Here is a 72089-nt window from a genome sequence, read left to right as displayed (position 1 = left end):
AATGTCGCCATCTAACTATATACATGGAAATTTCAATTTCATATGCCAATCGAATTTGTGTTCACAACTCTATACCGATTTATATTGAATTAAGATGCCGGGAGATACCACATGAGCAGCGCGACTGTAACCTTCTGTCAATGTACATCAATGTATACTATTTTAATGACGAAGAAATGGTCGCCAAAATACACTCCATACAACTTGACGCGGTTCAAGGGTTGCCTTCTGATGTCATTTACACCACAATAACTGAGTCGAGATATTTTGTAATGTCGTGGCCTCAAGAAAACATTCTAGGAAAACCGCGCTCAGGACTCTGCAAGTATTCATTAACGCCCAATTTAGACACGTTGGCAAGCATACGCGACTTTAAACATATGCGACATCGCATTCGATATCTAGAGTGTTCTACAGGTAATGATATTAATTAAAATGTTTCATAATAAATGGAGATGTGAGTGGATAAAGGCGTCATAGCTAAGCTTGGGGCAGTTGAGGGCGAGCAGTTTAATATGAGTTATAAGGGAGTAATTTGATACGCTTGTAGGCGTATGAGTCGTGGTACAGTGGATAACGTACCCGACTCACACGTTTGGGGCTGCGGGTTCAAAGCCCACTGCAAGCAAGCATTTTTTAAATATATTATCTTTTTTATTTTATAAATTACTATTTTAATGGACTGTATGTTATTTTACTCTGTTTATGGTGTATTTAAAATACGGGACGATGCAAAGCATCGGTACACCTTATTTATGATATCTTTATTTTAATGTATTTGTTTGTTATTTTTGAATTTATTTAGAGAGAGGTCACTATGTACCTGTTACACCTTGTATTTATTCATTGGGGGCGAGCACTGGGGGCTCCAAGGTATTGGCTGCGGGATGAGCCACCTTGTTTTGCTTTGAAAAACCCCTTGTATTTATTCATTGGGGCGAGCACTGGGGGCTCTGAGGTTTAGCTCTAATGAGCCACCTCATCTTCTATTTGAAGAACCTCTTGTATTTATTCATTGGGGCGAGCACTGGGGGCTCTGAGGTTTCGCTCTAATGAGCCACCTCATCTTCTATTTGAAGAACCCTTAAAAAATGTGATATGGAGGCGAGCACTGGGGGCTCTGAGGTTTCGCTCTAATGAGCCACCTCATCTTCTATTTGAAGAACCTCTTGTATTTATTCATTAGGGGCGAGCACTGGGGGCTCTGAGGTTTCGCTCTAATGAGCCACCTCATCTTCTATTTGAAGAACCCTTAAAAAATGTGATATGGAGGCGAGCACTGGGCTCTGAGGTATTGGCACCCCATCTTCTACTCGAAGAACCTCAATTTTAAATTAAAAACTAAAACTATATCTTTAGAATATTTCACTAACAAGTTGAGAATTACAAGCACACTCAATGGCTAATGAAACAAACGAAAGAAAAAAAGTCATAGTTTAAGTCGCTTAAACACAAGGGCTTTTGATTTCGCCCTGCAGAACTTTTTCATTTTCTTTTACTTAATATGGTAGGTGTCACACCTATTTTACAAAGTTTTTTTCTAAAGTTATATTTTGCGTCAATAAACCAATCCAATTACCATGTTTCAACCCTTTTTTCGTATTTGGTATAGAATTATGGCACTTTTTCCATTTTTCGTAATTTTCGATATCGAAAAAGTGGGCGTGGTCATAGTCAGATTTCGGCCATTTTTTTGCCAATAGAAAGTGAGTTCAGATAATTATGTGAACTGAGTTTAGTAAAGATATATCGATTTTTGCTCAAGTTATCGTGTTAATGGCCGAGCGGAAGGACAGACGGTCGACTGTGTGTAAAAACTGGGCGTGGCTTCAACCGATTTCGCCCTTATTCACAGAAAACAGTTGTCGTCCTGGAATCTAAGCCGCTACCAAATTTCACAAGGATTGGTAAATTTTTGTTCGACTTATGGCATTAAATGTATCCTAGACAAATCAAATGAAAAAGGGCGGAGCCACGCCCATTTTGAAATTTTCTTTTATTTTTGTATTTTGTTGCACCATATCATTACTGGAGTTGAATGTTGACATAATTTACTTATATACTGTAAAGATATTAAATTTTTTATAAAAATTTCACTTAAAAAATTTCACAGAAACATTTTTTTAAAGTGGGCGTGGTCGTTCTTCGATTTTGCTAATTTTTGTTAAGCATACATATAGTAAAGTTCCTGCCAAATTTCATCATGATATCTTCAACGACTGCCAAATTACAGCTTGCAAAACTCCTAAATTACCTTCTTTTAAAAGTGGGCGGTGCCACGCCCATTGTCCAAAATTTTACTTATTTTCTATTCTGCGTCATAAGTTCAACGCACCTACCAAGTTTCATCGCTTTATCCCTCTTTGGTAATGACATATCGCAGTTTTTCGATTTTTCGAAATTTTCGATATCGAAAAAGTTGGCGTGGTTATAGTCCGATATCGTTCATTTTAAATAGCGATCTGAGATGAGCGCCCAGGAATCTACATACCAAATTTCGTCAAGATATCTCAAAATTTCCTCAAGTTATCGTGTTAATGGACAGACGGACGGACGGACGGACATGGCTTAATCAAATTTTTTTTCGATACTGATGATTTTGATATATGGAAGTCTATATCTATCTCGATTCCTTTATACCTGTACAACCAACCGTTATCCAATCAAAGTTAATATACTCTGTGAGCTCTGCTCAACTGAGTATAATAATTGAGTCAATATAATTTAAGAACCCTACATATAGGTCCAAGGTCGTGAATACAAAACAACTGCTTGGAAGACTGATTTCAAAAATTGGAGAAAAACCGTTTATAACAAAAGAAACTTGCAGAAAGGATCAGGTGGGAAAAATTCCGAGTGCATTCTCGTACCCGATGCTCAGTTGAGACAATCCCTAGCGCAAAATCTGAGAATGTTTGCCAATTTCAAAATGGTTGGAATAGACTTGGCTCTTATGCATTGTTGCAGCCATTCATCTTTACTGGATAGCAAGTCCATGAACGCTTCTATGGTTATTATGAAGTTCAGTTTTTAACACATGTAACAACATGTTTAGAAAGTTACAATGTTTAGAAAGCTACAATTACGCGTTGAAATTTATTTCAGCATTTTATACTTCTGGCTAGTTCCAGTACTTAAGCTTTGTTCTTCATAATAAATAATTTTGCTTTGACTTTATTTGACAGATAATGGGAATGTGCTTTTCTGAACGGTTGAATTTATTGAATTATCGAAGAATGGTCCTAGTCTTGATCGAATGAGTGTCATAATACCGAATGAAAATTCGTTCGATCAGGGCTCAAATTACATATTCCGTGATCGAAACGGCAATCGAACGAATAAAGATTACGGGACTGATCGTACGAATGGCAATATTGGTATTATGAGGTATGTTCAGTAACGTATCGTAATTTATGACAGGCAGTAATAGATTGAATGGTGATTTGTAATAGATATTTTGACAGTTAAATGTGATATTCTAATTGTAAATAAGAAAAATTATTTACTTACAATGTGGAATAAATTCCTAAGCAACTTTTAAAAGGAAAAAAGGGGAAAAGAAGTGCTTAAAAAGAAATTAACACAGGTAATTCTAGTGATGAGTGCACAATTAATAATAAATATAAAAAAGAGGTGGAAGAGAGTTCCTCCTAGTTGCCAAAACTAAAGTTTTCATTTTACTGATGCTTCTAGTTTTTGCTCGGACCAATTTTAATTTACTTAACCTAATGAATTCAATAAAGTAATATTGTCCGAAATCGTTAATGGTGCACGAATGGAATTTTAGTCCAATTCTATACGGCAGCATGACACATTCACCATTAAAATAATAAAACAACTTGTGCTAATCTCAAAGGCTGACAATTCCGTTTTCAGATTCGCGATCATGGATCTAAAATATATAATTATAAATAATTTTACTTATTTTATATTTATTTACTTACATTATTAATCTCGAAATTTTCCTTTTTATAATTGTAGATTGATCACAGTTTGATAAAATTTTCCTTTTTAGTTGTGCAAAAATCACTTTACCTTTTTAAAAACAAATTTAAAACGTAAGAACTATAAATTAATTCGTTTAATTTTCAAACTACAACCAATTTTAAATACACTCGAACGTCTTTTTGCTATCGTATGAAATTTTTTGACGTTTACGATTTGTTGTGTACGTTCACTGAACACATAATACCGAATTTCGATAGCAGCTATTCGTTCACGTATCTTGTAATACCAAATAAGTACTTTTAAGAGACGAGTGTTCAGTTCACGGAATACGTAATTCGGGCCCAGCTCTTTCGACCACATTCGAAGATCGAATTTGTCTCATTAGAGGGGCCTATGGTATAACGATTGGTTATAACAAGTGACTCATTTTAATAAGTATTTTTTTTGTTGACTCGTAAAAGTCCGATGAAAAACTTTTCCTTGGTGAAAGTGTATGGGATTCCAGGGATTCCCATAGCATTTTCATGACGAACCATGCATCCTTTTTCAAAAAAAATCCACAAAAAAACTAAAATACGGACATTTATTTTATAAGGCCGGAAATAAAAGTTAAATCCGGACTTCAATTTTTTAAAGTGGACATGGTCGTTCTGTGATTTTACTAATTTTTATTAAGCATGCATACAGTATACGGAGCAATGTTCCGGCCAAATTTCATCATGATATCGTCAACGACTGCGAAATTACAGCTTGCAAAATTTTTAAAATACCGTCTCCTAAAAGTGGGCGGTGCCACGCCCATTGTCCAAAATTTTACAAATTTTTTATTCAGCGTCATAAGTTCAACTCACCTACCAAGTTTCATCGCTTTATCCGTCTTTGGTAATGAATTATCGCACTTTTTCGGTTTTTCGAAATTTTCGATATCGTTCATTTTAAATAGCGATCTGTGATGAGTGCCCAGGAACATACATACCAAATTTCATCAAGATACCTCAATATTTACTCAAGTTATCGTGTTAACGGACAGACGGACGGACGGACGGACGGACAAGGCCCAGTCAAATTTTTTTTCGATACTGATGATTTTGATATATGGAAGTCTATATCTATCTCGATTCCTTTATACCTGTACAAACAACCGTTATCAAATCAAAGTTAATAAACTCTGTGAGCTTTGCTCAACTTAGTATAAAAAAAAAAGAAAAAAAGAAAAGAGAAACAACTAACATACTAACAACTAACATCAAACAAAGAGCGAAGTCATTTCGTTACAAAAAATCAAAATCTAAATGTTCTTTCGAATACTTACTTTCCTTTACAACCCACGCAACTCAAAATAATATAAGAATAATTATCAGCCTACATATTTACATATTCCTAAGATTTTCACTGTACAAATGAATGAATGTATGAAACTGTAGATTAGGTTAGTAATTTAGGGTAAGATGAATATTTGAATAAATAAACATTTGAAAATACACGTAAGGGGATATGGGAAGAGTACTAACAAATTAGCTTAATAATTTTTCTACTTCATAGCATCTGCCTCTGCGCAACTGTATATTCGTATGATATATTCAAGATGTACTCTCCATTGGCTACTATACATGATGGGTACGGCTGGATCATTGATGGGCACTTCAAACTTATTCATACCATTGACCTGCAGCGATATGACTTTTCAACAACCAGACTAGAGCAAACATTAGAAACGCTTAATGAAACAACATCATCGACAGAGGTACAATCATTCCAATTAAACAGAATCCGCACACACCTGAGCGAACTAAGAGGACATAAATCCGAAAGAGCAACACGATCAATTAAGCGGATTGATGCCACCGACTGGGCGAAGTCCTTCGCAGCGAAAATGTCCTCAAGGAAAATAATGAACAGCAATACAAGGTAAACAATGCCATTTTCAAAAAGACTAATGAATTATTGCAGAAGCTAAATGGAATCGTGACCATCACGAACAATGTCCTTGATCGAAGGCAACTGGAAAAATTAGAGCAAGAAACCCAGCACAGAATAACCATTTTAAAGGAGGATGTTAACGAGCTAATCCGCGCCTGCCAGATGGCTAAAGATGGCATTATTAACAGCAACCTTTTGAGCAAAGAAGAAGTCTACCAACTTGTTAGTGAAATCGACGTCCTCCCATAGAGCAACGCTATCGAAGCCATTGAATATGGCAAGCCTTCGATCTACACCAACAGCACACTCCTTCTGTATGTGCTATTCTTGCCTAAGGTCACTGATGCCAGATTTAATCACCTAATCACAAGGGCACACATCCAAGGAGGTCACCGTATAGATTTGCGATACAGGTCAATCCTGACCAACAAATTCGAGACTTATAGGATAAGAGAAAATTGCTTGCAATTATCTTCTGCTATGATCTGCACCCGGAAATCTCTTGACTTATTACCGGAAACTGGTTGTCTGACACGCCTTCTCAAAGCGGACACACAAATTGTACCTACTCTACATACAACGAATCCACGGTAGTAGTTATCAAAGAGGACCCGATATTCCTTGATAACTTTATGGGCACAGTAGGATCAGGTAAAAGTTTAATTTATCTAAATGGTTCTTATATTCTTCAGATGGACAACGAGACCATTGTCATTAACAACGAAACATACTCAAGCACTAGTAGCTCTGGAGTAAAGGTTCTTCCACCAGTTTTGACCAGCATTACAAACTACAGCATATCACTAAACCTTAACTTGGTACACGGTATAACAATGGAAAACATTAAACTTCTGAAATACCTAAGGGACAAGACCAACTGGTTCGCACTTTCTGAAGGATCGGGGTTATTGCTACTTATGCCATTCATTTGGTGCACTTGGAGGAAGATCACAGCAAGGATACTCTTACCTGAAATAAAAATTGTAAATCGGCTAAGTTGAAGAGGCGAAAATCCTTCTTTGCCAGCTAATCCGCGGGACGCAGATCTTTAAAGGGGGAGGAGTTAACACCCTGCGGCACCCAACATGTTGGATTCCCACAAGCTGAAGTTTACACGTGCCGATATGTCAGCATAATCATTCTTCCCACAGTCGCATGGGCCACCTGCAGCTGTGTCAGCATAATTATTCTTCCCACGTTTGATGGGCGACCTGCAACTGCGTTAGCGTAATTATTGTAAGCAGCATAATTGCAACCCAACACCCGCTTCAGGGCCAAGTGCATTTCATCATATCGCGAAATGACAATATTTCGCAACGTTATCAAACCTATGGGAACCAAGTTAGTACCTATACACATTGCAGCGGAGTCAGCATATTTCTATTTCACAATGTTGTGCGACTTTTGCATTGCACATGCCAGCCAAGTAAGACACCTGCGGGAAGTCAAGGCCGCACTTACATCCAGACGTCGAATATGTCTGGCTACAGAATGTAGCTACACGAAATGTTATAAAACTAAGCACCAGTCTACGCAGAGGCCAGTTGCGTTTGGGTATCTAACCAATGCTTTATTCTATTCACTAAATTTGTTATTAGAAGTATAAGTATCCTAAAATAAATCTTTTTGTAAAACTTAACTGTGCTATTCTATTGTGTTTGCAGGGCAAGTTGGCCCTTTAATTTTTTTTAGTGTAAGGATCTTTGATCCTTTAAGTTATATATACTAGCCTTTATCCGCGTCCCCGTCCGCAAGGATAAAATGAAATATATGGCCTGTTCAAGTTAGCCTGATTATCAAGTTATCTCTTTAAATTTTTTTCTGTCTAATGTATTATATTTTTGTAATACAGTAAAAAAAGAACTAATTGAGATGATAACCTGATAAGGTCCCCAAATTATCCCGAAATTATCTAGAAAAAGCCACGAAATGACCCCGACGGTATCGGAGACGGATCCCGAAAACCATCTAGAAATGCTCCCGGAAGGGTCTTCAAAAGGTCGCGAAATGACAACGACACGATTCTAGACTTATCCAGAAAACCCCACAGAAAAAAGTTCCAATGACCGGATCCAGGACGGAACCGAAAACCATCCAGAAGTTATCCTCGAAAGGTCTCAAAATGATCCGAAAATAGTCCCCACAAAGTCGCGAAATGACCCCGATGGGATCCCACTCGGATCCAGAAATGAATCCCGGAAGGCTCCCAAATGATCCCAAAATCGTCCAGAAAAAATCCCGAAATTACCCGACGGAATACCGGGCGGCTTCCAAAACCATCTAGAATTGAAATCTGAAGGATCCGCAAATGACCCCGAAATAGTAGAGAAAAAGTCCCGAAATTACCCCGATGTGATCCCGGACGGATCCCGTTAAACATCCAGAAATGATGCCGGAAGGGTCCTCAAATGATCCCGAAATAATACAGATAAAGTCACGAAATTACCTCGGCGGGATCCCGAAGACCATCAAGAAATAATGCCTGAAGGGTCATCAAATGACTCCGATATAGTCCCGAAATTACCCTGACGGGATCCCGGACGAATCCCCAAGCCATCCACAAGTGATCCCGAAATAGTCCCGACGAAGTCCAGAAATGTTCCTGACGGGATCCACGACGGATCCGAAAACCATGCAGAAATGATTCTTGAAAGGTCCCTAAATGATCCCGACAAAGTCCCGAAATTACCCTGAAGGGATCCCGAAAGTCATCCAGAAATGATTTCGGAAGGCTCCCCAAATATTAGTCCCGAAATGACCCTGACCGGATCCCTAAAACCATCCAGAAATGATCCGGGAAGGATCCCCTAATGATCTCGCAATAATCCCGAAAAGGTCCCAAAATAACCCCGACGGGATCCCGGACGGATTCCGTAAACTATACAGAAATGATCAGGGAATGGTCCCAAAATGATCCCGAGAAAGCACCGAAATAACCCTGACGGATCTCGAACAGCATCCAGAATTGGTCTCTGAAGGGTTCGCAATTGACCCCGAAATAGTCCTGAAAAGGTCCCGAAATTACCCAGACGGGATCCCGAAAACAATCCAGAAATTATCCCGGAATAGTCCCGAAACGACCCTGACGGGATCCAGAAATGATCCCGGTAGGATACCGAGCCGACGGGATCCCAGATGGATTCAGAAATCTATTCCGAAATGACCCTGGCGGGATCCCAGATGGATCGCGAGAATCATCCAGAAATGATACCGGAAGGGTCCCAAAATCATCCCGAGATAGTGCGGAAAAAGTTCCGAAAAAACTATGACGGGATCCCGGACGGATCCCGAAAACCATCCAGAAATGATCCTGTAAAATTGCCGAAATTACCCTGACATTGTCCAGAAAAAGTCCCGAAATTACCCCGACAGGGTATCAGAAGGATCCCGAAAACTTCCCACAAATGATTCCGGGAGTTTCCCAATATGATACCGAAATAGGGGGGGGGGGGGGGGGGGGGAAGATGGAGGGTGTCACTGCTCACTTTGTAAGCCCTCGACTTATTTGATCCATTGAGTTTGTAATATTGGTGAAGGTCAATATACGTAAAGATATAATGTGTAAAAATTGTTAAAAAGTAATTATTCGATGGAGTCGTGGGACCCCCCGCCCCCTCCATGTTCGAAAAAAATTTCGACAGTAGACTATTGTCTCTGTCCCTAATTTCATCAAATCCCTGTAGCCGTTCTGGCGTGATTCAGTCACAAAGACGAAAAAATATAATAATTAAATCATAACTGTTCCTAGGGGGCGGGGACCGCGTCGCTTTTCAAAAACATATATCTAGTAGATCTTTCTAGACTATTGGCTATATGTGTGCAAAATTTCATCCACATCCGTCCAGCCGTGCTTGCATGTTTGAGTCACAAAGACAAACGTCCGGACACACAAACAACCAAACTTTCCCATTTATAATATATATTAGATATTTATTGAATAGAAACATTTTATTGAATTCCAGTCATATTTGTAAGAACTGTAGTACCTTTGTTATATAAATCATGTAATGATTTTAGCTAACATATAAAAAAAAGATTGATAAAAATTGTTATTCTTTTATCTGTTATCTTACAGGTGCATATCGTTAGCTTAATTCACAAAGGCCCTAACCAATAGATTCTTCACAGATTTTGGTATGATATATTCAAATACACCCCAGTAAAAGTATGAAAGAATTAGAACCAACAACAGCGGCGTTATAAGAAGTCGTTTCTCCATGTATGGAATATAAAAATATAAGGTTTTTGCTTTTCCTGAGAAATTTTAAATTTGTTGTAACCAAAATGAAATGTAAACAAAAAAAATATTTGCCACGATAAAGGTTGGCGTTATGTTAGTATACAAGAGGTGGGAAAATCCCAACTTTTTTTCTTGGAAACACGGAGTGGCGCCTTTATAGCCTTGTCCCAGCGAGTTTCTTTTCACTTAAATTATTTTCGTTATTTTTTTTAGAAAATTATATGTTAATATATAATAAGAATTAAGCCACTTTAAAGTTTAGAATTTTACTCAAAATTCGGAAAGTTTCACGAATTTATGAAATAAATCGTTATATCCTTCGGGTGTTTTCTTATATTTTTCCAATTGGATATCGCACTCTTTCAATTTATCGTTAGATTCTCTAAGCACGTCAATTTCATCTTTAAGCTGTATTAACTCAGAAGTATTTTTCTTTAATGCAAAAAGATAAAATTAATACGTGAATGAAAATAGCTAATCTTTGGTTGCATTATAAATATGGACGATATTTACTATCAGATCGTCATTACGCTGTTGTATTGTTTGAATTTCCTTTTCTTGCTGCTGAACTTTTAATTTCAGATCCTCTCGTGCAGCATCTGATTGTATAAGGTCTTCTTTCATTCCATGGAGCTGTCGACGAAGTTCAGAATAACCTACAGAACCAGCTTGAACAGGACTCAGTGATACACCATCATCACCAATTTATGAGTAATAAAATTTGTAAAATATGAAATTTAAAATAACCTTTTTTAAGTGAAACTCAATTCCACCAAATACCTTTTTATCAGATTCAAAACACTTTTGAGCCAAAGCATCTCGTTCTTCCTGCAATATTTTATAATCGAAATTAGCTATACTTGACGAAGTACGAGATGGACACTGTCATTGTCAAATTGACTCAAGATCTTGCACTGCTAGCATTCATATTCATATTCATATTCATATTTATTGAGTCAATGGCAGAAACCTTACTGACTAGATTTACAAGTTTGCAAATTAACTTAAAACTAAGCAACTAAAATTAATTAATTCAAGGATGAGATAAATTGTCTCGATAGTAAGACTCAATCCGTAACTTAAACAAAGGCCTGGGCATTGCAAAGTCAAAATTTAGCATTCTGGAAATTTTATTAAACTCTTCGAGACCTCTTGTGAGAGGGGCAAAGCTAAGGTAATTGGTTCTCAGAACTTCACCGTAGAATATATTATGAGAGCGTAGAGATCTACTAGGAACTAGAAAATTTAACTGCTCCAACAGAGCTGAGCAATCAATAGTACCAGAGATAATATCGTAAATAAACATTAAATGTTGTACTGAGCGTCTGACATGCAGTGGCATAACATTTATAAGCATGCACCTGTTTATATAAGGTGGTAGGGGATTAACAAAATGAAGGGGTAGGTGGGCGAATCGAATGAATTTACGTTGAACCCTTTCAATTCTAGCAGAGTATGTGCTGTAAATGGGATTCCATATGATAGAGGCGTACTCTAATTTAGATCGCACTAATGAATTATACAATATACTCCTAGTGTATGGGTCCTTAAAATCCTTCGCATAACGCCGTAAAAAAGCTAAATTAGCATACGCTTTTGGTATAAGATAGTTAACATGGTTAACGAAAGTGAACGAAGAGTCGAAAATGACACCAAGATCACGAAATTCTTTGACCGAGGCAAGATATGTATTAGCGATATAGTATGTTGACGTAAGCGCACTTGTAGATCTAGAAAACGTTATATGCCAACATTTGCTACTGTTAAGTCTCAGATGATTATTAAAAGCCCACACATTAAGAGCATCCAAATCTCTCTGTAGGAGCAATGCATCAGATACAGTGGTGATACGCCTAAACAGTTTTAAATCATCAGCATAAAGTAAATAATTTGAATGCTTTAAATATAAGCCGACGTCATTAATGAAGATAACAAATAAGATTGGACCGAGAATACTACCTTGTGGCACCCCAGAGATTGCCAAGAACTCATACGACCTCATATTTTCGATTTCAACAAATAAAATTCGGTTTGTCAGGTATGACTTTAACCATGACAGAAAAGCTGAATGGAAACCAATGTACTCAAGTTTCTGAAGAAGTATCTTGTGGGACACTGTATCAAACGCCTTAGAGAAATCTGTATATATAGTATCAACTTGATACCCATCCTTAAAAGCAGAAACACAGTATTGCGAAAAAACAGCTAAGTTTGTCACTGTTGAACGACACGCAACAAACCCATGCTGACATGGATCGATTATTCCTTTAATAGCAAAAGCCAACTTCTCCTTTACTACTTTCTCAAACAGTTTTGAACAGGTTGATAGTTTAGAGATTGGCCTGGAGTTTGCTACCTCGCTCTTATTTCCAGACTTGAAGATTGGAGTAATAGAAGCCAATTTCCATCGATCAATGAAAACGCCAGTGGACAATGACACATTAAAGATATGGCACAACGGCACGCATTATATTACTTAGCTTGAAGTGATTCTTCTAAGCGCGTTAGTTGTCGTATATAATCTTGCTTGGCAGCACAATTTACTGCGCAACATAGTACAAGCTGTAATAAACGCTCGAGCTCAACAGGATCACATTTTTTGGAAATACGTTGAGCATCAGGTCGATGAACATCTGCTAATGATAACCTAATACATCGCTGTAATAATCATATACACCTTCAATAACTTTCTTTAAATTGCTCATCCTCAAGCGGCAATTTATTCCTGTGTTTATTTTGGACAACCAAGCACCTGTAAACGTAAAAGGATTATTATACTTTATTTAGTTATTTCTTAAGAATATCTCACACTTACCTGTAAAAACGTCTGGAGCGAATTGGTTTAAGGCTTGTGCCAGAACCACTCCATCGGAAAGTTCTCAACTTATATTGCCTATATTATATGTATATTGATACACTTTTTTGAAAAAATTGCGAAAATATTTCACCTTAAGCCAAACTTGCTAAGAACTTCAGCCAAGACGCCTGTATATTAGCTTTTGTGATTGGGCATTTATATTTTAATTAACAAGGGATTGCTTTATTTGGTTTCGAATGGTTTGACCAATTCACAGCAACATCATTTGCAGTAACACTTGGTTAGTTAAAACGGACTTTAAATTCCATACATATGTTGTGTAGAGCTGCGCAAACGTTGGAAAACATTGCCACCTTTTGTGAGGCATATCTTCCGCGCTTATCGTTGCATAATATTTTCCACCGCCCTGTTAATTACCAATTGTTCTCTCCACCATACATCTGGCTTTTGAGTGAACCGCATTAAATACAATCTCCTTTGAACCGTCCCACAGTGGCGCCTTTTGAGTTTTTTCTTTGCAAAAATCATAACTTTTGAACCAATGAAGATATTTTAAAAATTTAAAATGCAAATGAAAGCTAATTATTTGAAGTTTTATTGTGTGAAAGCTCAGAATGTCACATATACAGGGTGCTTCAAAAAAAAAAAAACAAAATGTTTATAGTAAAAAATAAAAAAATAAAATGAGATTTGTCTTATAATGACGTATTTAAGCATTAAATAAGATAAACTAATGATTTTGATAAGATAGCGTGGCGCTGCCCACTTATGATAAAAAATTGTATCTAAGTAGTCACGTAATCAATAACTACCAAAATCAATATACGTATTGTTTCTTTTAAATGACAATACTCTTATAAAACTCAAAAGTCCGTTTTTGGTGCCACAATAACAAGGTGCTTCAAAATTCATCGTAAAATTTTACATGTTTTTTTTTTTTAATTTACAAGCCAAATATGTATTTTATTAATAACTAAAAGTTATTGAAAGAGGTTCAATGTAATTTTATTTGAGCCAAAGATTAAACAGCCAACGAATTTTGGAAAAAGGGAGTGGCACTGCCCATTTATGCTAAAAAGTTTTCAGTAAAGTAACAAAATTGATTAGTAAATCTCTTTTTCATTGTTGTGATAAGAAGTGAGAAACTTATTTTATCTTAACATAGTCATCGTCACTGGAACCATTTCTGAGCTATACGCATCTGTACGATCTTTTTGTGTTCTTACATACCTCATAGATGATATGACTGGATCAGAAGAGATAGCTAACATGTTGAAAAGGTCTTCGTTTTGTCTAACTCGTGATACTTTGCAGGTGTTCATACATCTCTATCTTTTGTAGTCCTTGTTCTTAGATTCTTGAGCTTCTTCAGACAATTCTCCTAATGGTAAGCACTGGTAATCTATTAAATCTTTTCCATGTGCTAAAATTGTATGTACCGTTGGTGTAAGTTTCTTCTCAGGTTACTTTTGATGCAGCAACTCCGTAATTTTAGATGCATATTCTCGAAATTTGGGTCCATTAACTGGTTCATGGCAGTTTAAAATATTTAAATTACTCTCAATCTTTTCACAATATCTCTATCAACTCCTGTTATGAGAGCAGTCACTTCATCGTTTTCAAAAAATCTTATTGAGGAGTTACCATCATTTGTATTTCCGTATCCATACTTTGGACAGTCAACTCTAAGGCCAATCTCTTTATAGAATGCATCCTGAATTATTTTTTTCTCCTGTTTTGTTTCTCCTTACATGTTGTATTGTCGTCGAAAACTTCTCCTTGTTGTGGTAGTGTATAAGCCAGCTTTAAAACAAATTCCATATATCTTATCCTAGCATGCAAAGGAGATATTCCATACTCATAATTTAGTTCGTCAGTTATTGAATCATCAAGATTTTCAAGACTCCTTCTCGTATTTAAATAATATCGGGCGGCACAATATAGTTGATGACGGACGTGGATTTTTCCAATATTCTGAAGCTTCATCTTTTAGTCGTAATGGAACAATAGAAACCATAAACATATTACTATCTGTAATTGTTTCATCGTCTACATTTATTCTTTGTTTATGTGCGCTTTGTCCTGATGATACATCACAGCCCCACTTAGGTATCAATGCTAGCTCCTTTGGCAGTGATTTCAACCTTTCTTCAGTAAAACTTTGAACGAGTCGTGTAGACGTATGATCCATTAGGTTTTGTAGCTCAATTTCAGCTGATAAAAATCGGTTATTTTGGGACTTAGAGGAACTGTTTCTTTCTTGGCTTGAGTAATTTTTTTGTATCCCGGTAAAATATCGGCATTACGTTGCAATAATGACTTACGCAATATAATATATTTTTTCTCCGTTAAACCGATATCTATAAACAGCGCCAAAGCTTCTTCGGGAGTGTATTTCCTAGGTAGCGCATTTGGTGGTGTGGGAAAGTTGTTTTTGATCCTCGTCAGTCGCACTGGACTTGCTACCGCAACTGCCTCTGTTATATGAGACTTCACGTTTTCTTCGTCTTTTTTATATTTAATAGCCAGTGCTTCTGAAAGATGAGTCGTGGCCATAGCTTTTGTGGTATCAGACAGCTTCCTTTTTTATTGTGTAGGTAGAACACTCTTCTATGGGTTTTGTTGGTCTCCCTCTAGTTGGATTGGTTGACGTGCTAGGCGTTTCTTCGTCCAAAAAAGTTTTGTCAGCTAGCCACTTTTCATGCTTACTTAGAAATTTTGAATTGTTACGATAGACGTCCTTCCATTTTCTTTCTATCATAATGTATTGTAAACCAATTTTTTCTTCCAGGCCTTCCTTTTCTTTAATGCTTGTTTCACTCGCTAATTCCCTCATAATAGCCTCAACGAAGTCCCATCTTGACTTTGTAGATTTAAAAACCGAAAATAGTTTCGAGTTTTCTAGATACATATTAGAATTGGCTTCGAGTGTATCTGACTAAATATTAATCTGTGAACTATTTTTAAAAATACTATTCACTTTATTTAAGTAAACAGAATACTTAGTTCCTTAATATCCAAAAGATGAATGATAATGTGCATTGTATGATGGATAGCTTTATATACCTACTCAAATTATTAAAATGAATTTCAGGTATACAATTCGTAACTAAAAAAATGTATGTTGTTAACAAGTTCCAATAACAAAAACGACCTCACGGTCGTACTGAATTATATATACCTGCTCAGGCGCGTATTTATGCCCGAGGTTGTTTAACTTTATTTGATGTAAAAAGTGAAGTTGCAGCTGGACGCAGGTAGACTTTATGAATTTAGGTAACTGAATATTTCACAAATAACTACTGTTAATTTGACGGAGCACATATTTTAATATTTTTTTCCCATAAAAGTTTTAAAAAGGGCCTAAAAATAGGCATTTCGAAAAACAGGTATATCCGCCAACTTTTAACAAAAAAAATTGCATACAAGATTGCATAGTTCTGGGCAATGCTCATCACGAAAGATGATATGTTGGCGAACCAAATAGAAGAAATAGCATTCTACTCGATAAAGGGTGACACCCCGTGCGTATGATAGGAAGCTGTCATAGCTCGGCAGAAATCTTCATCGTGTCGCAGGTCTCATTAACTGCGTCAACTGGCAGCCGATGGTAACATTGGTATCCGACCACCTACCCATACTCCTCCCGCTCTCGCGATCAACCGAATTCATTATCCCAGAAAAACGCACTTTCATAAATTTAAAAAAAGGAAACTATTAAAAATCAATCCCAACTGATGCCAGTCAAGGGGAGCGTGCTTTCCGCGTCAGCTCGTTTCATTCCCGCTGGAAGAATTCCGGTCACAATTTCCAGAGGAAATGGAAAATGTCCAGGGTGGTCCCCCTATTAACCAGCTTACCCTGGGTAACCAGCTTCATAGGAGAATCTTACCGTCCGATATCTCTCCTATCGCCAGCAGCAAATACAACTGTAGCCATTCTGCTTCTCTACTTCTCTGCAAATTTGCGGCTTGCCAATCATCAGCATGGCTTTCGAAAACTACATAGCACTACCACCGCGCTAAACGTCATTAACACGCAAATAAATTGCGGATTAAATCAAAAAACGACAGGACAATACTCGTTGGGCTAGACCTATAAAAAGGGTTTGATACGGTCAACCACGGCACGTTACTGAAAGACTTGGAAGGGTCCTCCCTGGGCTTCTCATCAGGCATCTGATTGATGAGACAACACCTCCCAGGGGCTCAAGGGATCATCTTCGTAAGCACTATGAGGAAGTACCACACCTTAGAACAGAGCCGTATGAAGCAAAAAAGCACAAGCATGTCCTCAGCGATATCCGCAAACAGGCGTAGGAGCTCTATGCCATGAATTGCCCGGCGAACCCATTTCCTAAAAAAACAAATACCCAGAACTCGCAGAAGAAGAAAGCACACTACCAAAGGAGACACGAGTCAGCCTGGCCCAACTTCGCTCTGGATAATGTTACAGGTTAAACTCTTACTTGTCCTGAATCAACCCCGATTACGTAATATATGTCCTGCCTGGAACGTGTCCCCACATAACACCAACCATCTTTTTAATTGCAATATGGAACCAACGCCTCTAACACCCCTTTTACTCTGGCCCACCCCTGTTGAAACTGCAAACTGCATATTGATGACGTTTGAGTGGTCGCACCTATTGGATGAGGCGAAGCACTGCTACAACAACAACAACAACGTAAAGGAAACCTAGAATACCGCTTCTTCGAACAACTTATCCAAATTGTTGTCATCTTTATTACAACATCGAATAATTTACAAGAGGGCGACTGCTAATATACTTCCAAATATATCATGAAGTGGCAAAGGACGAGCCTTGACCCTTCTATCATTGATCCTAAGACGGAAAAAACATATTTTGAGTATATCAAAAGATATTCACGAAAAACCGAAAAATTACCCTTAGTATTTTTGCGCAGCACACTTATATGCATGGGCGGGCTTCGGCCGCGCTTATAAAATATTACCCCGGCTGGTGTAACACCTGTTTGGGGTTAATATTAAAGCCGTGCAAAACCCCTTTCAACACAATTTTTCTTTATGTCAACAACAACATGTCGTTTGACGCCACTTCCGATATTGTTGGATGAGTATTAGCAGTCGAACCCTGTAGTAAATTGTTACATAAAAATTTACATATAACAAAAAGTACATAAATCTATAATATATGCATAAGGGGAATGTATACCAGCGTAGGCGGCACAGATTGGAATCATAAACAAATGAGCCAAGATCCCGCATTTCGGAATTGTTGTATTTGTATTCGAATTTGAAAAAAAAGTTTGGTGACGTAGCGTTTTTGAAGTTTTTGGTTTTATTACATTTCTCTCAAATTTCGCTGCCAGTGTTCGGAGTATTTAAAACTGTTACCTAAGTAAACGACTACGCCGGAGTCAAAATTTAATTTTCGGAGCATATTTTTTTTCCATTTTGAAAGCGGGCGAACAACTAGCATCAAATTGATTTGGTGGCTTGGCAAACCCTTCGATTGTGTTTTTACCATGAAATGTTTCTCAGCAAAAGTTATCTGCCTTATCAGGTGCACATGGAGTCGGTTTCAAGACCGGGGCAGATTCCTGTAGGAACGATAATGGCGACATGATAACTGACGTACAGAGTGTGGGGGAAGAGGAACCCGATACCCCGATCGCCAATGATGAAAAATACGCTCCGACATCCGACTATGCTGAAGTGAGAATAGCAATATCACGGCTAAAAAATCACAAGGTGCCAAGTAATGACGGGATGCCCGCCGGGCTGGAGGCGAAGAGTTGGTATAAAATAAAGAAGCAAAAAAGTGGGTCTTGCAGAAAATATGGACAAGACGAAGTACTTGCTGTCATCGTGGCCTTTGTAGTCACGACACTGTTGACGGATATAAATTCGAGACTGTGAAGGATTTCGTCAATTTGGGAAGCAGCATTAAAATCAAAAACAATGTCGGCCTAGAAATCGAATGGAGAATAACTCCTGGCAATTGAAAAGTAAAGTCCTTTCTCGACGAACAAAATTCATGCTCTACAAGTCACCCAGCATACCTGTTCTGATGTATGGCTCGGAATCATGGAAGGTGTCGAGAGAAGATGAGATGGCTCTTGGAATATTGGAGAGAAAGGTTCTCCGGAAGATTTATAATCATATCCAAGACGGCGGGCATCGAAGGAGGTATAATGATGAACTATATGAGCTTTTCGCAGGTATGACGATAGTGCAGGGAATAAAAACAGAAAGCTTCGCTAGCTAGGTCATGTTATGTGGATGAACTAACACGCTCCGGCAGTTTGTAAATAGAGGAAGGAGAAGATCTTCACTTAGTTGGGAGAGACAGTTGGAGGAAGATTTGACCTCACTTGGTGCTCCCAATGGTTATCGCAAAACAGGGTTATCTGACCTTACTGACTCAACGTACATCATTCTTATATAAAACTTCAAGAAGTGCTGTATGTTGAATTTTGGCAGGATTTACAGATCGCTTCCAGACACATTTTTTGCTTACATTTTACTCCTTCTATTATCATTCCGTACGAAAAAAGTACAAAAACTGTGAGTAAAATGTGAACAAACATGTCTTAAAACACGAACAATGAATTCACGTCATTTCATCCAATCGTCACTTATAAACAATCAGCTTTTCCTACGTATTAGTAGTATACTATTTAGGTAATGATACTATTTAGTTTTCAACTCGACCCAAATTAACCTTTGAGATAAAAAATGTAGTAGGAGGTAATAGCGCAGCAAAATACTCCGATTGGAATAAAGTCTGAACACTGCGTCAGCAAAGAAACATGTTGTCAAAAGCGTGACGTCATGCCGATAAAATTTATTTCCCAGCTAACTATGATTTTTTTGCTCTCTCATTTTTTAATGCAGGATCTGTTTATTGGTTCATGGATTGGAATCTTCCCGCAGGTACAATTGTCTGGACAAACCGTTTTCGTTCCGGTAATTCTATACGACAGCATGACACACTTATTACACTTCCTAAAATATTTAGAAGGGTGTCAAAAGACTCGTTTTAGATCCATGGTCGCGAATCTGAAAAGGGAAGCTGATAAATTTGTCCCACTGCCTTTGAGATTAGCGCATGATAATGATGAATGTCATGCTGCCGTATAGAATTGGGCTACAATTCCATTCGTGCACCATTAACGATTTCGGACAAATTATAAGATTATTTTATTGAATTCATGATGCATGATGATCTGCATTTGGATGTTAAAATAAATTAAAATTGGTCCGAGAAAACACTAGAAGCCTCAGGAAAATGAAGCATTTAGTTTTGGCAACTAGGAGGATCTCGCTACCACTTTCTATTTATAATTATTGTTAAAGCATTGTGCACTAATCACTTGAATAACCTGCGTTAATTTCTCCGGAATCAGCACTTCTTTTTTCCTTGTTTCTTCCTTTTAAAGATTTCTTAAGCTTTTATTCCACATGTGAATAAATAATTTTTATTATTTACAAATAGAAGATGACATATAATTGTCAAAATATCTATTACAAATCACCATTCAATCTATTACTGGCTGTCATAAATTACGATACGTTACTGAACGTACCTCATAATAACAATATTGCCATACGTACGATCAGTCACGTAATCTTTATTCGTACGATTGCCGTTTCGAACACGGAATGTGTAATTCGGGCCCTGACATTATCACCGACTAAATCATCGGCGACCTTATTTACAACATGGACGTCCCAAATGTCGACCATTTTGAACGTCCACATCGATGGCACTACGCTACTGCCTGCCTTACAGCCCAAAATCTTGGGTGTTACGTTCGATCAGGATCTACATTTTGGTGAGCATGCAGCCGCAATTGTATCGAAAATCCAGAGCCGTAATAAAATCCTCAAATCTCTTGGTGGCAGTACTTGGCGAAAAGATAAAGAAACGCTCATTACCACTTACAAAGCAATTGGCCAGCCGATTGCATGCTACGCGTCCCCGATATGGTCGCCAAGTCTAAAGACTACTCACTGGAAGAAGTTACAGGCCTGCCAAAATACTGCCCTCAGAACCGCCACGGGTTGTCTTCTTATGTCCCCAGAACACCATCTACATAATGAGGCGAGAATACTCCCAACAGGCAGAGAAATGAAATGCTAGCCAAAGAGTTACTGTTGAATACCCACAAACCTGAACATTCCAACAGACATCTGATTGATGAGCCAACACCGCCCAGGGGCTTAAGGAGTCATCTCCGTAAGCATTATGAGGAAATACGGCACCTGAGAACACAGCCGTGTGAAGCCAAAAAACACAAGCAGGTCCTCAGTGAACTCCACAAACAGGCGTCGGACCTCTATGTCAGGAATTGCCCGGTGAATCTTGTACTCAAAGAACAATACCCTAAACTTGCAGAAGAGGAGCGCACACTCCCCAGGGAAACGCAAGTCACTCTAGTTCAACTTCGATCTGGATACTGTAACAGGTTAAACTCTTACCTATCCAGAATCAACCCCGACATACAAAATGTATGCTCTGCTTGCAATGTGTCCCCACATGACACCAACCATCTCTTTAATTGTAATGTGGAACCAACGCCTCTAACACCTCTCTCATTATGGTCCACCCCTGCTGAAACAGCAAGTTTCCTTGGACTTCCGTTAGAGGATGTTGATGACAATTTGTTGTTGTTTTGTGCATTAGCAGCACATGTAAAAATACTAAACTATAGTTGCTCACATGAGCGTGATGCACAAAAAACTTTACAACAACTAAGGCATGACGTGGCTGAATGCGTTTCTAACACTTCAACCATCGTAGGAGTGTGGGTTCAAATCCCACTCCCGGGAGAAAAGGATTTGAAGAAATTTACAAGTTATAATCGAAACAGATATCGCTTTGTCCGTCCTGATGTCACGTTGTTTAAATTTCTCCCAAATTATTAAATAAAATTATAAATTAAAAATTGCATAAATAAATGTTTTCATACATTTAAAGCAATAAGGGTAATCCCCGTTTAAAAACTCGTACAAATAGATAACTCGTTGTAGTTCTATAAATAGAACAAAAGCAACAACACCAAGTAACTCTGAAAACCGCCTTACCAACGCATAACTTTACCATATGATGCCATACGAAGTATGGACTATGAATAAAGAAAATATGCAAAGAAGGCAATTGGGATAAGGTTTACAACAACTAAGGCATGACGTGGGTGAAAGCGTTTGTAACACTTCAACCATCGTAGGAGTGCGGGGTCAAATCCCACTCCCGGGAGAAAAGGCTTTGAAGAGATTTACAGGGTATAAACGAAACAGCTGTCGCCTTGTCCGTCCTGATGTCACGTTGCTTAAATTTGTCCCAAATTATTAAATAAAATTATAAATTAAAAATTGCTTCAAATGTTTTCATACATTTAAGCAATAAGGGTAATTTCCATTTAAAAACTCACAAAAACTGTTTGGTTGGATAAATGTGTGCAGAAATTGAAAACTCGGTGTTGCCAGCGTTACGTTTAATACGCGAAATTTGTTGCTTGTATGTTTAATCGACAAGTCATGCTCCACTCAACAAATACTTAATCGCCATTGAACATTTGCAAAATGATTATACTTCCGTCATACGAACAGTTTAACTAAGTAATAAATGGATAAAATTCGCAACATGATTGCTGAAATGCCGAATGTTGAGCGGAACACTTTATGCATTGATGGACGTTATCTGCATAATTTGCAAATACAGGAGCGTTTTGATTTTCTCAAGTTGTTGTTAAAGGAAGGGCAGCTGTGGGTGTGCGCCGAACAAGTAAGAGATTATTGCAATAATTTTTCACCTATTAATAAAGGGGTTGTCAGTTATTAATTTTAAGATTTGGGTTGGTGTTGTTGTAGCAGGTTGGTGTTGTTGTAGAGTACTCGTTAGATCGCTTCACAAGGCAGTCGGTTCCATATACTGATTGGAAAAAATTGATTAACTATATTACTGGTGCTCTGATATACATAAAACTAGGAATAACAGAATTTGAATATTTTTAATTTGAATATAAAACATAACCGATTAATTTGACTTTGTGTTTTCATTTTGAAATTGTGAATAACTTTAAGCTAGAAGCCACATTTATATAAATCCAACAACTCCGGCAGACGACTAACAAGTCATTGTCGTATTCTTTATTTTTCAAAATATATTTTTAAGAAAATCAAACGGATTTTGTTTAGATTTACTTATGTTAAATACTATGTTAAATATTTTGAAATAAAGAATTATCTATCTATCTTCTAAATAGAACAAAAGCAACAACACCAAGTTTCTCTGAAAACCGCCTTACCAACGCATAACTTTACCATATGATGCCATACAAAGTATGGACTATGAATAAAGAAAATATGTAAAGAAGGCAATTGGGATAAGGTTTACAACAACTAAGGCATGACGTGGCTGAATGCGTTTGTCCATCATGCGTTGTTCAACCATCGTAGGAGTGCGGGTTCAAATCCCACTCCTGGGAGAAACGGCTTTGAAGAGATTTACAGGGTATAATCGAAATAGCTGTCGCCTTGTCCGTCCTGATGGCACGTTGTTTAAATTTTTCCCAAATTATTAAATAAAATTATAAATTAAAAATTGCTTCAAATCTTTTCATACATTTAAAGCAATAAGGGAAATCCCCATTTAAAAACTCACAAAAAACTGTTTGGTTGGATAAATGTGTGCAGAAATTGAAAACTCGGTGTTGCCAGCGTTGCGTTTAATACGCGAAATTTGTTGCTTGTATGTTTAATCGACAAGTCATCCTCCACTCAACAAACACTTAATCGCCAACAAGTAATTGAACATTTGCAAAATGATTATACTTTCGTCATACTTTGTACGAAGAGTTTAATTACATATATGGATAAAATACGCAACATGATTGCTGAAATGCCGAATGTTGAGCGGAACACTTTATACATTGATGGACGTTATGCGCATAATATGAAAATACAGAAGCGTTTGGATTTTCTCAAGTTGTTGTTAAAGGAAGGGCAGCTGTGGATGTGCGCCGAACAAGTAAGAGATTATTGCAATTGTTTTTCACCTATTAATAAAGGGGTTGTCAGTTATTAATTTTAAGATTTGGGTTGGTGTTGTTGTAGCAGGTTGTTGTTGCTGTAGAGTACTGGTTAGAGCACTTCACAAGGCAGTCGGTTCCATGTACCGGAGCGACTCGGCATTTTTCCCGACCAGGGCTGTCATTTCAGTGTAACCCCATTTCATTGGTTGCATCCCTCCCACAAATTGTCATAATCCCAGCTGATCCTTGCAGTGGGACTGCGCCATTTTCTCCTCCGGGAAGGTATCGAAACCTATCCAGACCTGTACTTGATCCAAGTCGAGAGATATAGTTTTGCTGCGTTTGTAGGAATCTTTTTAGGACGGTCAGCGTGCCACGTGTAAGAGATGGTTGCCTCGGACGGGATGTTCTGGGCTTGACCCCAAAACCCGACGTGCTGGTAACTTTTACCAAACTTTTGTGACTCCTTGCTGTTCACGCCTAAGGGCGCCCCGTAGTCTGCGCCTTAGCGCCCCCACTACCCTCTAACAGCCCCACAACAATTACCCGCTGCTGCTCGCTCTCCATGGCGACCCCAGCGCATATGGCCGCTCCTACTCATATCTACAATCTCCGTAGTAGAGTATGTAGCAATGCCGAGCATCAGCCCCTGCCCCCGTCTTCTTCTCCCCATCTTTCCGGCACTAGCATACGAGTAGATCAGGGAAACAGACTCTTAGTCCCTACCATCTTTTGCACCATTTGGCAGCACAGAATATATATGTTTGCGACATCTGCCCAGTGCAGCTCCTGCCTTGCACGGTGCCACTTTCCTAGATGTTCTGGTTTCAGCGACGGCAACCCCCCGACGGGTTTCTTCGCGCCATGCTGCCTGGCCGCAAACCCAACTATACTGGGTACTCCAATGCTTACCCAGGGACGTTCAGACCCAGGGGCACAACAGCACTTGCGTCCTGGCCTCCCTCAATTCAGGCGTAGTTGCCCGTCACTTACTCAAAGAGGACGACGACTCCCCCATTGCACTTCAGAATGCTGCAGTTAAACTGTGCTGGGTTAACTGGGAAGATCACGGAGATAGTTGATTTCATGAAGCGGCATAACATCCGCATTGCAGCGATCCAAAAGACCAAAATCACAGCAAGATCTGCGCTGCAGACCTGCTCTGAGTATAACGTCCACATAAAAGATCGCGAGAGTGGAAATGGAGGCGGTCTCGCATTTATCACCGACCACGCAGTGAAAAATAATCTATTTGATCCCGACATCGGCCGTAGAAACAATTTCATGGAACGTCAAGGCATATCTGCCCGGTCAGGCGATGTAAACTTAGAAATCATCAACATCTACATCCCCCCTGTCACCTGTTGCCTTAGTGGATACCGCCCTGATATGAGAGCACTACTCACTGGCGATAATCGCAATATCTTGGCATTCTAACCTACATGCGGACAGCAGGGGCGAGATGTTGGTGGAACAAATAGAAGAATCGACGCTCTGCACGATAAACAGAGACGCCCCCACTCGCATGGTAGGAAGCTGTCACAGTTCGCCAGATATATCAATCGTGGGTCCGGGCTAGTAAACTGCGTCAACTGGCAGTCAATGGTAACCTTGGCATCCGACCACCTACCCATACTCCTTTCGGCCGAGCGATCTGCCGACTTCATCACCACTGAAAAACGCACTTTCATCAATTTTAAGAAACGAAAGTGGGATGATTTCAAAACTTGTACTGAAAATCGTTTTGCTGCCCTCCCTATCCCGACTTATGCCCGTCAAGGGGAGCGTGTTTTCCGCAGGGTCATTGAATCCGCTTCGGCTCGTTTTATTCCCGCCGGAAGAATACCGGAAATCCGGCCACAATTTCCAGCGGAGGCCGCATCTTTAGAAAGAGAACGTGACCTTATAAGACAACACGACCCCGGCTATCCCAAATAAGGGATATAAACCAACGCATCAGATTGCTAGTGAATGAACACAAGCGGGCGAAATGGGAGGTTAAAAATTGTAACCTCTCTGCCGGTGTAGGTAAGCTATGGTCAACCGTAAAGTCCCTATCGAACCCGACTAACCACAATGACAAAATTGCCATCGCCTTCGGCGATAAAGTGCTTTCAGATGCGAAAAAATGCGAGAGCACTATCAGCCGACAACATGTAATGCATTCTACGGTTGACAAAGCCAGACGACGGGCCAACAGACGCGCACACAAGCATAAATACAGCACGTCCCCAATTACCCCAATTAAACTTTTGATACGGCCAACCACGGCACTTTACTACAAAACCTGGAAGGGTCCTCCCTTCCCCCAAGTCTCAAGAGGTGGCCCGCAAATTATCTTCTGGTCGGCAAGCATCGGTGCAATTCAGAAACGTAACATCCTAACCAAGAAGAATTAAACAAGGGTGATGTCCTATCCCCTCATATGTTTAACTTCTACATATCGAAGCTACTTTCACCACCAGAAGGAGTCACTATCGTTGGGGTTGCCTGCGAAATATATAGCTTCTCCAACCCAATTGTCAACCTCTCCTACCCGTGGCGAATCCTGTTCCATTAACAGCCGAGGCTCTGGCGACCCAGAACTCCTGATGGATCTAGGGGGTAGGAGGGCGGTATGGCATAGAAGGTTTCATGTAGTCATACCAAATCGCCGAGATGGCCGAGCTAGTATCTTTATGGGGCTTGTTACCGGAACGTACCGGATCTGCATCCGGCAAAGGACCACCGACAACACTCCCTAAAGCCTTCGGGGAGTGTCCTTATCGCTACAACAACAACTATCGTTTTCTACACCGATGTCTGCACAATAATGGCCATAGGCCCAGGCCAAGACATCGATGAGCTTTGTAATAAAATAAACAGCTTTCTCCCTGATCTCTCCAGTTTCTTCGCCTAGCGAAATTTGACATTGTCACCGACCAAATCACATGGACGCGCCAAATCAATAGCAACATATGTCGCCTACTTTGTAACACAAAATCCAATGCATCATCCAGCTCCAGCTGCATAACAGGCCACTGGTACACCAATATATGTTTCACATATGCAACATATTTATGCGAATGCACATCAAGTGTGCAATTATGAGTGGTCCATTTGTTTATTCGCCCGACTATCAATATATACCCGGTGAAAATGGTCAACGCGATGAACGGAAAAATCCTGAGGGTATGGTTACACCTATATAACTGTATGTACCAGCGCCTGGTGCACATCAAACTGGACCATTTTATGTAAATAATGTTACTGCTAATATTTACTTGCACTGTTGAGCACATACAGTACCTACATGGGGATGTAGCCGCCGATCACGTTGATGTAAGAGTTTACTTTAAATATGTTATTCATAAACACTGATTCTTATATTTTGCTTTGGTTTTTACTTTAGAATCAAGCGGCTATGTAAGCGTTGTCAGCTATGCCTGTAACTTAAGCGCCTTCAAATGTAATATTTACGGCTGCGTTAGTGGTAATTCCGCGGCGCAACTCGGTGATTTGAGTAATCGTGGCACTAGACGTGGGTGTAGTCGTGGGAGTAGCTCACTACGTGGATATTGCACTAATCAACCACGTTTAATATCCGAAGGTAGACCAGCACCACAACCACAACAATCGCCAGGTAACTGGATCCCCTATTGCCAATATTTTTTAGATGGTTTAGCAAGTTTGATAGGTTTTTCAATCTCTTTGCCGATGATGGCAATGGGGGATGCAATATAATGGTAGTGTGCGCGCCTGTTGGCCTGGCGCCTGGATATAGTTGGATAACCTAGGGTGGGATAATCTAGCAGGTTCAAGGTGTTGGAGAGTTTTATCGATGTTGATGGTCCCTTGTCAGATATAGATCCAGTCCATTCCGATAACAAGCACCACTGAGATACAAGCCCGAACATCGCGGGAGCGATTTAACATGACCACATCGAAATTTCTAGGCCATTCCGCCCCCACCCACTAGTTCCATGAGGAACCTGGGGTCGCCAGAGCCTCGCCTACTAAAGAAACAGAAGAAAAGAAGATATAAATTACGCTAGCTGCCCTTCAATCTTGTCGTTATTTTAGTAGCCTCTTATGACAGGCATACCTGCCGCGGGTATATTCTTTGCCCCCCCCCCGCTTCAGCTGGGGCTATAAGAAGCGTGAGTGCACTTTGGGTCTGCCAAGGCAAGTTCCGTCATGCCTGGTGTTGTTGGCTGAGCGGCGAGGCAGCAGGGTGCAACAGATACACCATTCAGGAGGATACCCCTGCCGAGCCCAGAAAATCTGGAAAAATTAGATATGCTGGTCAGTTCCAGCAAACGAGTATGTTCTGTACTGGCATATGATCAACTTGTAGACAACCAAACGTTTACTTTCCTGTCCAAACCGGAACTGCTGCTCGGCACTGCTGCTAAAGAAGAATAGACTTAGTCATATCAATTCGTTCCCGGGTTACTCGGGGAAAGCAGTTTTAGCCGTACTTTGCCCTTTTCAATTTGCACATCCATTCAAGAACTTCGCATAATGGATCAAAGGGTTGTTGCTGTTGTTGTAGCAGTGCTTCTCCCCATCCAATAGGTGTGACCGATCACAAATTGTCATCAATCAATTGTCATCCTCTAACGGAAGTCCAAGGAAACTTGCTCTTTCAACAGGGGTGGACCATAATGAGAGGGGTGTTAGAGGCATTGGTTCTACATTACAATTGAAGAGATGATTGGTGTCATGTGGGGACACATTGCAAGCAGTGTGCGCTCCTCTTCTGCAAGTTTAGGGAATTGGTCTTTGAGTACAGGATTCACCGAGCAATTCCTGACATAGAGGTCCGACGCCTGTTTGTGGAGTTCACTGAGGACCTGCTTGTGTTTTTTGGCTTCATACGGCTGTGTTCTCAGGTGTTATATTTCGTCATAATGCTTACGGAGATGACTCCTTAAGCACGTTCCCAAGGCAGTCGGTTCTATGTACCGGAGCGACTCGGGATTTGTCCCGACCAAGGACTGTCATTTCAGTGTAACCCCATTTAATTTGTTGCGTCTCTCCAACAAATTGTCATCCTCCCAGCAGCTCCCTGCAGCGGGACTGCTCCATATTCTCTTGCCCCGGGAAGGTATCGAATCCAATCCGGGTCCGTCTCCTGACCCCGGTCCAGAGAAACGGTTTTGCTGCATCTGCATGAAAAGAATATTTTTAGGACGGTCATACTCTGTTCAGTGTGTCTCGTGTAAGGGATGGTTGCATCGGACAGGTTGTTCTGGGCTTGATCCCAAAACTCGATGTCCACGTAACTTTTATAACCTCGCTTGCACCGTTTGCCAGCACAGAATATATATGTTTGCGACATCCGCCCAATGCAGCTCCTGCCTTGGGCGGTGCCACTTTCCTAGATGTTCTGGTCTCCGCGACGGCAACCCCCCGACGGGTTTCATTGCGCCATGTTGCCAGGTCGCAAACCCCAATCTACCGGGTACCCCAATGCTTGCCCAAGGACGCCCAGTCCCAGGGCCACAACAGCAGTTGCGTCCTGGCCTTCCTCAACCCAAGCGTAGTCACCCGTCACTTACTCCCAGAGTGGCGACGTCTCCCCCTATGCATTTCAGAATTCTGCAGTTAAACTGTAATGGACTAACTGGGAAGATCACGGAAATAGTCGATTTCATGAAGCGGCACAACATCCGCATTGCTGCGATTCAAGAAACTAAACTCACAGCAAGATCTGCACTGCAAACCTGTTCTGGGTATAATGTCCACAGAAAAGATATATTTGATCCTGGCATCGACCGCAGGGACAATGTCTTAGAACGTCAAGGCCTATCTGTCCGGTCAGGCGATGCAAACCTAGAAATCATCAACATCAACATCCCTCCTGCCACCTGTTGCCCCAGTGGATACCGCCCTAATATTAGCGCCTTACTCACTGGCAACAATCGCATTATCTTAGGCGACTTTAATGCACATCACGATCTATGGCATTCAAACTTGCGGGCGGAAAGTAGGGGTGAGATGTTGGCGGATCAAATAGAAGAAACGACGTTCTGCACAATAAACGGAGACGCGCCCACACGTATGGTAGGAAGCTGTCACAGTTCGCCGGATATCTCAATCGTGAGCGCAGAACTCGTAAACTGCGTCAACTGGCAGCCGATGGTAAAATTGGCATCCGACCACCTGCCTATACTTATTTCCTTCGAGCGTACCGCCGACTTCATCGTTACAGAAAAATGCACTTTCATAAACTTTAAAAAAGGAAAGTGGGAGGAATACAAATCTTTTACAGACAACCTCTTTGCTGCCCTCCCTATCCCGACTGATGCCCGCAAAGGAGAGCGTGCTTTCCGCATGGTCATTGAATCCACTCGGCACGTTTCATTCCCGCCGGGAGAATTCCTGAAATTCGCCCCACTTCCCGGCGGAGGCCGCAAATTTAGCGAGAGAACGTGACCTTATAAGACAGCTCGACCCAGGCGACCTCCAAATAAGGGATATAAACCAACGCATCAGATTGCTTGTGAATGAACACAAGCGGGCGAAATGGGAGGAGCACCTATGAAGTTGCAACCTCTCTGCCGGTGCGGGTAAACTTTGGTCCACCGTAAAGTCCCTATCGAATCCGTCTAAGCACAATGACAAAGTTTTCATCGCCTTCGGCGATAAAGTGCTGTCGGATTCGAAAAAATGCGCGAGGGCTTTCTGCCGTCAATATGTAATGCATTCTACGGTCGACAAAGATAGACGGAGGGCCAACAGACACACACATAAACATAAATTCAGCGCGTCACCAATTACCAGCACCGCCAGAGAGGTTGAAGATGCCATTGGTCGCGCTAAATCATCCAAAACAGTGGGCCCAGACGGCATAGCCATGCCGATGCTTAAAGGCCTAGGGAAAGAGGGTTTCAAATACTTAGCACATGTCTTAAACCTGTCTCTTTCCACTTTTGTCATACCCGAAAAACGGAAAATGGCCAAGGTGGACCCGCTACTAAAGCCTGGGAAACCAGCTAACATAGGAGAGACGTATCGTCCGATATCTCTCCTATCGCCATTAGCAAAGACGCTTGAAGCCATTTTGCTCCCCTACTTCCAAGCAAATTTGCAGCTAGCCTGTCATCAGCATGTCATCAGAAAACTGCATAGCACCACCACCGCGCTAAATGCCATGAGCACCCAGATAAATTGCGGTTTAAATCAAAACCCCCACCATAGAACAGTACTCGTAGCGCTAGACCTATCAAAAGCTTTTGATACGGTCAGCCATGGCACGTTACTGCAAGACCTGGAAGGGTCTACCCTTCCCCCATGTCTTAAAAGGTGGACCGCAAATTATTTGGGTAGTCGGCAGGCATCGGTGCAATTTAGAAACGAAACATCAAAATCAAGAAGAATTAAAAAAGGGTTGCCACAGGGTGGTGTCCTATCCCCACTTTTGTTTAATTTCCACATATCTAAACTACCTTCACCACCAGAAGGAGTCACTATCGTTTCATACGCCGATGACTGCACAATAATGGCCACAGGCCCAGGCCCACAGATCGATGAGCTCTGCAACAGAATAAACGGCTACCTCCCTGATCTCTCCAGTTTCTTCGCCTCGCGAAACCTGGCATTATCATCGACTAAATCTTTCGCGACCTTATTTACAACATGGACGTCCCAAATGTCGACCATTTTGAACATCCACGTCGATGGCACTTCGCTACCGATTGTCCTACACAACAAAATCTTGGGTGTGACGTTTGATAGGATCTACATTTTGGTGAGCACGCAGCCGCAATTGTTCCGAAAATCCAGAGCCGTAATAAAATTCTCAAATCCCTTGCTGGAAGTACCTGGTGAAAAGATAAATAAACGCTCATTACTACATACAAAGCAATTGGCCAGCCGTTTACGTGCTACGCGTCACCCATATGGTCGCGAAGCCTAAAAATTACCCACTGGAAGAAGCTACAGGCCTGCCAAAGTACTGCTCTCAGAATCGCCACGGGCTGTCTTCTTATGTCCCAAGAACACCATCTACATAATGAGGCGAGAATACTCCCCATCAGGGAGAGAAATGAGATGCTAACCAAACAGTTCCTGTTGAATACCCACAAACCTGGGCATCCAAACAGACATCTGATTGATGTTTCGTATCAGGTCATCAGTGGAATTGACAGAAGGTAACCGGTTCGGATAACCGGCCAGCCAGTTACCCGTGTTGTTGTTGTTGCATATGTTTTGTTAGCGATAACGAAAACATACCTAAAGAGGAGACTGCAAATGTAAATAACGTAGAGCGAGAAGGAATGTCGGAAAGACAATAGGTAAGAGCGAGAAAGCGAGTCACACGTACACTATTTTGAGAGCGCGCGTGAATTACTTTTTGCCCGACATCAATGTAAAAGTGATTAAAACGATAACACTGTGGAACAAATTCAGGTTAGTAGGTCGATTCTGAGAGTGAGGGGTGAAAATAGAGGCTAAATTAGAAAACCCGTATCGCGGCGTTTGTTTATGTTAGCTCAATTTTTTTTTTAATCGACCTTCGAACTTTGCAGTCAAATGCAATAAATTTCTTCCCCTTCTTCCTCTTTTTCCTCGTCTTCCTCTTTTTTGTTTCCAACCACCGCACAGGAAGCGATTTTTATTTATTTCGTACATGCTAACTAATATCAAAAATAAAGATTCAGTTAAGACTCGAAACTCAGCCGGGCTGATGTCTTTTACTTTTCGCTCGGTGATGATAAAATTCGCAAAATAGACGGACGGCATGCCTCCAGTGTTTTAGATGTGCGCACGATCCGGGGACCTGACATCGACTCGGACCATTATCTCGTTTCAGCCAAAATACGCACCCGCCTCAACGCGGCTAAAACCAAGGAACAAAAAACACAAGGAAAGCTAGACGTCGAAAAGCTTCAATCACAACAGACTGCCAATGATTTCGCAACTCCACTCTCACACCTGCTCTCTGAGAGCACAACTCATCCTGAAGGAATACAGGAGCAGTGGGAGCATATCTCCAAAGCACTTCGTACTGCCGCCGAGGAAAAAATTGGTTACCGGCGGCCACGAAAAAACAACTGGTACGATGAAGAATGCCGCGTTGCAACCGAAAAAAAGACGCTGCCTACAGGGCTACGTTAAAAGCGAGCGCGACAGGAGGAGTGTCTGAACGCTATCGTGAGTTGAAAAGGGAAGCGAGACGCCTTTTAAGGAAGAAAAAAGCAGAAGCAGAAAGGCGTGAGTGCGAGGAGCTTGAGGTGCTAGCCACCAGGAATAACGCCCGAAAATTCTACCAAAAAATACGGTGACAGACGGAAGGTTTTAAGACCGGGGCAAACTCCTGTAGGAATGAAAACGGCGACCTTGTAACTGATGTCCAGAGAGTACTTAGATTATGGAGGGAATACTTCTCTGCTCTCCTAAATGGAGGCAGCAATTCACCGCGCAGAGATGAAGAACCCGATCCCGCAATCTATGATGATGGAATATATGTCCCCCCGCCCGATTATGACGAAGTTAGAATAGCAATAACCAGATTGAAAAACACCAAGGCCGTGGGCGCTGATGGATTGCTTGCGGAGCTATTCAGGTTCGGCGGCGAGGAGTTAGTAAGGCACATGCAGCAGCTTCTTAGCAAAATATGGGCGGACGAATGCATGCCCGACGGTTGGAATCTAAGTGTCCTTTGCCCAGTCCACAAGAAGGGGGATACTGCAAAATGCACCAACTATCGTGGAATCAGCCTTCTTAATATCGCATATAAGGTCCTTTCAAGTGTATTGTGCGAAAGATTTAAGCCCACCGTGAACCGGCTGATTGGACCTTATCAGTGCGGCTTCAGACCTGGTAAATCTACCATCGACCAGATTTTCACAATGCGCCAAATCTTGGAAAAAACCCGTGAAAAGAGAATCGACACACATCACCTCTTCGTTGACTTTAAAGCCGCCTTCGACAGCACGAAAAGGAGCTGCCTATATGCCGCTATGTGTGAATTTGGTTTCCCCGCAAAACTTATACGGCTGTGCGAAATGACGTTGAGCAACACCATCAGCTCAGTCAGAATTGGGAAGGACCTCTCCGAGCCGTTCGAAACTAAACGAGGTTTCAGACAGTGTGACCCCCTATCGTGCGATTTCTTTAATTTGATGCTGGAGAAAATTATACTAGCTGCAGAACTTAACCGCACTGGAACAATATACTATAAAAGCGTGCAATTACTGGCATATGCTGATGACATTGATATCATCGGCCTAAACACCCGCGATGTTAGTTCTGCTTACTCCAAACTGGAAAAAGAAGCGGTAAAGATGGGTTTGATGGTGAATGAGGACAAAACGAAGTACCTGCTGTCATCGAGCAAAGAGTCAGCGCATATGCGCCTTGACAACCACGCTACTGTTGGCAGCCATAATTTCGAAATAGTAAGAGATTTCGTTTATTTGGGAACCAGCATCAACACTAGCAACATCAGCACTGAAATCCAGCGAAGAATCAATCTTGCTTTCAATGTTACTTTGGACTAGGTAGGCAATTGAAAAGTAAAGTCCTCTCTCGGCGAACGAAAATCATACTCTATAAGTCACTTATCGTACCCGTCCTGCTATATGGGGCAGAAGCATGGACCATGACAACAGCAGATGAAGCGGCTTTGGGAGTGTTCGAGAGAAAAGATCTTCGAAGGATTTATGGACCTATACGCGTTGGCGATGGCGAGTACCGAAGAAGATTTAATGATGAGCTGTACGAGCTATACGCAGACATCAACATAGTCCAGCGAATTAAAACGCAGCGGCTGCGCTGGCTAGGCCATGTTATGCGAATGAAAGATGATGATCCGGCCAAGAAAGTGTTTCTATCGGAACCCGCCTATGGAAGCAGAGGTAGAGGGCGGCCCCCACTCCGTTGGAAGGACCAGGTGGAAAACGATTTAAACTCCCTTGGTGTGACCAATTGGCGCCGGTTGGCGGAGCGAAGGAGCGACTGGCGCGCCTTGTTGGACGGCCATAACCGTTTAGACAGTTAAGCGCCAATTAAGTAAGTAAGTAATAAACAATAGGGGGACTCATGTAACCGTATAAATGACTTATAAAGTGTGTAAACGTATAAATTTATCTAGTGCGTAAACGAACTGTCAAATTTTGTATGAAAAATCATTTACACAATTTGTATAAATTTACGCGCATATTTCATTGTGTAAACGCGGTAAACTCAAAGGAATGCAACCTTGCAGACATTACAGCAGACATTTTCATCAGAAATCTCCAACATCAGCAATTCATTTACAAGAATATCTTAGTAAAGACGTTTTAGTTTTGATTTTTCACTTAATCTTGGCATTTTTTAATTCGTATAACAATCAAAAAATTTTTGTTTGGCAATAATACAGCTGATAAATAATCAAGTTTATCAAGAGTATTTCTAGGTGCGTTCACAGCGTGTGTAAATGGATATAATTTTACACCTTATAAGTTTATATGCTTTCATGAGTCCCCCTAATATTTCTCGCTAGAGTTTATCACTGACGTAAATTATACCCCTAAAAAAGTTTGCTTTAATTGCTGTTCAAGTCTTATGCAATGGAAAAGTGAAAAGAAGAAGGCTACGCATTTTGGTATACCAATGATGTGGTTAGACAACAGCAGGGATGCACTTTAACGTTAAGCTAATCGTTTATCCAAAAATTTCCACCGTTTCCGTTGAAACACTTCGAAATATTATCGATAAAGAAATTATCAAGATAAATTGTATCTCGATTTTAGCCGAAACAAAAAGCTTTCGTTATCGTTAAAAACTTTAACAAAAACGTGATACATTATGTTTGAATTGTGCTGGCAATGCTATAGCCATCGTGAAGCCGTAAGGTGGTAACAGCGAGCGGACATACACACACAAACTCCATGTAATTTGTTTGTGTAATTCATTGGTGGTAATGTCAAAAATACTCTGAAAAATGTTCGTACTGTCAAAATTCATGAGAAAAGTTGCAATCAGCTTGCCTGATGCTTTCACCTTTAATGACTCTGCCATCAATCAGCTTTGTCAGCATAGTTTGAAATTAATAATCAACATAAACGATTTGATTTCGTTTTGATATGGCAGAAAACGAAACAAAATCATTTCGTTAATTTGACGTTCTTAACGTTAATAAACGAAACGAAATGACTTTGTTTCGTTTATTAACGTTAATTATCGTAACGAAATGATATCGGTTCGTTGGTTAAGCATGCCTGGACAACAGCCCGCATTAACAAGAAAATTGTTATGGATGTATCAACTACCATAAAACTTTGAATAGAAGAAAAGCAAAGAATAAAACTTATGTAGCAGTACCAAGTGTCCAATTATCATTACCGCTCAGAATTCGTTCCAGTACCAACATACCGAAGTATTGATCTTCAAACAGATATCAGTACTACAACCGCCGCTGCTATATCCATGCATTTCTTCTCAGAATACGACCCTGGTGAAGGTACATCCTTCAAAGGACCAAATCCTAGTCACACAAAACCAATTGGATGCAATTGTGGTAATTTTGTGTTTGACTAAGAAGAAATCAGAAGAACTGGCTTCATTTTTGAAAGGAAATACCAAGGTAACAGCACATCGGAAACGCCAAAAAAAGTTCTTCAATGTGAGTGATGCAAAAAACTTAGCTTATTGCAACGATATCGAAAAGTTAATCGAGACGATAGGGTTAACCCACAAATTACACACAGAAGATTGTGCATTCGCGAGTTCAAAATTGCTTCGTTCTGCGTAACTATGTCACACTTGACTGCTTCAGCGAATGAAAGAAAGAGAGAAAAAACAAGAGCTAAAGGAAAATGACGTAAAAATTGCTCATAAAAAACAACTAAACTAATAGGTTACATGAGTCCCCCTAATGCTTACATGAGTGATGATAATCATGGTACATTTGTACTTTTTTTGTACATTTCGCTTCCCGAAAGTACGTTGGTACTACATTGACATATCTGGTTAATTTTTGTAAAATACAGGACTACACTTCAAGTCATTTGCACAGCAGCTCTGAACTTACAAAAAAAAATTTTTAATTTTTCCACGAAAATATATAGTTAAGTTGTTTTGTTGCCAGGCACAATTTGCCATTTGCAATTATAAAAAACAAAAAATTTAAGGCGCGATAACCTCCGAAGAGATCTAAGACGTAAGCTATCATTTTTGTAACAGCCGCCTTAGGAGGGCAGACTTACAGAGTTTTCAAGAACATTTCGGTACATAAATGCATATTATACTAAGGTACGCCCCACTAGGTGGCTTTCTAGACAAGCAGTCATAGATACAATTCTTGAGCAATGGGATACCCTCAAGTATTATTTAAATCTTCACATATTGGAAAATAAAAGCAGTTATCAAAATATTAATCTTATTGAAATTTTTCAAAGTCCTATTTATAAAGTATATTTTACATTTCTTATATTTTAAATGAAATAAATAATGTGAATATAGAAATACAGTCTGAAGATATTCACATACATTTACTTATTACCAATTAAAAAAATCTTATTTAGACTCCAATCCTATTTGGATGTTAAATATTGATTCAGACGAAAATCACTTAACCCCAGATGAAGTATACTGCGGTGTTAATGTGGATATTATTCTATCAACCAATCTTTTCGAAAAAGATGACGTAGGTACACATATTTAAGAGCTGTGCTAAACAATTTTATATTCTATTTTGTAGTAATTTATTAAAGAAAGTAAATTTAAATGATAAAGCATTGTTGTGGGCTGCAAAGCTTTCACCAGAAAGTATTTTAAGCTGTAAAACAAATAGTATTGTGCCTTTTGTTATGGACTTGTTTCCGGAATCTGAATTTGATAAAATAGAGAAAATTAATTATGAATTTAGAGCTTTAGCAGAGAATGAGAGCCTTAAAAATTCAAGAATTTATATATATGCAGCTTTTGAGAAGAATTAAGGTCAGTTAAAAATGAATTAAATGCGCAAATGTTTTCAAATATTTATAGCATAGTTCAAGGCATATTGTTGATTCCACATTCATCCACAAACGTAGGAAGGATATATTCTATACAATTTTTAATTAAAACTATATGTAGAAATATAATTCAAACATTTCGAATTTAATAAAAACTAAATACTTGATGAAATTAACTAACAATAGTTGTCATAATATAGACAGGAAAAAAAGCTTTTTGTAAACAGAGGTATTTAAAATAGAAGAACTGTTAATCTAGTGATTGAAACATGAGTTATTAGTATAGATGTAGGCGACAATTCGTCAACTTTTATACCTGAATCTAAATCTTTTGTACCTAAAATGTTTTTGCATTGAATGCAGCATTTTTTGTTTTTTAAATATTAATTTTATGTTCCTTATACTAGGTTCAAACACACACCAAATTGGCAATTTATACTATTTGGGCAATTTATTACGCAATTTGTCATATAATAAATTGTAATAATAAATTGCCAATTTAAAAAAAATTGCGTAATAAATTGTTTCAAACTGCAAATGCAACATTGTAAAGTGTGTTTATTGAGTATATTTTAACGTCAGTTACGCATGGCTGAACTATGTGGTTGGCTCATCTCATCAGCTGATTTTATGTCTTTCATTTCACTGGAGTAGGGATTGTCAAAAGAAGATGGCAAACTCAAAATGAAACCAAAACATTGAACACATTTTCTTACAACACACAAAAATTTCAAAGTTTTATGTTTTCATTCCATTTCATTCGCCTAATAATGTGCGTGTTCATTTTGACAGTCTGAACAAAGGTATGTTCTTGCTGTAGAGATGAGCCAACCAGCTATCAAATTACTATTGTGTAAGCTAAATCGAGTTGTATGAACAGCACTCAATTCAAATCGAAATTTCCTCAACTTATTTTTCTGTTTGAACATAGTATTACTGGTACTCAATAAAGAAATGTTTTTATAAAGGTACGTATGTACATAATTGTATGCTTCAATCGATAAACTTCACTTATTATTATTTATTATTAAGAATTCATGAGCTTAACAACAGCTTATAATAGTTGAGTATTCAATTATTATGTTTTTCTAAGAGAAACTGAAAAGAAAGTGTTGAAGACATGAACGAGAACCTCATAGAGTTTGAGGATTAAAATAAATTTATATATATAATATATATTATCTGAAAAGAAAAATTATAATTATATTGAAATGAATTAATTTCTAATACATATATTATAAATACTTACCTTTTACTTACCTTTGAAATATTTACCTATATAAAATATTTGCTTAAAATAACTTATCTTTTTTCTATACTCACCCTTTTGGAATAACATGTATATTTACCTGTTTGAAGAACCCTGTAAATAAGAAACATAATTACTGTTTAGCGTACACACATCTATGTATACCCACATACATATGTATGCTCCCAGTAAAAGAAGTAAACGGTCCAGTGGAATGTGCTGGGCCGTTGTAAAGTTAGTTATTCGCAGCACCAGCTGAGGCACGACCAATCAGTTTGAGTTAAGCAAGCTATTGGTTGTGAAGTATCAGTGTTATTGTGAAGTACTTTAATAAAGGCCATATTGCATTATTGAATGTTAGAGTTGTTTATTCAAAAATTTAGTGATACGAACGTTAGTAGAAGGTGTAAAATAAATTCTTTACAGTATGTAAAACTGAGCCCGAGTTTTCAAAAGCTTCTCATTCGCAACGAAAAAAAACTTTACAAAAACAAATCTACATACACACAAATTAATAGAGGCAGAATGTCTCAGTTATGTTGTTAGTGTAAAAATAAGATAAACTGAATTAAGCAAGGAGACAAAGACGATCAGGATAGCCTAGTGGTTAAAGCAACTGCAGTTTCACCGTGTGATTCGCGGTTCGAATCTCGGTGAAACCTTTGATAACATTACTAAATTGCCTGACGATGAATTCGTGGCGGTTTTCGAAATGGTACCATCGCAGTAAGCCAGTAAATGTTTCTTTCTTTCTGTATAACTTTTGCACTAATGCGGCTAGACGCACTAAGGTATTAAGGGGAGGTAGCACTTCACTTTACTAAATAAAATAAAAGCGCGATAACTTTCGATTTCAAATATAAACTTTATTTAGTAGGGTAAACTATTTGTTTTAATGATTTCGAATTTATCACTTTTGTTTATTTTGGATATTTATATTTGCGACGATTATAATTAGGCTGATGGCGAATAACTAACTTTACAACGGCTCAGCACATTCCACTGGACCGTTTACTTCTTTTACTGGGAGCATACATATGTATGTGGGTATACATAGATGTGTGTACGCTAAACAGTAATTATGTTTCTTATTTACAGGGTTCTTCAAACAGGTAAATATACATGGTATTCCAAAAGGGTGAGTATAGAATAAAGATAAGTAATTTTAAGCAAATATTTTATATAGGTAAATATTTCAAAGGTAAGTAAAAGGTAAGTATTTATAATATATGTATTAGAAATTAATTCATTTCAATATAATTATAATTTTTCTTTTCAGATAATATATATTATATATATAAATTTATTTTAATCCTCAAACTCTATGAGGTTCTCGCTCATGTCTTCAACACTTTCTTTTCAGTTTCTCTTAGTAAAACATAATAATTGAATACTCAACTATTATAAGCTGTTGTTAAGCTCATGAATTCTTAATAATAAATAATAATAAGTGAAGTTTATCGATTGAAGCATACAATTATGTACATACGTACCTTTATAAAAACATTTCTTTATTGAGTACCAGTAAGGAACATAAAATTAATATTTAAAAAACAAAAAATGCTGCATTCAATGCAAAAACATTTTAGGTACAAAAGATTTAGATTCAGGTATAAAAGTTGACAAATTGTCGCCTACATCTATACTAATAACTCATGTTTCAATCACTAGATTAACAGTTCTTCTCTTTTAAATACCTCTGTTTACAAAAAGCTTTTTTTCCTGTCTATATTATGACAACTGTTGTTAGTTAATTTCATCAAGTATTTAGTTTTTATTAAATTCGAAATGTTTGAATTATATTTCTACATATAGTTTTAATTAAAAATTGTATAGAATATATCCTTCCTACGTTTGTGGATGAATGTGGAATCAACAATATGCCTTGAACTATGCTATAAATATTTGAAAACATTTGCGCATTTAATTCATTTTTAACTGACCTTAATTCTTCTCAAAAGCTGCATATATATAAATTCTTGAATTTTTAAGGCTCTCATTCTCTGCTAAAGCTCTAAATTCAGAATTAGTTTTCTCTATTTTATCAAATTCAGATTTCGGAAACAAGTCCATAACAAAAGGCACAATACTATTTGTTTTACAGCTTAAAATACTTTCTGGTGAAAGCTTTGCAGCCCACAACAATGTTTTATCAATTAAATTTACTTTCTTTAATAAATTACTACAAAATAGAATATAAAATTGTTTAGCACAGCTCTTAAATATGTGTACGTCATCTTTTTCGAAAAGATTGGTTGATAGAATAATATCCACATTAACACCGCAGTAAACTTCATCTGGGGTTAAGTTATTTTCCCCTGAATCAATATTTAACATCCAAATAGGATTGGAGTCTAAATAAGATTTTAATTGGTAATAAGTAAATGTATGTGAATATCTTCAGACTGTTTTTCTATATTCACATTATTTATTTCATTTAAAATATTGTAAAGTTAGTTATTCGCCATCAGCCTAATTATAATCGTCGCAAATATAAATATTCAAAATAAACAAAAGTGATAAATTCGAAATCATTAAAACAAATAGTTTACCCTACTAAATAAATATTATATTTGAAATCGAAAGTTATCGCGCTTTTATTTTATTTAGTAAAGTGAAATGCTACCTCCCCTTAATACCTTAGTGCGTCTAGCCGATTAGTGCAAAAGTTATACAGAAAGAAAGAAACATTTACTGGCATTCTGCGATGGTACCATTTCGAAAACCGCCACGGATTCATCGTCAGGCAATTTCGTAATGTTATCAAAGGTTTCACCGAGATTCGAACCGCGAATCACACGGTGAAACTGCAGTTGCTTTAACCACTAGGCTATCCTGCTCGTCTTTGTCTCCTTGCTTAATCCAGTTTATCTTATTTTTACACTAACAACATAACTGAGACATGCTGCCTCTATTAATTTGTGTGTATGTAGATTTGTTTTTATAAATTTTTTTTTCGTATCGCTAAATTTTTGAATAAACAACTCTAACATTCAATAATGCAAAATGGCCTTTATTAAAGTACTTCACAATAACACTGATACTTCACAATAACACTGATACTTCACAACCAATAGCTTGCTTAACTCAAACTGATTGGTCGTGCCTCAGCTGGTGCTGCATTTATACTCTTCGGTTTCCTCGTTGGCATATTTCTAGGCGTTTCTATTTCCAGAATTTACTAGTTCGCTGAAGATTGTATACTTTTGTGAGTATCTCAGAAATATGCATGTGTATGTGTGAGAACTACGTTGCTGATGATTGCATACTTTTGTGAGTAACTCTCCGCTGCTGTATGTACATATGTGTGGACATAATGATTGATTTGTGTTTGTTTGTTTTAATGGTGAGTTCAATTTATACTTTTTATTAAGAATTCATGAGCTTAACACAGGTTTATAATAATTCAATATTCAATTATTATGTTTTTCTAAGAGAAACTGAAAAGAAAAAAAGAAACATTTACTGGCATGTTGCGATGTTAACATTTCGAAATCCGCCACGAATTCATCGTCTTTTATTATTTTTACTGGAAAAGTATTTCTTCGTAAATCATATTTCCTTGTTATACTACCTGTTTCGAGGAGGTGCTGTTTTGCACCACTTGTTTCGAAATAAAATAAAACAAGTGTATATTTAGCACTTTATTATTTCGTGGTCACAGCAGAAGTGACGTCCAAAGTTTTACAATGTTTTTTCCTAGCTTTGTATTTGATCTCATAGTAGGAATGAAAAATTATTAGATGTTACAACAAATATTTAATGCATTGTGTTAAGGCTAACAGTTATTAAGAAAAGGTACAAATATTATGTATTGTGCTGAAGGAATAACAGTTAAGGGCCCATTACTGAAACTTAGCATAGACTTGACTTGGCTTGAGAACTGACACTTACAGTTCTGTTAAATGAACATTCCATCCCTGCAAAAATCGTGTGACCAAAAACGCACACAGCCACACGAATTTTTGAGAGGGGTGACGATTTGGAATGAAAAATTCTGTAAATGAAATAGCCTGTTGACAATTTTAGCTTTGCCACAATAGGGGGACTCATGAAAGCATATAAACTTATAAGGTGTAAAATTATATCCATTTACACACGCTGTTATATGAACGCACCTAGTAATACTCTTGATAAACTTGATTGTTTATCAGCTGTATTGTTGCCAAACAAAATTTTTTTGATTGTTATACAAATTAAAAAATGCCAAAATTAAGTGAAAAATCAAAACTACAACGCCTTTACTTGCTGATGTTGGAGATTTCTGATGAAAATACCTGCTGTAATGTCTGCAAGGTTGCATTCCTTTGAGTTTACCGCGTTTACACAATGAAATGTGCGCGTAAATTTATGCAAATTGTGTAAATGATTTTTCATACAAAATTTGACAGCTCGTTTACGCAGTAGATAAATTTATACGTTTACACACTTTATAAGGCATTTATACGGTTACATGAGTCCCCCTTATGTATCGTGCTCTCTCGCACCTACTATATTCATAGGTATTGTGAAATATGTCAGTATTGCGTGGAAAAACATTTTCAGCGAGTCCGCCATTTTCCGCGAATTGAGCTGCATGCCTGTGCTAATTTTGGGGCATTAAATTAAATTAAAATAACTTATCGATGTTGGATGTAAGTGTTTGGAAAGTGAATTTAATATATATTTATGTTTGCAGTTGTACAATATTACAAATTCTATTTTTCCAGAAAACAATTGTTGCACTTCGTGCACGTCTCCAACCAGTGGAATTAACAACACAATACGCTTCGTAGCCTGGAAATCGAGCACAAATGGAAAAAAGTAACCAACTCCAAGAAAAAACCAACGGACATGCCTGTAGAAAAGTGGTTAACGAAATCTTACAGCGTAAAAAACAACGTAAAGCTCACCGACAAGAAATAGCAAAAAGACATACTGCAGCGGCTCAAGAACGTATGCGTATTATTTCTTTATTGGCCCACAATAATAAAGCTATCGATACATTTGGCTTAAACGACAATGATTGGGATGAGTATAAATCAATAAATAAGGATAACGAAAGCGGCAGTAAAAGTGATAATGATAAGCTTCTTGAATATGAAAATATTTTACGTCAATATGATCCATCTTTTAAGCTACAAAGCTCGACTCAAGGCCGAAAACTATCAAGTGAGTACATCAAAGATTTATTTGTTTGTAATTTGCTTTGAAGTGCTCCTTACTTTATGTTCAGTAAAGCGTGTCACCAAAAACACGCTCAAAATGTGCCCCCGGGTTAGAATACTTAAAACTATTTGTATTAATACAAAATTATTATTTACAGGATATTGTAAAAATTCAAGAATCTGTTCATTGCTTCGAAACGTCGGTAATTCTATACGACAATATGACACTCTTAATACACCTCCAAAACTATCGAGAGGAGTGTCAAAAGACGCGTTTTGGTGACAGGTTCGCGAACCCGAAAACAAAAGATATTGGCGAAAACCCGAAATATTACCCCGGATCCCTCCGAAACTGGGGCTGCGATACATGGTATTTTTTCACAGAACAATGTTTTGCGTTGACTGCCTTCGGTCGCGCTTATAAAAAATTACCCTGGCCGATCCACCAAAATCCCATTGAACACAAATGTTTTTCCTCTGTACAAACCATTACAACAACCTAAATAGTTGCACTTTCTTTTGTAAATATCTCTCAAGATACGTAAAATTTTTTATTTCCGTTTTCAGATTCGCGGTTCTGATTTCAAAGCGCGACTTTTGACACCCCTCCCGATATTTTTGGATGTGAATTAAGAGTGTCATGCTGTCGTATAGAATTACCGAAACGGCCTTTAGCTTTTGACAAAGCGAATTATGGAGGTGTAGAAGGAGCTGTCCTAATAAATTATAGAATAAATGCTATTTATTTCTACCCTTTCCTGGGTCGATCATCAAACCCTGAAAATCACTATTTTTCATCACTTTTTTTGAATAACTTTGCTGATTAAATTTTAAGTTTTCATTAAATGGAACAAAAAGAATAATCAAATTTGTTTCTTTAACGAATCAAATTTGTTTGAGAACAGCGGTGGAAAATTTTTGTATGTTTGGATAAAATAAACAATAGTTAACACCCTTTCGGGAAGTCTTTTAAGTGAATCTGCTCTAACTCGCGCCGCTCGAACTTTAAATTAATTCAATAATGTACTTAAGTTAGCCCAATAAATAAAGCCCATATACAAATGCTAACCTACCAGGTGCTCCTCCGTATAATGCTACTCAGCAAAATGCTCTACCATTATCCAATAGACCATGAACTGGCATGCAAGCGCTACAAGCAACAACAACAACCGAACAATAACTTTATAGCTGGTCAATATGGTGAAACAGCTAAGCCGCCGCCTCAAGACAATACGCCAACTTCCATGGATTCGCCATCGCCTTCAGCAACGACACCGCCAGGGAAAGCTGTACCTGGTGGTCCCAATCAGATGACTATAAATATGGCAAATATACCTGGCTTGCCTCATATTTTGTGTTTAATAAAATTTGTAATTTTTCTACGCTGGTCAACCACCAGTTTCAGCTACAACACCAACCTGAATTACAGGCGGTGTTACAGCTCCATACCAGCAAGCAGGTGAATATTAAATGCCAATGCAATCGGGTCCAACGTCACGACAGTGTGGTCTAATGCAGTCACAATCCAGTCAAATGCCACCTCAACACCCTATGCACCAGCAATTTGGTGGCCATGAGCAACATGGTCCTCCAGGTATGCCGCCCGCATCTACTGGACCAGGTGGGGCAATGACACCACATACAGTTATACCAAGGTATATACCACAACAGCAACCGGGTTATGTAATGCCACGACAGCAGCAGCAATAATCTCCCCAGCCTGACTATCTGCCAATGCCACAACATCCGGGGTATCCACCACAACCTGGTTATTCTCCACAACCTCAACAGCCAGGTTATCTATCCTCTACTACAACCAGGTGCACCACGTGGTTACATGGGTCAAATGATGCCACCAACACAACCTGGACAGGCGCCAATGCCCAGTCAACCACCCAAGCCGGGTCAACCCCCAATACCCGGACACGTCCGGACGTCCTGGATGTATGCTAACACAACTAATATATTTCAAAATTTGCTGATGATTATTTTTGTGTTATTTTCTTTAGCAACCACCTGCACCTGTTACTGGTAGATATCAACAGCTGCAACAGTATGATCAAGCCCAACGACGTTTAGATCCCGATCAGATGCCAAATCCGATAAGCGTTATCATTGAAAATCAAAATTGCGTTGGTGGTGCTTTTATTACTAATGAACAGGGTTTATTGTCCCCATTGGTGCCCACAAAATATGTGGTAGAAGATCAGGGTAACTCCTCGCCACGTTACGTTAGGTATCGCTATTCGAAATTAATGTTTTGTTTGGCAATTACATTGATCTTTCTTCTTTGCAGGTCGTCTTTGTGTTGCATACCTGCAACAGCTGATTTATTAAAAACAACAGCCTAGTCCATTACACTTACCGTCTCACCAATGGCACGAATGATTTAGGGTGAATATGAATTGTAAATTTTGTTGAATTCGGTCCAATTAGATGTAATCGTTGCAAGGCTCATATGCAATTTGTAGATGCTGGTCGTCCAATGTCTTATGTGTAAAGTAACAACAGATGGTCAAAAAAATCTTTCACTTTTACTTGTGTACATTGATCCATATTTTTTCTCAACTGTGCCAACTGTATATTTGCAACATTTGGGCCACACCGGACGGCGTGTGGATAAATATGAACGTCCTGAACTTGTGTTGGGTACATATGAGTTTTTGTGTAAAAAATGTGTGGGTACCGATAGCTCTCAAGGTAAACCTCAACTCATATCCAACATCAATGCCTCGTAATCAATTGTGGACGCTGTACGCACTACATTGGGTCCACGCAGTATGGACAAGCATATTGTTGATTCCAGTGGTAAGGCCACAATTTCGAATAATGGTGCAACCATTAAGAAACTATTGGATATTGTGCATCCAGCCGTAAAACTCTGATCGACATCGCCAAATCTCAAGATGCTGAGGTAATTTTTATGTTATATTAGAAGGTGTAGAATAAAAATGTTTCTCTTATCAGGTCGTCGATGGCACCACTTCAGTAGTACTTTAAGCAGGCGAAATATTAAAACAAGTTAAACTATATGTTGAGGAAGGCGTGCATACACGTATCATCATTAAAGCTATACAAAATATGACATGGCTGTACATGTCGAAGCGCCAATCAAAGGAACAGCAACGTGCTTTATTGGAAAACATGCTGCCACAGCAATGTCCTCCAAACTTATTCATCAACAAAAAGATTTATTTTCTAAAATTGTTATGGACGCTGTACTTTCCTTTGATGGACCCAACGTAAAATCGCATTATTAAATATAGTTTTGGAATTCAAGGCTGAGCGTGATAATTCTGAAAAGTACGTGTTGATAATGTTCAAGAGTATCAGAAAATGTTTGATGCTGAATGGCGTATTCTGTACAATGAACTAGCTAAGTAAGGCGTCAATGTTGTGTTATATAAACTACCAATTGGTGATGTTGGTACACAGTATTTTGCAGATTTTGAAATGTTCTGTGCTGTTCGAGAACCAGAATAAGATTTGAAACGTACAATGAAAGCTTGTGGTGGTGCTGTTATGACTACAGCTAATGATATTAATTCAATTGTTTTGGGCCAATGTGATTACTTTGAAGAACGTTAAGTTGGTGACGAACGTTTCAACGTTTTCGAAGGTTTGATAGAGGGTTTGACATTGATTTTATTTTCATAGTTTATAATTATTTAAAATTTGCGTTAATGCTAGAACATGTACATTGATTTTACGTAGCGGCGCCGAACAATTTTTGGAAGAAACTGAGCTTCGTTACATGATGCTATAATGATTGTGCGGCGTACAATTAAACATGATTCTGTTGTTGCTGGTAAGTCAAAATACATATTGAAAAAAAATGTCTAATCTTAGGGCCTCATTTTCTATTCCGAAACGAAATTTCGTTGCGGACCAGAGACGAATCGCTGGTGTATTTGCACTATGTTAAACGATGGCAACTTATCACTTGACAATTACTTTTGCCTTCCTGTTAGTTAGAAACGTAAAGACCGAAAAAAATTATAGAGAATACCATTGCTAGACGAAATCGTTTTGAGGCGAATCGTTCGTCTGAGCTATCGTTCGCAATAGAGAATGAAGCCTTTAAATTGTTAAGTAATATAATGAAAAGATTGTGTCCAACTATAAAAACTATAAAATTTGTGTCAGTGAAATGATAATTATTGCTTTTGGTTGTTAGTTTTGGGGCATCGTCTTCGAGTGCCTTCTGATTGTATATGCCGGTTCTTTTGCATTCTTTTACATGCATAAAGTACCGTTGAAGCATTCCTCACCCTCTCCTCCACGTTGAGCTTCCATGACAGCTTACCGTCTAGGATGATTCCTAGATATTTTGTGCACGGTTTCTCCCGTAGGGTCGCCCCTCCTAACTTAGGGACTCTGCACCTCTTTGTAAACAAGAAAATATGCAACGTCATCTGCGTAAACCGTAAGTTTTGCTGGTCCCTCGTAGAATCCCCTGAGCAGTTGGTTAATTACCAGCGTCCACAGCAGAGGTGATATCACCCCTCCCTGCGGAGTGCCCTGTCCTCTAATTTCGTGGCCGCGTACAATCCCCATTGCGATGTAATCTTACTGCAGTTTAACATGCAGTCGATCTATCTGGGTAAGGCTGGTTGTACTTTAACGTAATTAAGACCAAACATAATCGCCCATTTAGAAACACTGTTGAAAGCCCCGGCGATGTTTAAGAAGACTTCTAGAGCATATTCCTTATATTCCAGGGCTTTTTCTATGCTTATTACCACCCTATGCAATGCGGTGTCTATTGACTTGCCTGTGGTGTACGCCTGTTGTGTTGTGGAGAGCAGCTTTTAATCCACGTTGGACTTTATGTACACATCTATCAGCCTCTCAAAGGTTTTGAGCAGAAATGATGTTAAGCTATTGGGACTATAATCTTTGGGATACACGTGACCGGGGAAGATCGGTCTTTGGTAGGAAAGCTACACGAGCAGTTCTCTCGGGAAAATCCAGCGTGCACCTCCGAGAAAGCCGGAGTCTTAGCTTTAACTTCCTTTATCACCTCCGAGAAAGTCGGGGTCTTAGCGTTATCGTTAGCGTAGCCTTCGAGGTAGTTGCTACCTCGCTATTGGTGCCCATCTGTCTTACAGCTTTGGCCCTACTTGTGTTGTCTATGCGACTGCCCTCCCTCGCGGCTCTGGGACTGGGTTCTTTATGCCTGTTGAAAGCAGGCTTGTCGCCTTCCGCCGAACGTTGCCTCTTCATTCTACGATTCGACGCTTCTTCCTCGTACCGGTTGCAGAACCGAGGGTTTCTAGCAGCAAACCTTTTGAACTGCCTTCAACCTACTTCTACCGCCTCATGGGCCTATTCCAAGCGCTCGCTCTCCACTTCTGTTGGGTCGACCACTGCTCCCAGGCATTGGACAATTCTTAGTGCTGCACGGTACTGCGAGAGAGCTCGTTTATTTCCCCTTCTCCGTACCCTTCTCCACTCTTCTACTCATTTGTGTGCTTTTCCAACACGGAGTTCATTGAATCAGCACTACTCTCGCTGCGCGTATTCGTCGTCCTTGGCTTGCGACTCAGTCCTCCTTTTATCATCCTCCTTACTACAATTTGGTAATGAGTCGTTCATCTTGGTCTTACGACCACCAGCCCGACAAGGCGGGCTCAGCGGTCAAGCAGCGCCCCTTACTATGGTAAGGCCATCAATACTTCCCGAGGTGGTCCGGTATCGGGAAGGCTCCGTTCAATACAGCCGAATTCATCCCCTGGCTGCAAATTGTCCAATAGGCACGGTTCGCATAACACCCTGGATTAGGGGGTTGACAGTTCTTGGTCACCGACATCCGGCCGCCCTCCTATGAGGCAAAACGGGTAGATGCCAGTCCTAAACAGCTCCGCCTCATAGTCGGGCGCCTTGGAGTTCGGCTAAGCCCTCACACCAACGACGAGGTGCCTACCCTCATGAGGGAGAGATTGGGGAGATAGCTGTTTATTTTATTACAAAGCTCATCGATGTAGGAAATAATAGCATAGGTGTAAAAGCAATAGTGACTCCTTCTGTTGGTAAAGGTAGCTATTGATATGTAGAAGTTAAACAGAAATTTTATGAATATGAGTTTTTTTTAGGTTATTGCAAAAAAAGCGTTGAGGATTTTTAATATCTTACGAGGTACCTTCGTACATGGTTCTAAGAATGAAGAATGAGACCTATTCAAACTTCGCTATACTTTAACATACAATACTTTACCCCATTTTAACAAAACTATCATTTTTTGATTTTATTAAATTTTATAAAATGTTTCTTCCTCTACAGTTCCATTTCCGTATTGGATGGTAAATATGGCTTTCGCATTTTCTCCATCAATAACTGTGACAAGGTGGAAGAAATCTATGCGCGTAAATCGCAACATATTATCTTGGTCGAGCGTTTCTTCAATAGCTCTCTAGTGGTGATGGTGACAGCAGAGAAACCCACCTGTTTACAAATGTTACACTTCAAAAAGAATCAAAATATCTGCCATTGCGTCTACGGCTCAAATACCCACAGTATATGAAGGAATCGAACGTACCCAATTGTCTGCCTAACGGATAGTATACATATTCATCAAATCGAAAATATTGCACCAAACGAACTGGGTCTGAATACTGAAACAGTACACATATTCAAAACCGATGAGAAGGCTGTGATGATGGTATAGGGTGAGTTGTTGAATAACATACGAAAACCACTTTAACCCCTCTATATATTTGCATTACAGCTAAAGCTTTACAAACAGCAAAAATTACTGGCACCAAGCAATTGGAAAATGCAGTGAAGCATTGATCACACTGTACCATGGTACAATTACCAGGTAGAAGCATAAGTGAAAATGTAACCCTCCTGTGTATTTTGTTGTCGCCGATGGAACATAAACTGTCAATCGGTCGTTCAATTTTTTCTGTCAAAAGTGATGGAATAGGAAAAATGTCACATATAATTTTTGTCAACAAAGCTAAAACAAAAAAAGAAAAAAGTTGGTTTGCTGATGAAGCTGGAGGAAAACGCATTTTTAACAGAAAAGAAAGGTAATTATCTGATTTTTAAATGATATTTATTTAATTTACTGTTATTATTTATTTACGTATAGCAGCTGAATAATTTCTTCAACGTTTGCAGCACATCAACTCTTGGTAATTCTATACGACAGCATCACACTGATAATACGCGTCCAAATCGAGAGAGGTGTTAAAAGACGCGTATTGACCTCGACAACAATAATCCGAAGGCAGAGTTTCATGTGGTTATTGCAAATTTGATGATTTTGTTTTACCCACAAAAAAAATTGTGAACATAAGTGTTTTGCGGGAATATAATTTTGGTCTCCAAATCGGTGTTTGAACCACCCAGGGTAATTTTTTACAAGCGCGGCCGAAGGCCGCCAATGCAAAAAGGTGTTATGCTCAAAAATAATATGGATCCCACCCCGGTTTCGAAGCACTCCGTGGTCATTTTTCGGTTTTTTGGGAATATCTTTCGAACGAGCTAAAGTTTTTCTTTTCCGCCTTCGACTATTGTTATTGGATTTGGTGCTGCATGTGATGTTGCACTCAAAGAAATGGAATATGATAAGAAATATATAGATTTTCTTTCGAAACGTTTATATAATCACATCACTTCAAGATTATCACATGGTACATGTAATGGTGATCCAGAGCAAACGTATAGTGGCTTATTAAATTTATCATTAATGATGGCCTTAAAGGATGTGGCGTTGTCTAGTGCCTCAGCATGTACTTCAGCATCATTGGAAGCTTTGTACGTACTATGTGCGATTAGAACTGATGAGGATTTGGCACATAGTTCAATAATGTATACGAGCTTACCGTACTGAATTGTGTAGTTAATTTGAAAGTAATTTATTGTTAAATTTTTATAGGTTTGGTATTGGTCGTTTTACCACCACTGAAGTGGTTGATTATATTGCCGTTAAATGCATCAAACATGTCGAACGTTTACGTGAAATGTCTCCATTATGGGAGATGGTGCAAGACCCAATTGATTTGAAAAATATCCAATGGTCGCAACATTAATTTTGTTTATTATATATAAAAAAAGGACCGTTTTGTATTGTATGCATCTTTTAATGTATGTATTTATGTATTTATATTTCAAAGCAGTTAAATGTAAAGTGAGATACAAATTTTTAGGAAGTATATAGTTCTTACTTTATCTGGCTAAGGTCGTTATTTTGTAGTATTAAAATGATATTGGTAAATGCTATCGCTATTCCTAAATGTTTTTTTAGTAGACCTTATTTTCAATACATGTATGTATGAGTGCTAGCGACACTGTCTTCAAGAGATTTTGAAAGTTTAGGATGAGACTGTGTATAAAATGATGAGTTAATAGTATGTTCATGAATAAGTACTGATTTATTTTAAAATGTCATTTATTTTATGAAGTAAAAATTAATTAATTTAGTAACCTAATAAATATCGAAGATACATATATACATAATAACGTTTAACGTTGGAAACTCGTCGTGTCGGCATTTGAGGTGCAGATTTCTTTGAAGGATATATACTCCATGTCTTGAGATGCAATCTTTTTTAATTAAAAAAGCACGGGTGTGTTGAAAATGTGAAATTGAGTCGCTATACCACAGAACAAAACTTCATTTTCGGGTTCAGCGCAATTGCACGGTTGTTTTGATCCAATTTTGCTTTTGTCCCCTCACTTCGCAATCGATTTTGCTTTAATTTTTGGATACTAGTTCGGTTGTAGTACTGACTTCAATTACCGTTCCGGATTTTGCTTCTGGCTCTAGCCAGGAGGCTTTTGTAACAATTTCGGTTTTAGGTTGTTCGGTTGTTTTGATCCAATTTTGCTTTTGCCCCCTCACTTCGGAATCGATTTTGCTTTAATTTTTGGATACTAGTTCGGTTGTAGTACTGACTTCAATTACCGTTCCGGATTTTCCTTCTGGCTCTAGCCAGGAGGCTTTTGTAACAATTTCGGTTTTAGGCTAGATCTGGTATCGGTACCTGCTATGGAAAAAGTTCGGTTTGGAATATTTCCGTTTTCAGCTCCAGTATCGGTTATACTCCAGCTTTTTTTCTTGTTATCATATGGATGATATAAATAATCTAAAAGTAAATGTATAATATGTACAAGATAATTCTCTAGCAAATTTTTCTCTTCGTAAACTCTTTGTGGCCCTGATAAGGACCGTTTTTCGTAGGTATAATTGTTTAGCATATGCTGGCTATTACTGGCATATGCTGATGACATTGATATCGGCCTAAACACCCGCGCTGTTAGTTCTACTTACTCCAAACTGGAAAAAGAAGCGATAAAGATGGTTTGATGGTGAATGAGGACAAAACGAAGTACCTGCTGTCATTGAGCACAGAGTCAGCGCATACGCGCCTTGGCAACCACGCTACTGTTAGCAGTCACAATTTCGAAATAGTAAAAGACTTCGTCTATTTGGGAACCAGCATCAACACTAGCAACAATATCAGTACTAAATTCCAGCGAAGAATCAATCTTGCCAATAAATGCTACTTTGGACTAGATATGCAATTGGAAAGCAAAGTCCTCTCTCGGCGAACGAAAGTCATACTCTACAAGTCACTTATCGTACCCGTCCTGCTATATGGGACAGAAGCATGGGCCATGACAACAGCAGATGAAGCGGCTTTGGGAGTGTTCGAGAGAAAAGTTCTTCGAAAGATTTATGGACCTCTACGCGTTGGCGATGGCGAGTGCCGAAGAAGATTTAATGACGAGCTGTACGAGCTATACGCAGACATCAACATAGTTCAGCGAATTAAAACGCAGCGGCTGCGCTGGCAAGGCCATGTTATGCGAATGAAAGATGATGCTCCGGCCAAGAAAGTGTTTCTATCGGAACCCGCCTATGGAAGCAGAGGTAGAGTGCGGACCCCACTCCGTTGGAAGGACCAGGTGGAAAACGATTTAAACTCCCTTGGTGTGACTAATTGGCGCCTGTTGGCGGAAGGAAGGAGCGACTGGCGCGCTTTGTTGGACGGCCATAACCGTTTAGACGGTTAGGCGCCAATTAAGTAAAATTTTTGCTCTTTGTAAACTAATGGTGTTCTTTGTAAACTAACCCAGACCATAAGGGCGCAGGTCTGAAAATGGAGCGAGCAAATTAAGCCATTTTGGGGAAGCTGAACGCTAAAAGGTTTTTTCCAATTTTCCCTTCTTCCTTGATCTTGCGGGGTAATTCTTTACTTTAGCTCACAACTGCTCAAACTCGTCCAAAAATATCAGGAGATGCGTTTTGGACCCAGGGCGACGAATCCGAAAGCGAAAATTAAAAATTTTATTTCTGTCAAAAAATATTCCCGAAAAACTGAAAAATGGCCCGGAGCGCTCCGAAACCAGGGGTGGAATCCATAGTATTTTTGCGCAGAACACCTTTCTGCATTGGCGGCCTCGGCCGCGCTTAATAGAAATTACCCTGGGAGACCAAATCTATATCCGCGCAAAACATGTTTACCCACAGTTTTTTTGTGGGTACAATGTACGGATGGTGCAAAGTTAGAAACTGCTGTTGTAACTGCTGCCACCGACAAAACGGTCATCTCTATTTCGTCGAGTAGTGGCTCGTCCGACTATCTATCGAGGACAGTATAATCATATCCTTTGCCAACACATGTTAGCGATGTGCTTGCGCAGGAAAATATTTCAATTGGAAAACAAAAACCAATTAAGAGAGTTTATTTATTATTAAAGTACTTATTTTTCTTTATATCAACTGTATTAATTTAAGTTGCAATTTCATGTGAATTTATAATAAGGGATGTCGTGATACGATTGCTGTCGGAATTAGATTTGAAACCAATCAATACTCCTGCTAAGGGTTGCAGAATTATTGCTTGAATGATTAGATTTAGAACAATAATAAGTCTGACTCAATTACTAGTCGTACATTTTTAAGTTCACCAATTACGACAGCAATCGGATTCCACGACACCTTTGAATATTCTTGATCTGAAAAAAGAGTAAACCTAATCTGAATTTCTACTAAGCTTTAAGTTGTAGATTATTCAAATAATTGGAGTTTTTTCTAAAGCTTAAAGTTATTTTCATCTCGCTTAAACAAGATTTCAATTGGAAAACAAAAACCAATTAAGCGAGTTTATTTATTATTAAAATACTTACTTTTCTTTATATCAACTTATCAATTTAATTTGCAATTTCATGTACATATATAATAACGTATGAAGTGATCCTATTGCTGTCGGAATTAGACTTGAAACCAATCAATACTCCTGCTAAGAGTTGCAGAATTATTGCTTGAATGATTAGTTCATATTTTACTTTACTTTATTACTTTCAAATTCAATTACGGCAGAAATCGGATTCCACGACACCTTTTTATATTCTTGATCTGAAAAAAGAGTAAATCTAATCAAATTTCTACTTAGCTTTAAGTTGTAGACTGAAATTGATTCAAATAATCAAATTTTTTATTCGAAACCATGGAAACAACTCAAATTTTACATGAATATAACACACTTCTGAATTGTCCAAATATAAAGTTAGCTGCTGTTATTATTAAAGTATTTACTTCTTTTTTATATTAAATGTATTAATTTAAGTTGCATTTTCGTGTATATATGAGGCTCCAAGATGCAAAACCAGATGAATCCATGATATGTAAAATTTAGAAAAGCACAAAAAATTTGTAAATTTGTTATGAATGAAAATTGTTATGAATTTTCAATACGGGTTTTTAGAATGTTGCTAGGCGATGCAATATTGTCGCAATTTAAATATTATTGGAAAAATATTTATTTGGAAAAAAATTACTAAATCTAATATGTTTTAAATAAATCTTTATAATATATGTTATATATGTTATGTTATATATTATATTATGCCGAGGGGCGACCCCGCTTAGAAAAATTTTCTTCTAATTGAAAAATCTTATTTCTAAAATTTTGATGTTGCTTTGCCCGGGAGTTGAACCCAGGGCATACGGTGTGATAGGCGGAGCACGCTACCATCACACCACGGTGGCCGCCAGTCTTGTTGGTGACCCATAAATTCAAATATTATTGTATGCGATTGTATGCAAACAAAGTTAAGGGAAACTTAAATAAATTAATTAATGATATAGAAAACATAAGAAGGGAACTAACAGAACTATTGGTTGCAGTAAACCATCAAATTGCGAGTAGTCAATTCACAATTTGAGTAAGTTGACTTGTAATTCGCCAACTTTAATGCTGTACCTTTTTTATTTTAGTTCAGAAAGCTGCAATTGCGGTTCGAAAGTTACAATTTAAGTTCAAAAATTTCAATTCAAGTTCAGAAAATTTAAACTCAAGCTCAGAATTTCTATTTGTAGTTCAGAAAATTAAAATTGAAGTTCAGAATTTCTGTTTGTAGTTCAGAAAATTATATTTGAACTTAAATTGTAATTTTCTGAACTTCAGTTGTAATTTGCTGAACTGCAGTTGAAATTCCTGAGCTTCAATTATAATTTACTGAACTTCTATTGAAAATTGTGAACTTCAATTGTAATTTTTTGAACTTAAATTGAAATTCCTGAGCTTTCAGAACTTCAATTGCAACTTTCAAATTTTTTTTACATAAAATAAACAATTTAAAATTTTTTTCTGACAGTTAAAGTGGTGAATTGCCTACCAGTGGTTTGAAACCACTTGCATTCGTGTTGGCGCTTCTCTATATCATTAATATAACAATATATTTTGAATAATTTAATTAATACACAAATATACATTTTTTTCCTTTACATTTTAGAACTGTGTACAAAAATATGTAATTTTAGATATCGGAACCTAACCCTTGAAGTATTTCAACTCATAATCAGAGTAACTTTGTGTTGAATGTTGATTTATACCACGAAAATAACAAAATTGGTAACAAAACCAGGCTAAACGATAACGTTAACTACCAAAAAAAAGTTATTTCACGATACTTTCATGGATCGATTTACACTTAAGTACCGATCTGAAATTTTTTTAAGTTTTCACATTTTTTAGTTTAAAATGCGATATATGCATTCAGTGGAATAATTTTAGATTGAATGTACTGCATGCAATTTTCTTTCTTCGTGATTTTGCAATAATAAACGTAGGTACTCATAGTAATTTTTTGTTTTGAATTATGTGATTACAATATTTATAAGGACTATTTAGTTGATGGTATTGGTACTGTCAGTTAAATTCATCAGCAATTATTTATATTCAAAATATTTTTTTGTTATACATCTATTTTATAAATTTTGTTTAAAAATTATTGACAAATTCGTTGCAATTAGACTGCTTTAAAAATCTTTGCAAACTTTGTGCGATTGTTGAATATTATTTTAATTAGAGCATAAAAAGCTTAGATTAGTAACGTAGGAAAAAACTTAGAATTATTTCAGGTAAGTTCATCACAAATATTTATATTCAAAATACTTTTTTGTTATACATTGCATTTAAATTACTTTAAAAATCTTTGCAAACTTTGTGCGATTTTTGAATAATATTTTAATTAGAGCATAAAAAGCTTAGATTAGTAACGTAGGAAAAAACTTAGAATTATTTCAGGTAAGTTCATCACAAATATTTATATTCAAAATACTTTTTTGTTATACATTGAATTTAAATTGCTTTAAAAATCTTTGCAAACTTTGTGCGATTTTTGAATATTATTTTAATTAGAGCATAAAAAGCTTAGATTAGTAACGTAGGAAAAAACTTAGAATTATTTCAGTTAAGTTCATCAAAAATATTTATATTCAAAATACTTATTTCTTATACATCTAGTTTATAAATTTTTGGTTAAAAATTATAGACAAATTCGTTGCAATTAAATTGCTTTAAAATTCTTTGCAAACTTTGTGCGATTGTTGAATATTATTTTAATTAGGCATAAAAACCTTAGAATAGGAACGTAGGAAAAAAACTTAGAATTATTAGGTTCTTATATAGTTTTTAATCAAGATTATTTCAGTGTGTCTTGTTCGTTTGTTGTATGTAGGTTTATGCTGTTGCAGAGCGGGATTTATTGGTCAGATACCGCCTTTGTTTAAAGATATATGATTTCTAAATGAAAACCACCAATTTATGTTATGAAATACAATTAAAAATATTCAAAAATACCATTGATTCTTGATAATCATCTGAGTCCAACTTTTTCTCAATGTCATAAACTGAATCCAACGATGTTAGTGGCATAACGATAGAGAGCTCGGTGTGAGTATCATTTTTCGTTTCTCCGCTGATACGGCATACTATTTTGTGCGTTTTCTTAATCAGAACTTTTGAGTCACGCATAACTTTATGTTGAGCCATGACTTCTGCCAATTCTGGAAGCTGAAATTATAGCATAAATAATAATTAAAGAGAATCAAGGTATTGCGGCTACAATTACTAGGGTTTCACAAATAACAGTTCAATATTTCACTATGCACCTTTTCTTCAATCTTAGTCAATCTAAATTCCAGGTCGATATGCTTCTGTAATATTGTTTGTAGTATCGCCATTATATTTTCGTTTGTTGTAGGGAATGTTCCTTCGTTGGTTAAGGAAGTAGCCGCATTATTCAAAACGGTACTCGTTGTATTTCAGGAGGAGTGAAAGGACGCGCTGTATTGTGCTACATCGATGATGTAGTCGTATCCCTAACGTAATCAGCTGTTTATTGTTACGACGGTAAACCAAAAACCAATTGGTTGGCTACGATACGGTTACGACCTTAGCGGCACCAATAATTGATTGCATTGATTCTCATAAGGTTGGTCCAATCAGCTGTTATAAGATTACCGATACGGTTACCGATAAAGCACCAATGTTTGCAGCTTTAGTTGACGCGATAAACGTAAAAAGCCAAAGCAAAAAGGATAAATTATGAAGAAACGTCACTCGTTACTCGCAGCCATATGCTCAATGTTTTCTAAGAGGTAGTCGCTGGATTTTGTGGGCGAGATGTGCATAAAATGTCTTCTAACTATTTTCGTGGGGTATTTGCGTTTATTTTTCCGCCTGTATTTAATTAACTAATTAATTCTCTTTCCAAAAATCACAGTTGCATAAAGTGCCTACACTGTAGGAATAAATGCGAGACAATTCAAAAATGTCCCTCTTAGAAAAAATTCGGCATATATTTTTTGATTTCTGGGAGTTACTCGCCACTCGTAGCAGACTGGTGGCTCTTATTTTATTTATCCTCTTTGCATTGTTGCTCAACTCAAGTTTCCTGAAAGCGCCGATTGTGACGCAGCCATTTTGACGAGGCCATTTACAGTACGGCATCACATCACCGCAATCAGCTGTTCTATTTGTTTTGAACCGAGGTTCCTATAGCTTTCATAATGTTGCGGACATTTTTAACAAATTCCAATAAATATGTGCCGTTGCTTCACAGAAGACAGTAAGTAAGATTAAAATTAACGAGTTACTGAATATTTTTAATTTAGTTCATAAATGACCAACAGCTATCAACACCAAGTACGGTGAGCACAGTGCTCGATGATGAAACACTATTGGATCAAGCGCACATAGACGAAGCTGTGAGAGTGAATCCTTTGTTGGCTAGAGTGTCCCCGGCACAATGGCGTAATGTACATGAAACACTCATGAATCACGGTGTCAATACGAGCAATTTCCTGCGCATTGCAACCGGTAATCCGGAGGTGTTTGCACGTCTGACACAACGTCTAGTTGATGCAATGGAATTTTGGCGCAGCTTTCAATTCACCGAGAAGCTAATGTTTTTACTTCTAACAAAATATCCAGAACTTTTAGATTTGAACGAAAACATGGGTTTACGTAAACATATTGGTTATTTGAAATCATTTGCTGGCACTAGCAAAAATGTTTGGAAATTGTTAATGAATTGTCCGGATTTACTTGAACAGTCAGAGCTACGTGTCGAAGAAAAGGTGATGTACTTGAAAGAGGCAATGCGTGTGGAAATACCTGAAATAATAAAATCAGAAGCGTTATCTAAGCCATTAGAGGAGATACGTTGCCGCCATGTCTTTCTTGAAAGACTGGGTCTATTCAAACCAAGACCACTTAAAGTAGATCCAGATGAGCCAACTAAGAATCCACTTTTATATCAAATAACCAATAAATCGGACAATGCATTTGCAACTAAGGTGTGCCATGTTACACTTGCTGAATTTGAAGCATTTAAAGAGTTGTACGCACGGGAATTGAAACAAAAACAGGATGATGAATACGAAGATGAGGATATGCAGCTAGTACGCAGGTATAAAAAGCATTGAAAAGCTCGTAGATATTTTCGTTAGTTATATGTTACATATATTAATTTAATTAAAACAAAAAAAAAACAATTGTTTTAAAATTCCGATGTAAATTTCTTATTCGAACGATTTGCACAAATTTGTTTTATCCTCTGCGTAAGTAACGCCCAATTGTCTACGAATTTGATCCTCAATATATTACAATGCCAAACTTTCTTTATGATCAAGTAAATCACTTTGTGCTTTGTGCTCTAAAATGCAATGACTTACCTCTTCTGCTTCAAAACTCAGCGCTAAGCGATTGGGAAAATATGTTGATAAATCACTTTTTGGCAATGGAAATTCTTTTTCTTCACCATTTACATCTATAATTTTCACAGGACACCAATAGTCCGGCACCTAGTTTCATTGAAAATTCCATAGCTCATATTAATTTATGTATAAACGTTTTTTATATCGTCTTTGAAAGTTCAAACCACATATAAAACGGTTTTCACTATAGAGGGATCTTAATACCAAAAAGTGGAAGAAATGCCATGCGCCCGGTAGTAAGCCGACAGTCTTGGAGGCGAACTGATATAACCACCTCAAATCTTCAAAGAACACATGACCAAGAACAGCTGTTTGGAACTTTCACCGACGATATGTTTACGACTATAAATTATACTAACAGTCATAGTGCCATCGGTTCCTTTTATAATTGCTTTATTATCGAATCGTTTCAGACTGCTAAACATTAGTTCAGCTTTCTGATCAGGTCCATAATGTAGCACAATATTAGCTTCTTCATCAACACCATCCTTATTCAATGTACCATTAGCCATGATATTTTGTGGGAAATAGCCGAATATCCACAATGCGAACTGTAAAGCATAGACACCCAATTCAAGTGTAACACCACCACCAAGACTGCGCCGCCTAAGAGGAAATACAAATTCAGAGATAAGTAATAAGTAAATGATTTACTCATCCACTCATACATCACTTACATTACACGGCCGACTTTTTCCATTGGCAAACCGAATGTGCAATTAACATTGAGCACCTCACCCAGGGCGTTGCTCTCGATCTGTTTGCGTATGTATTGATATACGGGTACACAACGTGACCAAATTCCCTCCATAAGGAAACAGCCTTTGCTATGCGAATGTCCTATCAATTGCAACGTTTGATCCTCATTCATACAAAGTGGTTTCTCACAGAGTACATGCTTGCCATGGTCCAGCATCATGCGACTTATTTCCAAGTGAAAAGGGTTTAGTAATGAAATGTAGACAACATCTAGAATGAAAGAGACTATAGTTGATACATGAAGGTAAATAACGGGAAGAGGTTTCTGACATGCATATTTTTGTGACCATACCACTTTTGTTCAATGCTTGGTTTACGTTAACCGGCAATTTATCTGACAGAAATAGTTAGTTCAAGTGTTGAATGAGAAGCGCCTGAATTACACCAACAAGATTGTAGTTAAATTAAGTGGGGGTGGAAAGGAATAGGCCTCTGAGAGATTGCTTCCAAATTTTTATTGAAATTTCAGGACAATGAGTCCTCACAAATTGGGAGATCGATCAAGCATAAATAAAACTTCAGGCCCATCTATCGAGATGTTCTTTATGTTAAAATGCACATTCGTAGTAAATTGAAACATCCAGCACCACACGACATTGACACATAAGAAAGTCGTGAGGTTAAGAGGCAGTTCAAAGGGAGTTCTCCAGACGTTTATGGCATGAATTCCTTCGAAAGCTGAGGTAGCACAACCGAGCGGCCAATGCCAAAATACTGCTCTCAGAACCGTCACGGGCTGTCTTCTTATGTCCCCAGAACACCATCTACATAATGAGGCGAGAATACTCTTAATTAGGGAGAGAAATGAGATGCTAACCAAACAATTCCTGTTGAATTCCCAGAAACCTGGTCATCCCAACAGACATGTTGTTGTTGTAGCAGTGCTTCGCCCCACCAAATAGGTGCGACCGATCACAAATTGTCATCAAGGAAACTTGCTGTTTCAACAGGGGTGCACCATAATGAGAGGGGTTTTAGAGGCGTTGTGGTTCCACATTACAATTGAAGATATGGTTGGTGTCATGTGGGGACACATTGCAAGCAGGGAAACCATTTTGTATGTCGGGGTTGATTCTGGATAGGTAAGAGTTTAACCTGTTACAGTATCCAGAACGAAGTTGAGCTAGAGTGACTCGCGTTTCCCTGGGGAGTATATGTATACTGTTCTTTGAGTACTGGATTCACTGGGCAATTCCTGGCATAAAGGTCCGACTTGTGGAGTTCACTGAGGACCTGCATGTGTTTTTTTGCTTCATACGGCTGAGTTGCCAGGTGCTGTATTTCCTCATAATGCTTACGGAGATGACTCCTTAAGCTCCTAGGCGGTGTTGGCTCATCAATCAGATGTCTGTTGGGTTGCCCAGGTTTCTGGGTATACAACAGGAACTGCTTGGTTAGCATCTCATTTCTCTCCCTGATGGGGAGTATTCTCGCCTCATTATGTAGACGGTGTTCTGGGGACATACGAAGACAGCCCCTGGCGGTTCTGAGAGCAGTATTTTGGCAGTCCTGTAGCTTCTTCCAGTGAGTAGTTTTTAGGCTTGGCGACCATATAGGGGATGCGTAGCATGCAATCGGCTGGCCAATTGCTTTGTATGTGGTAATGAGCGTTTCTTTGTCTTTTCACCAAGTACTGCCAGCAAGGGATTAGAGGATTTTATTACGGCTCTGGATTTTCGGTATAATTTCGGCTGCATGCTCACCAAAACGTAGATCCTGATCAAACGTTACACCCAAGATTTTGGGGTGTAGGACAGTCGGTAGCGTAGTGCCATCGACGTGGATGTTCAAAATGGTCGACATTTGGGACGTCCAAGTTGTAAATAAGGTCGCGGAAGATTTAGTCGGTGATAATGCCAGGTTTCGCGAGGCGAAAAAACTGGAGAGATCAGGGAGGTAGCCGTTTATTCTGTTGCAAAGCTCATTGATCTGTGAGCTTTGGGTCTGTGGCCATTATTTTGCAGCCATCGGCGATAAATAATGCCGATAAACCGAAGCAATGGGAATTCATAAACTAGTTTTTTAACCATCACTCAAAAGCCGCCACAACTATAATATTCAAGCTTATTAAGAGGTTCCCAATAAATACATATAAACAAAGTGTGATCACATTTCTGTATGAAATGAGTTTTAAAAGATCATCGCGTAATAAGACTTTGCACATTGTTGAGTTCAGTATGAAAATATATGAAATGGTCGTCGGCCCACACCCCGTTTTAGTTCCCTTTAAGATATCCATTTTGATAAAGACACAACCTGAACGTTTTATAGAGTCTTATCGATGTTGGTGGTTCTTTTCCAAATATAGATCAGGTTCGTTCCGGTAACAACCGCTAATAAGGTACAAGCCCGACCACCTCGGGAACGATATAAGATGACCACATTAAACCTTCTTGACCTAAGGAAGCTCTGCGGGGGGAGTGCGGATCGATTCGCGGAAAACAGTTGCAGATTTGAGTTTAAAAGTTATAAAAAAACAAACAATTTTTTGTACTCGAGTCTCAAAAAAAACGAAATTACTTTTGGTATTTTTTTTTTTTTTTTGAGGAATTGAAATGTAATCAATTCCTTTGCTGTGGAGGAAAGGAATTGATTACTTTTTCCAATTACTGAGGAATGTATTGGGTAATGTAATGGAATTGAATTTACCCAGCTCTGAATACGAGGAATGGGAGAAGGGAAAAAAACTCGCACGGAATTTTTGTTTAGAATTGGGCTGAATATGAAAAATTTAAACATTATTTTATGTCTATAGTTAAAATTTTAAGAGGTTTGAGCGGATATATTTTTTAAATTGGATAGCTTGGTTTATTAATCACATTTATAATTATTGTACATACATTTGACTATCGGCCCAAAAGTAGGTATAATAGAGACCCTTTATTTTAGGCTTCGTGTAAATATGGAGTTTTTGGTTCCATTACCTTATTTTCTATATTTTATAGACTTGTAGACCTACATTGACACCCTATACACCTCTATATTAGTATTATGTCTAATAAATTTTGTTCGGTCACGCTCTACTGTCTATGAGGAACTTGGGGTCGCCAATGCCTCGGATGCTAAAGAAACGTGGTTCGCCAGGGGTAGGTGAGGTTGACAATTGGGTTGGAGAAGCTAAAAATTGCGCTGGCAACCCATTCAAAGCTTCCGCAACTCACCTACGCGAGGCCAATCCTTGGGGAGTGTTATCGATGTTGATGATCCTCTGCCGGATGCAGATCCGGTACGTTCCGGTACCAGGCCCGACCATCTCGGGAACGATTTGTTATGGCCACATGCGACCTTCTAGGCTAGGAGTTCGGGTTCGCAGAGCCTCTGCTGTTAATGAAACAGGACGCGCCTGTTTTTTATTCTTTTCGTCCAGTTTTTATTTATTTATTTTACCTATTACGATATCTGGTGTAATGGATAAATATTGTGCCAAGTGTGACAAGCATTTTTCGCGTTCGGATACCCTTATTGTGCTTTGTGGTGGCTTTTGCAAGAAAGTCTACCATCGTTCTTGCTGTGAAGGCAACTTTTCAGAGTACGACGTGAATTTGCTTATGAAGAACCGCCACCTAAGTTATATGTGCGCGGATTGTCTAAACGCCTACGGCAAGCTTTGTAACGCCTATGACGCTGTGTTGGCATCCCATAAAGCTAAAATGCAGTCCACAATGCTTGCCTTGGACCTTAAATTTAAGAATTTGTTTGCGGAGATGGCTGATATGAAAAGTGTCATCAAAAAACATTTTAAATATAATGAAGACGACTCTAACAAAAACAATGAAAGGTGTGTGGAGGTGATGGCTGATGGCATAAATAAAATAAAAAATGTTGTTACCTCTATCACTAATCCGAACTCGTTGAGTAGTGGTAATGTTAGTTGCGTGCTCAAACCTTATACTCTATCGATTTCACCTACACTAATGCAGCCATGTATACATTGCCACTTGCTCCCCCGATCACCTTTTTATGCAAGTCCAATTTCTGTTGATAACAATAGTGAGCCTTTTTGCGTACACTCAGCCACCCCCTCGCATGATTTCAATACACAAATGTCTTATGCTAAACGATTGACAGCACCTGTTAATACTGATGATATTCTCAATACAACTGTTATCCCCAGTGCTGCTGCTAACTTTGCAATGTCTAGTAAGAAGAAGACTCCAGCTTCAAAAAACAAAGCGAATGCTGTTGGGAACAGCACTAATTCTGTCAATGCGGATGATTCTGATGGTGTTAATGTTCCTGTATCTGTTAATACTGCTGATATTCCCAATACAACTGTTAACCCCAGTGCTGCTGCTAACATTGCAATGTCTAGTAAGAACAAGACTCCAGTTTCAAAAAACAAAGCGAATGCTGTTGGGAACATCACTAATTCTGTTTATGCTGATGATTCTGATGCTGTTAATGTTCCTGATATGCAACCCAATTCTGGTAATGATTCGACTGCTGTAACAACAACCGTAATCGCAGCCCCAATCACAGCCCCTGTTTCTGAATCGGTTGCTTTAGAAACTGGTGCTCCTAGGGAGGTGACTGCTGTTCCCCCCCGTAGGTCCATTTTTGTATCACGGCTCCACGCATCGCTAACGGAAGCTAATATATCTAACTACGTATGCTCAAAGCTTGATGTTGAACTTAACAGCAATATTAATGTTTATAAATTTAATTTTAAGTCTGGGAGAGAGATCTCTTGTTTCAGAATCTTAGTTCCTGACACATTTTTTGATAGGGTACTCGATTCTACTTTCTGGCCGAAGCACTCTGTGGTGCATTTGTTTACTAGAAAGTCGAACCGTGACCGCGCTACTTTAAATGCACCAAAAAACTTGCCAGACAACACTCCAGAAGTGGTACAAACTTAAATTATGCCTTATCAAACGTAAATAATATCTCACTTAGTATACTTTATCAGAACGTTAGGGGGTTGAATACCAAACTAACGAAAATTTTTCTGCGGAGTCATGAGAGTTCTTATGATGTACTCGTTTTTACTGAGACTTGGCTAAAACCAACAGTTTTAATGCTGAAGTTTTATCGAGTTCGTTTCAAGTGTTTAGAAAAGACCGACTGGCCAGAGCTGGTGGAGGTGTGTTAATTGCCGTTCACACTAGGTTTTCCGCGGAGGAACTACATTTTCCTGACATTGAGGATGCTGAGCTTCTTTGTGTAAGAGTAAAACTTTCCTGAACCTACAAATATTTTATAGCCAACTACGTTCCCCCACAATCTGACATTTCCTTATATTTGAATCATTCCTCAATAGTGAAATCTGTGTGCAGTACTGCCAGGGCCTGTGATTCTGTCACTGTACTTGGCGATTTAATCTGCCATGTGTGTCATGGAGTCTTATCGATGGGAAGCTAGTCCCTACTTCTTCTCGTGCTATCGACTATGATTTCTTAAACGAGTTTGCAGATGTTGGACTTTTTCAAGTTAACAACTTTCAGAATAAATTCGGTAAATGCTTGGATTTAATTTTCTCAGAAGATTCAAATTGTTTTGTAAATCGATGTGACCCCCTTGCCCTGTCTGAAGATGTGTATCATCCTGCTCTCGCGATGTTTATGGAATCTTACAATTTTTCTGAGCGTTCCTCCAACGTAGTGCGAAAGACCCCTCACCGATTTCTGTTTAGAAAAGCCAATTGGTCTAAAGTAATACTCGAAGTATCGAGAATAAATTGGCCTGAGTACGATGGGGATATTGATGACAGTATATCCCATTTTAATAATGTATTATACGGAATATTTAAAAAATTTATACCTACGTCAGAAACCACTGCTATATCATCATCGGCTTGGAGCACTAAAGAATTGAAACGCCTGAAAAACCAGAAGACGCGTTCATTCAAACGTTACAAACTTTCTGGATCAATGACTGACTATGCGGCCTACTCAATTTTACGTCACAAATATAACACATTGAACAGAATTTGTTACAAGAACTATATCAGTAGGATTAAAAGCCAAATTTTTGTCAATCCTAAGTCATTTTACAGCTTCGTTAATTCAAAAAGGAAGATAAAAGGGTTTCCTTCTACAATGAAGCTAAATGATCAGATTTCCAACGATAGCTTCGAAATTGCTAACATGTTTGCAGATTTCTTCGAATCTAATTATTCAAACACCTATGATTACCCGCCATCGAATTATCCTTTCAGATTGTCTCCGGATTCCCAGGCATTCCCATATATATGTACTGATGATGTTTTAACTCATCTGGAAAATCTAAAAATTTCTTACTCTAGTGGTCCGGATCATATTCCTTCGGTAGTGCTGAAATCTTGTGCTCGATACTTGTATCGACCTCTAACCTGTTTGTTTAATGCGTCCCTGAAGCAAGGGGTATTCCCCAAGAAGTGGAAAGAATCATTCATTATACCACTGCATAATAATGGAAGCAGAACGTGGGTTATAAATTATAGAGGAATAGCCAAACTCAAGACTATTCCTAAGCTATTTGAATTGATTATCACAAAACAGATTGCTTTTAAAGTATCTTCATTAATTGACTTTTCACAACACGGCTTTTGCAAGGGCAAATCAACGGTGCCCAACTTGCTCGAGTTTACAACCTTTGTATCCAAAAGTTTTAAGACTAATTGTGAAGTTGATGTTATTTATACTGATTTTAGTAAGGCATTTGATAAAGTTTATCATTCTATACTTTTATTCAAACTTGATCAGTTAGGATTTCCTCCTTTGCTTTTATCTTGGGTTTCTTCTTATGTGAGGGAAAGAAAAAAAACAGTTATATTTAATAATTGTTGGTCTCGGTTCATAAACGTAACTTCTGGTGTTCCCCAAGGCAGCCATCTTGGTCCGGTTTTGTTCCTGTTGTTCATTAATGACCTTCCTAGTGTTCTGAAGAGCTGTAAGCCGTTGATGTACGCTGATGATGTCAAACTTGTAATGCCCATCCGTTCACCCGTGGATAGGGCATGTCTTCAGGCTGATCTGAATAGTCTTGGTGACTGGTGTAATGTAAACGCCATGTCACTAAACCTACCTAAATGTAAGTTCATGTGTTTTACAAGGAAGTCTTTCCAATCCCATGATTATGTCATTGGCGACTATGTAATCAAGCAAGTTACTAATTTTATTGATTTAGGCGTTACAATGGACCCGAAACTCGATTTTAAACTTCATATTGAATCTTGCGTGAATAGCGCGAAATGTACTTTGGCTTTCGTTAAACGTTGGTCTAAAGAATTTAATGACCCATACGTTACAAAAACTCTTTTTACCACATTGGTCAGACCTACTTTGGAATATGCTTCAATAATTTGGAATCCGCGTTATCAGGTTCATTCTGACAAGCTGGAATCGGTTCAGAAACAATTTTTGCTTTTCGCTTTAAAACACTTACCATGGGATCCTTCTAAAAATCTTCCCCCCTATTGCAGCCGGTTAAAACTAATACAGCTACCTACATTGCAGAGCCGCAGGGAGATGCTTGGTGTCTTATTTATTGTTAAATTAATAAGATGGTCATTAATAGTCCATTTTTGCTTGGTGAAATTAAGTGTAACGTTCCTATTAGGCCATCTAGACATTTTCAATCAATTTTTGTAGCTACATGCAGGTCGAATTATGAAATGCACGAACCACTTCACTGTTTATGTCGTGATTTTAATAAACACTGTAAAAATTTAGACGTCTGCGACTCGTTTCTTGGTATTAAAAAATACCTTTTAACTACATTAAATTTGTAATTCGAAATGAAGCAAAGAACGCTAAACCGTGATATACTGTTCAACCCTCTGTTTCAAATTTGAAGTACCAGTTTGAAACTTTTTTGCAAAATTGCGTTGTGATCATTATTTTTATATGTATGCAATCAAATTTACTCTGTATAAATTCTATTCTGTATATATTTTACCTACTATTAATTTTCTTTATTGTCAATTTCATAAATTATTATTTACTAGCTCCTTCATGAGCACATTTTAACACATTTTCAACATTTTATCTTTTGCGTACTTCTAATTTTTTAATTGAAATTGTCAAGCGTTTAATTCAATACTGTTTAAATATTGCTTTAAAATTGATGACTGCTTATGTTGTTTATATCGTGTATTACATCTGAGATTTAAGTGTCGGTATATTTGGTCTGTATAATTGTCTAATTTGTAGACTGATAAATAAATAAATAAATAAATAAATAAATAGGTGAGGTTGACAATTGGGTTTGGAGAAGCTATGGTAATTCTTTACTTTAGCTCATAACTGCTAAAACTCGTCCAAAAATATTGTGAGGTGTCAAAAACGCGTTATGAACCCAGGACCACGAATCCGAAAGCGGAAATTAAATAATTAGTTTCTGTCAAAAGATATTTCCAAAACCGAAAAATGGCCCTGGGGAGTTCCGAAACCGGGGGTGGGATCCAAAGTAATTTTGCGCAGAACACCTTTCCTGGGTGGGTCCAACACCCGTTTGGAGACCAAAACTATATCTGCGCAAAACACTTTTACCCAGCTTTTCTTGTGGGTTCAACAAAATCATCAAAATTACAACAACCGCATGAAAATTTTCTAATTTGTGACCCTGGGCCCAAAGCACGTCTTTTGACACCCCTACCGATAATTTTGCACGAGTTTTAGCAGTTGTGAGCTAAAGTAAAGAATTACCCTATGATTTAAACAAATTATATATTTGAAAAAATGGAAACAACTGAAAATGGTACACGAATACCACTCTCATGATTTGCCCAAGTGAATCTGATTCTCAGGCTCCAAATAGTATTTTTTTAATATACTTGTGCATTATTTTTTTTACAATGTAGCTATTGGTTACTGTTAATTATACTTACCAACAAAGGCTTTTAACTGATAGTCAACGCCAAAAGATTTACCCGTATCGCCAGGCGCGGGTTGTAGTGACACAGAAACTGGACAATAAGGAGGAACTTCAAACGTTCAGTTTGTTGTGGCGGATATATTTGCTCATGCGCTAAATACAAGTCTTTACGAAATGTCAGACCAAGCAGGTCCAAATCCTCACGTCCATATCTGAAAGCGGCAAGTACTTGTCCAAACACCTTGCGATCTTTTTTCGGGATCGATGAAAACTACCCCGTCGATAGGATCAACATGTGAAATGTGGTCGACGAAATCACGATGGGACTTTTTGGTGGTAAAGTTCCTTTAAACTTAATTCCTATTTTGGAATTCTTAGAAATATTGCAATCACCACCTTGATTGACCCACGGGTACCTCCGTAACGGGGGGTGGAATCCATAGTATTTTTGCGCAAAACACCTTTCTGCGTTGGCGGCCTTCGGCCGCGCTTATAAAAAAATAACCCTGGGCTACGCCATGCCAAGTCCGGGTGTGTGGTATAACCGTGGCTACCGCCACGGTGATGCACAATTTTTTTTGTGGGCATGAACACAACAACAACCACATGAAAATCACCAACTTCAACTGCAAATATCTCCGCCAAGATAAAATTTTTACTTTCCGCCTTCGAGTTATTGTTCTCGAAATTGATACGCGTCTTCTGACACCTCTCTCGTTATTTTTGGTAGCGAATTAAAAGTCCACCCCTCAACTAGACTATTACCATAGGGAAAAATATTCGCAACGACCACCTTCATCAAAGCAGCGATAGTCACATTTTTCGCAATGTTCATTTATATACAAAAACAATTACCCCACCTGATGCTGAGCGACAATTTTTTCTTGGCTTTCCAATAAACATGCATTAAAATACAACATAAATTGAAACATTTTCTCCACAACATCTTTTCCACAATCACAAAAGAAATTGCATGCACGAATTGAATTATTCACTCTACGCAGATGCTACCAAAAATGCAATAACCTACATCCATTAAAACTCACTTGATTTTGGTTCCTTTGTGGAAAATATAAATGCAAATACCGTAGCGCACACAACAATTAATTTAAATTTAGTTTTTATTATATCCGAAATTATTTGTTAATTAATTTTTTATTACTCTGCTGTTGCGTTTCAAGCTGAAAATAACAAATGGCGGATTCGCAGAAAATTTTTGTGACGTATTTGAGGTTACATAGCATGTAAGAAAAGGCAAGCATATATGTATCGGGCATTTCAATTAGGCCATCTAATTCTGCCATACTAACAATTGTGGAACAATGTGGGATATTTTGTTGTTGGTCGCCATCTTTGGTCACTAGATTTTTGCTGGGTGATTACTCAAAACTTAGCAACACTTAACTTGACTTAGAAGTCTGTTGAATTTTGATTTTCTATGTAAGTTCTGAGTGACGTTTACATTTTGAGATGCCATGTGTATGTTTCCATTTCATTTTGACATTTGGTCATACAAATTGACATTTATTTAAAAATAAATTTCACCGCTGATTATAATGCCAGATTGTATGCGCCAAGTGGAGTATAACCGTGGCTAAGTTGCCAAGTTTACGCCAAGTCAAGTCAAGTCTATGCTAAGTATCAGTAATGGGGGCTTTAGGCATATTATCATCCCATTTAGTGATGTAAACGAAATAAGAAATTAGTGCTGTTTGGAATATAGGGATTGCTCTGAACAT

General features: G+C 38.3%; 3 protein-coding genes and 1 pseudogene across 3 annotated transcripts in view; 3 read left to right on the top strand and 1 right to left on the bottom strand.

Annotated features, from left to right (window-relative positions):
• The window catches only part of LOC137238403 (uncharacterized), a 26697-nt gene extending 26263 nt beyond the window's left edge, over positions 1-434 (top strand). Inside the window, 1 exon segment of the mRNA XM_067763327.1 lies at positions 1-434. This exon segment is cut by the window's left edge and continues 1455 nt beyond it. Within this exon segment, the coding sequence (XP_067619428.1) occupies positions 1-434 (434 nt within the window).
• Positions 435-43922: 43488 nt separating this feature from the next.
• LOC137238400 (T-complex protein 1 subunit eta-like) lies at positions 43923-51068 on the top strand (annotated as a pseudogene).
• An 8143-nt stretch (positions 51069-59211) lies between these two features.
• LOC137238375 (transcription termination factor 4, mitochondrial-like) lies at positions 59212-60504 on the top strand. The gene is made up of 2 exons (XM_067763280.1): positions 59212-59235; positions 59692-60504. Exons 1-2 carry the CDS (start codon positions 59212-59214, stop codon positions 60502-60504), a joined length of 837 nt encoding a protein of 278 aa, XP_067619381.1.
• A 127-nt stretch (positions 60505-60631) lies between these two features.
• Positions 60632-71531, bottom strand: LOC137239318 (trans-1,2-dihydrobenzene-1,2-diol dehydrogenase-like). The gene is made up of 4 exons (XM_067764480.1): positions 71397-71531; positions 61473-61764; positions 61155-61401; positions 60632-60882 (listed from the first exon to the last, which is right to left on the bottom strand). The coding sequence occupies exons 2-4, from the start codon at positions 61712-61714 to the stop codon at positions 60682-60684; spliced, it is 690 nt and encodes a 229-aa protein (XP_067620581.1). The 5' UTR covers positions 61715-61764; positions 71397-71531; the 3' UTR covers positions 60632-60681.
• Between the last annotated feature and the right edge of the window lie 558 nt (positions 71532-72089).

This window comes from Eurosta solidaginis, chromosome 1, assembly GCF_040869045.1.
Source record: "Eurosta solidaginis isolate ZX-2024a chromosome 1, ASM4086904v1, whole genome shotgun sequence".
Taxonomy (NCBI): domain Eukaryota; kingdom Metazoa; phylum Arthropoda; class Insecta; order Diptera; family Tephritidae; genus Eurosta; species Eurosta solidaginis.
Note: the sequence above shows the minus strand (reverse complement) of the source record. Positions and strands in the feature narration are given on the sequence as shown.

What these genes read in the sequence shown, in the direction of transcription:
- LOC137239318 (XM_067764480.1), bottom strand. Translation starts at nt 61,714, where the DNA reads ATGATGCTGGACCATGGCAAGCATGTACTCTGTGAGAAACCACTTTGT. An exon ending in GAAAAAGTCGGCCGTGTAAT is followed by an intron (nt 61,402 to 61,472) that starts GTAAGTGATGTA and finishes ATTTCCTCTTAG; the next exon opens with GCGGCGCAGTCTTGGTGGTG. An exon ending in GAACCGATGGCACTATGACT is followed by an intron (nt 60,883 to 61,154) that starts GTTAGTATAATT and finishes CAATGAAACTAG; the next exon opens with GTGCCGGACTATTGGTGTCC.
- LOC137238375 (XM_067763280.1), top strand. Translation starts at nt 59,212, where the DNA reads ATGTCTTCTAACTATTTTCGTGGG. An exon ending in CTTCTAACTATTTTCGTGGG is followed by an intron (nt 59,236 to 59,691) that starts GTATTTGCGTTT and finishes TTTTTAATTTAG; the next exon opens with TTCATAAATGACCAACAGCT.